The sequence below is a fragment of the Agelaius phoeniceus genome, chromosome 5, assembly GCF_051311805.1.
Source record: "Agelaius phoeniceus isolate bAgePho1 chromosome 5, bAgePho1.hap1, whole genome shotgun sequence".
Taxonomy (NCBI): domain Eukaryota; kingdom Metazoa; phylum Chordata; class Aves; order Passeriformes; family Icteridae; genus Agelaius; species Agelaius phoeniceus.
The window spans coordinates 43,151,455-43,223,543 of record NC_135269.1 but is presented as its reverse complement, the minus strand read 5'-3'; the positions used below and the strand labels follow the sequence as shown (position 1 = coordinate 43,223,543).

General features: G+C 39.3%; 1 protein-coding gene across 2 annotated transcripts; it reads right to left on the bottom strand.

Moving 5' to 3' along the window:
- Positions 1-14,588: 14,588 nt before the first annotated feature.
- SLC38A4 (solute carrier family 38 member 4) lies at positions 14,589-47,688 on the bottom strand. Of its 2 annotated transcripts, none has more exons than XM_077178878.1 (16): positions 47,570-47,688; positions 31,558-31,788; positions 30,682-30,772; positions 29,283-29,398; positions 26,295-26,368; positions 26,078-26,170; positions 24,429-24,510; positions 24,255-24,337; positions 24,086-24,144; positions 23,429-23,707; positions 23,231-23,310; positions 22,040-22,140; positions 20,938-21,062; positions 18,218-18,362; positions 17,148-17,245; positions 14,589-15,871 (listed from the first exon to the last, which is right to left on the bottom strand). In XM_077178878.1, the coding sequence occupies exons 2-16, from the start codon at positions 31,674-31,676 to the stop codon at positions 15,770-15,772; spliced, it is 1,647 nt and encodes a 548-aa protein (XP_077034993.1). In that variant the 5' UTR covers positions 31,677-31,788; positions 47,570-47,688; the 3' UTR covers positions 14,589-15,769. The 2 variants fall into 2 exon arrangements, with proteins under 2 accessions (XP_077034993.1, XP_054487621.1); XM_054631646.2 differs by lacking the exon at positions 47,570-47,688 and adding an exon at positions 35,597-35,697.
- Between the last annotated feature and the right edge of the window lie 24,401 nt (positions 47,689-72,089).

The window sequence follows — 72,089 nt, the reverse complement described above, 5'->3', positions numbered from 1 at the left end:
AAATTCCCACAATTAGCTATTCAGTAAACAAAGGGATGAAGGTCAGGCCTGATCAAGTAACTGGTTAAAAAACCAGAAGGATCTGACCTGATAACACATAGATCTGTCTTGAGTGATGGTTTAAAACTATTTGTCTTCATAAGCTGGTGGAAGAGGGAGTGAAGAAAATCAGACATTAATCTTGCACATAGTGGTTTTTCTAGTTTAATAAAAATAGTGTGACTCACTAGTCCGATGGACCAAAATCAGCTACCCAACACAATGATACAACATCATATTAAGTACTGCATATGCATGTGGAAAGAGTAATTTGAGCTGGAAAGGATTTTTAGTCACTTAGGAAATCAGGTGTCATTTTGGATAGCTCAGTGAAAACATCTGGTACAGAGGATCAAAGGCAAATGCTATTTTGGGTTGGAGTAGAGTGCTATTGAAAGTAATATGATAACATAATGTTTCAATCAATAGTGTTTGGTAGGTTGTGTTCAGCTTCAAATGTAGAAGTACAGCCAAAGAAGCACATTGGAAAGAACTAGATTTTCAGAGGTGCTGAAGAGAGATGTGGAGGCTGAGCCAACAAGGTATCTGGGCTCTCCTCCTGATACTGTTATTGGATTGTGGGACACTTAAATCAACTCTTAAACACTGTTTACTTACTTGCCATGAGGCAGGCAGTTGGAATTGCTTAGTTATGGCAGTGGTAGAGACTCCAGCACTAGAAATCTTTATCCCAGGGCTTGATTTTTTTATCTCCATAAGAATTCAGGGACCCTCTAATCTGAGTTGACATGAGGAGAGGGTACACAGAAATCCCTAGCCTAAAATCAGGATCAAACAAGAGAGAAAGGAGAACATAAGGAGAAAATGAGGGACAGTTTAGTGATTACATAAATATTCCAGAAACATGTTGAAGTAGAGGAAGAAGCATGTCGATTAATTTCTCACTGAGGAAGACTGGTGAACTGTAATAGACCCAGCAAAAAAGCTGTGTTCCTAGTTCATCTACAGTTATGTAGTCAGATTATCCAGGTTTAAAATCACCAGATGTAAAATATTTTGTCCATGTCTGAAGATTTTTTGTTGTCCTAGAAAGAAATATGTCTCATGTGTCAAAACAACACCTGTTTTCTTTCCTTTGACCAGTCTACAAAGAATAAAATGGGTCTGAAATAATCCACATTAGGTTCTTTACTCCCAGATTTCTGGCTCCGACATAATTTTACCCATGAGGGGCTTTGTACATGCACTAAAACAGCAAACATTTTGATAAATGAGTTGGTTTAGTAGGGACGGATGAATTTTATCATGAGCTAGTGGAGAAATGCGAGGCCTAATCAGTCTAAGATGGATGGGGTTTACTGAGGAGAGTAGGAGAAGTCCAAGTAAAATCCATTGGGGAAATGTCAGTATTAAAAATCAGCTGGTTGATTTACAGAATCATAGAGTTGTTAAGGTTTTAAAAGATCTCTAAGATCATCAGGTAAGAAATTCTGTGTCTAATGAAGTGAAATCAGATGTAGGATTACAAGCAAGATGCAGGCATTTATGCCACAACAAAGCAAATCTGTGGGAATCTGGGGGCTATAATGGAGTGTAAACCAAACAGCAGCTAGCCGTATGCAGAGCAAGAGCAGGAAGCAAGAGTCACCAAAAAACCCAAAAGCATCACAAAATCATTAAGGTTGGAAAAGATCTCTTAGATCATTGAGTCAAACCTGTTGCAGTGGTTGAATTTACAACTTTGTTACCCACAGTGAGCAAAGGCAGTGTGAGACCAGGGCTGCAAGTGCAGTGTACTATTGTCAGGCCTTTTAAAAGCAGTTGCTGCCACATTTAGGTTTATCTCATAAACCTGGTTGAAATTCCTCCCCATTCTGCAAATGCCTGTTTGCAATGAGGAATGATGGACCTCTGTGTTCAGTAGCAAGGCATACAGGTCTGAAAAATCAGATGTGAAAGTCTGCAGAGGCTGGAACTCTCATTTATTTTGCTCAAATTTGGTCTCAATTTCAAAATGAGAAGTGTTTAGACAGTAGTGACCACTCTACCCGCAATGACAGCCCTCACCTGGGAACATCTCCTCTGCCCCATTTCTCTGGCTTAAAGGACAAGCAGGTCACCCTTCAGCTGTGTGAAGTATCATTGATCTTGGTCTTTGGGCTACAGGCTGAACTGCAGCCTCAAGTTGCAGATAAAGCCATCAGCATGGTACTTAGCCTAGAGGAGCCCACGCCAGCCGGGACCTTTTAGCACAGCAGCAGTACAAATGTTAATAATAAATCAGGGAATGGTTGAGAGATTTGCCCTAAAAGGAAATCTCCCAGCTCTATTCTTTCCAGCTATGTTGTTTCTGGGAGGTTGCTGTGCTGTTTTCCTAGCAAATAAAGGGACCATTTTTTCCCCTCAATGTGAGATGCCAAGTCCTGAGGTCCCACTGCTCTGAATAATTAAGAACAGAAAGTCCTTTCCTACAATGTGACTTAGGCCTTGTGATCCGTTATGGTCTTTTGATTTCTGATTCTGACTTAAAATTACCAAATCTTGAATTCAATATGAGGCTGAATAAGTAGTTACTCATACATGCAACCTGATTTCATCAAATGGAGCTAGCTGAGCATGACTGCTTAGCTGCTGGCGTAAAGAGCTCATGACCTGCCTGCAATGAGGGTATGGTCATTTTTAGCAACAGTACATTTTCCTTCCTTTTCAGATTTAGGGCAAGTATGTTCCTGGACACAGGAAAGAAGCACAGTATCCAAGATTCCATGTGAAAAAGAGGAACTGACTAACTGAGCAAAAAGTGGGGCAAGAGTCCTCAGCTGAGCATGTCAAGCCCATGAATCAAGTTGTATTATTATCTTTTGGTGGTTTTTTTTAGCCAGCGTGCTAAACCTGTGATTCAAGTGGGTCTTAGGAGGCAGGAAAGGGCAGTCTGACCTCTTGTAGCCCTTGAGGGATGCCACTGTGATTTTTCCAAAGCATCAGGTGTTTGTTTATTCCAGAGGACTGGCAAAATGCTAACTCGGGATTAGAGCTGCCATCCTTGAGCAATTGCTACTGACTTGGTAAAAGCTTTGCTTCAATAACACCTGGATGCAAACCAAAGATGGTCTCAGGGTCTGACCATGGAGGTCTTACCTATAATTCTTCCTGTTCTCGGTTGAAAATTTTGTTTTGTGGCTGTTTTCCTGCCTCTAGTTTTGCTGTTGTGTAGTTTTGTGTTTCAGCCCAGGAATGGTAGCTTTTTCTAGCAGCTGAAATACCTCATCTGTTACCTCATCTGTTATCTCATCGGTTAAAGAGGTGTTAGATGATGATACTTAGTCAGTTAAAGAGCAATCCAGGACTCTTCAGATTTCATATGAGGACATATTTGTAGATGTTAAGGCTGTTGAACAAACTTACATTTGTGGCCCTAATTTGATTGCAGAGTTACGAACAATCAGAGAGTATGGAAGGTAACATAAGCATTGTGCAGGACCCTGAGAGAGGCTGGAAGGCAACCTGACAGAGACAAAACTAGTAACAGAGGTATCTGGGAATTACTCGGTATAAATCCCCCCTATTATCAAATTTCCCTGTGGCCTCCACAACCAGTAGAAATCTCTCTATCTATAGAAAAGCTTATGGACAGCTGCCAGTAGATGATGCCTGGAAATCAGGAATGAGACAGCTGGTGCTTGACCTTGCTTTACTTGATCCTGATTTATAAAAAAAGCTGGAAATCTCAGGGCTCCCATGACTCCAGTGGGAATCACCCTTTCCAGCCCTGTGGAACAGCCTTCTCAGAAGATCTATAAGCCACAAGTGAAATTTTCCATGTCCTCTGGAGACTTCCCCTGGCTTGCTGTTGAATCATACCCCCAGTGGGAGTTTCAAAGATGTTCATTGATGGTGATTGATTTTTTTTCCAAAACTGACACTGGAGTCCTAGAATAGGCCACACAATTGCAGCCTGAGAAAATCTAACAACTATGCAACAGATCCAGAAAATTGCACAGTAAGACTTAAAAACTCTTAGCACATTTCCTGAGTGGCGCAAGGATTTTCAGAGGTGCATTGATAATTAAAATAAACCTGGCACATTGACTAAAACTTGCAGGAAAAAGAATGAGTTATATAAGAACTCTCCAAACCTTTAATCCAGAGATAAGAACAAAACAAAACAAAAAAAATTCTACCTCTTCTCTGTCTTTGTCCTCTGCTGCTGTGGCCTGTTCCTCAATCTAGCAAATGTAGCTCAGAAAAATTTAACACTTCACACTAATTTCCAGAATTCCAGGGTCTCCCAGTAGAGGGAAGTATTGTTTCATTTCCTTTGACTTTGAAAGGCTTTGCCAGGGGAAATAAGGCAAAAGTACAGAGAGATCAATAGTATACAAAGAAGGAGATGGAAATGATCACTTAGACCTTAAGTCTTGCAGGTACAGGCCTCCTTGCATAAGCAGGAACTCAAAATAAATGAATGTGTAAAAGCTGCAGGATCAGGCTCAACATCATTTAATATTCATGTGAAATACACAGAAACTGTACCAAAGAAAGTCCTGCAATGCAAGCTAAAAGTGCAAATTCATTTTTTCCCTGCTATTATCTGTGCTTTCCTAGATGATAGTCTGTAGCCTAAGCTTTTGCATGTTTCCTTACTGCTGTTACGTCTGTCAGCTCTACTTATCCAGGGGAAAGTGGGGATGAAATATCTGAGTCATAGACATACCATGGCTTCCCAAGGCAGCTCTGCAAACAGCCAGCTTGAATTTCTGCATGATGCTGTCAGGTGAAATCATTCAGGGAGGTCTTCCCAATGATAGTGTGTTGTCCCATGGGCGCTGGAAGCTAGCTGAGGTGGGCTCAGGGTCATTGCTCCTGAGCTCCTGGAGCAGGAAGCAGGAGGGAGTCAGGCATGGAGCCTGCTCAGTGTACCAGCTCCTGGTGCTGTGCTCTGTGATGCTTCCAGCTGGCTCAGTGGGAACAGAGCTGTGCCCAAACCAAATAAAACTGATTTGGGTGCCTCAACCATACTAAAAATATTAGGACCAGAGTATAAACTCTGACAGGCATCCTTAATTATTCACACACTCCTCAGTTGATTTTCCTCTGTGCTAATTAACTCTCCTGCAGACCAAGATGGACAGGGACAATTAGGAGAGCACGGGCTGGAGGCAGAATGGACATAGTCATCCTAGTCTGGGTTAAAAGTAAATTTGCCCATATGGACATGATCTGTGTGGTATTGCATAGAGCCACACTACCAGATAACCAGGTGTTATCTGCAGAGGGATTAAATTGCTGGCTGGTGAGGAGAGCAGATGGAACAGATCAGGTTGCAGAGCCTTTCTTCTCCTCAGCCTGACCGTACCTTACGTAGCTTTACTTTTTCAGGTGCTGGTATCAGTGTGAGCTCCAGCACCATGAACTGCAGCACTGGCTTGGTGCCCTGGGTAATCATCAAGGGCTGAACTGCTCAGGGTTCCCTTCTTCTGCTGCCCCATCCACATGCCTCTTAGAATCCCCTCCAAACTTACCCTTGATGCACCTCATGGGAAGTCTCAGAGGTGGCTGAGTGAATCCTCTTTCCTGTGCAATAAATGAGATGATTCTGCTATAGTGTTAATAATTTCTCCCAGCATTTTAAGTCCTGTGATGAATCTAGCTTTATTTCCTTCGGGGTTCAATGCTATTTGCAAAATTTCTTTTTCCAGCCAACGCAGTGCTGCCATTTTCCCAGTAAAGGCAAAGACAGGATTTTTATGCACTTGATTTCTTCATGCTTTGTTATCTTTCCTACTACTCATGGCAGCACTAATTAAAGCTTTAATGATTGAAACTTTGTACTTATGGGCCATGCCAATTATGGTTTTTTTCCTACCTATGAATACCATCTGAAGTTGTTCTTCCTTATTTCCTTTTTCTTGAAATCAATGAGCTAAAATCTGTCTTCCCTCTATAGAGTCAAGACAGATGCACCTTCTCTCTCCCAGTTCAAAAGTAAATTAACCCAAGAACTTGCCTGGCATTCCCTCAGCTGTAATTGGGAAAAACACTTTTTTTCCCCATCTAATTTTGGGAAATTTGTCATTTTAAAGTCAGATTTATTTCTGTGTCCCCACTTCTGCTGACTGCCTAATACCTCAGGAATCATGTGAAATTATTCTGCATGCAACAGCTTGTGGTGGCTTCCTCAAAACATGAGTCAAAGAGTTGGGCAGACAGCACACCACTACTCTCTGCATGGTAGCATAGAGCAAATAGTGACTGTGTATGATCTGTCTCCATAGTCAGCTCTTATTCAATCAATTTGAGAGTGATGTTTTAAAAGACAGGGGTGGGTATGGCAGAAAATCCTCCTCAGCTAGTTAGTGGTATTTGTGAGGATTAGTATGTCATGCTTTGCAGGAGCAAGAACCTGTTATGCTCTTTACACAAGCATGAGCAATAGGGAAACAGCAATGTAGAGATTATTCTAAAATACACATTTTTCTTGTGCACATTGTGGGTTACTGAGTGCAGAGCTATTTAACATTGCCAGAAATGTCAGAGAAATTTTCTTTCCTCATACTGAACATCAAATGCAAGCAGAAGCAGTTTTGTTGGTTAACATAGACAGATTAACTCAGAGAACAGGTATCAGTCGATTTGTTTTAGCATCAATTTTACTCATAACCTGGAAGTTAAAGGATACCAGACAGCTGCCTTCAGCGACCCTACATATGACAGATGAGTGTTCACTGGAGAAAGGACTTCAGCACTTTGAAATAACACTTGTCTTCTGCCATATTACTGCTCTTTGCTGGAGAGGCTGTCCCATGGCAGAGCCACTGGAAGGGATGTGTGTGTGCTCATCCAGGGTTTCAGAGCACGATCTGCCTGCTGGGCTCAAGTTGCTCTAGCAAGCCCTGGAGAGGATGCCTGGCCACTGCTGGGTGCAGGGCTGGGGAAGGTGATCCTGATGGCCAGCAAGCAGCTGTGTCTGCTGTTACTAGGTCCACTTCTCTTCCTTCTTCTGGAAAGATTTAGTGTCTGACTATTAGCAGTTTATAAGATTTTGCTAATGCTGAAAACTCTTGTCAGAGATATGTGGCTGCATGCTTTCTCCAGGCAGAAGTGTCAGCAGAATTATCCACAGGCACCAGTCAGGGCAAGTGTCTGGCTGTTTCTGATTCCTTTGACTAAAGGCTGTTGCTGGGTCTAGCATGGAAGCATGCCAGTGAGCAGTGCCAATTAGGAAAGCGCATTTAACACAAAAAAAGATCTAATCAGTTTCTAGTAAACAAAGACATCTTGCCTTGTGTCAACAATACACTGGGCACATGGCTACAGCTTCCTCCAATTGTGTGCCCTCCAATACACAGCTTTGTAGCTAGAATAGCTCCCCACATACGCTGGTCTTAAAAATGGCATTGTTTTAGGCTGAGGCTCATCAGTATGATGACAGACACTGTAAAAGAAAAGGCAAAATGCAATTCCTTATATTGCATAAATCTCAGGACTGGATTCTTGATTTTTTTTGCTGTTGGGTTTCACCCCTGCCTTCCTTTTTGCCTATCAGATGTAAGACTGTAACTATGGACAGATATGACAGAGGGCAACTCTTAACATTTTCTTAAAGATGGGACAAAATTTCATCTACTACTACTACTACTACTACTACGACTACTACTACTGCACCTTTACACATTTCATTTCTGACTGGGATCTACTTCATTGATCTTAAAATCGACGAGAATTTTGGATGTAATTAAGCAGAATGCTTTGAAACGACATGTTAATATTATCAGTAGATCAATGGAAACTGAATCCAAATGTATCACTTCACATTCAACTCAATTCAAGTATCTGTGTGCAGAGTAAATGTAAATATAAGGTGATTTTAACCCACATATTGAAAATATTGCACATTTTGTTCAGTACGTCACATGCTTGGCATATTACATTTTGTGTTCATGGTTTCAATGAAAATCAGAAAACAGTGACACCCCAGAAGAAATCTCAGCAGATTATGCTGTAATTGATATTTTATACAGAGGTGACAGACTCTATGAATAAACCACATGCTTAGTGTGTGCATAATTGTTTTCCATTATAAGTTAATACATGGGAATCCTTAAAACAGAAGAAGGGAAATAATTTCAGGAATACATAGAATATGTTCCTTCCTGTTTTGGTTGCCACTTTTCATTGGGTGCATGTGAATCTTTTTACTTGATTTTAATGGAGCAAATTCATGCCAGCCCATGATGGATGTATGTTGCATCAACTCTGCATACCTTAGCAGAGATTATCTAACTATTCAGGGCAAACAGTTAACTCCATATTTCCTAACTGATGCGCATTGTCATAGGAAGACAATGTATTTTTATGAATACTTTTGTTTTCCTCAGTTCTGGAGGGTTTCACTCGAATGTTGGATTTCTCACAAACTATTTCCCATCACTTGTTTCAGCCCCAAGTGACCAGTAATTCATACAATACATGGTGCATTGGCTGCCTCTATCTCATGGGATTGTGTTTGCTCTCTCGCTGGCAAGCTGAAACTTTTCATGAAGACTTGAATGAGTCCCTTGGGGCTTGGACCTTTCTGCAAATATATATTTGTGTAAGTGTTGCTATAGTAATGTGTACTGTCTGTCACAGCTTGCAAGTCTCCTCAAAGCAGCAGCAATCATTCTGATGAATTCATTTGCACATCGGTGCTTTTCAGGTCATCTCCTTGCAGGAGAATTGTCATGAACAAAGTATTTCTGTGTTCAGGAATGAGAAAAGTGAAACACCTGGGTGATACTTTAGCAGATGTTGTAGAAAAGTTAATATTTCCCTACTTCCTTGCCTTCTTCACTCCAACTGAAGGAGAATGGTTTTGTATCTGTTCTGAAGTGGGGCTTTTTTTGAGTCCAACAGGGCAAAAGAATTGCCTTTATTACTGACTGCTGATTAAAGAACAAAAAATGCTGTGCCTGGCTTCATGGTTCCAGAAGGGAATGCTCAAAAAGTCTTTCAGAGCCTTTGCTCCTGGGATTTACAGTTTATTGCTAGTACCCATACACTGGTTTAGTCCATATTATTCAATGATAGTGAGGCATCTGGTTAACAGAAAAACCAAACATGGAATTGAAAAAAATCCCCTTTGGCAGGGAAGTAGTCTAGTTTGACTGTAGGAGACTGTTCTTATTCTCATTCTAGTGATTTGCTTTGTGGTGTTTGCAGCGATAACCAATCATAATATTCCATCAGGCTGTACTAAGTACTACAAAAAACTTTTCAGATGTGCACATAGCTGTGTCTTTCTCTGATCTGGCATTGAATCTGGAAGATGTTGACTGAGGACTGTGGGACTTAGTTGACTCCAGTGTTTCAGCAAAACTTCCCTTTGCTGCATAAATAACCTACCCCTGGTGGTGGTTGTACTCCAGCTTCAGAGTGGCTGGAGTACAGACTGAGGTGGTGTTAACTGCATGCTCCCAGTTTCTGCAGTTAAGGGTTGATCCCTTTGCTGCTGGTGGCACAGTGTCTATGGGAGGGAAACAATTTCAGTCCCATCCAGAGGATAATTGTGATACTTTTTTTTTTTGTTTGTTTGTTTTACTGGAATACTGAACTTGTCCTTGTCTTTCTTTTGTACCTGAAGCCAGGTAGAATATTCCCATTTTACCAAAATACATGTTCATGGCTTTGGCCATGTGTATGACTTTATGTAGGAAAATGAGTCATCCCAGACTGGGTTGCCTGAGTCACCCCACTGGGAATGTGTTAGTCTGAATGCAATTCAATGTATTTCATGTAGTAGTACTATGAGGTCTTGGGCATTGGAGACAATTTCAGGGAAACTTGCCTTCTGGGTAATCTTTTCTTTGATTTCTCAATAGCTTCTAGGAGCACAGCTGCTTTAATTGCCAGCTGTTTCAGCCACAAATTGTGTGTACATTTGCCCAGCTTGATATAGGTGAGGTTAGAAGGAGTATTCAGCATCTTGTAGACTCTTAATGAGCAATACCAGGAACAACCACATTTCCTGCAACAGCCTAGGGTTTGGCATCTGATTTCCTGGAGAAAATAATGGGGAAATAATTTTCTGTTGGGCTTGTATCTGCCCAGTTACTCACAGGTGTAAAAGCAGGGGTAATTATTATGTTTGTTTTCTTTGAGGCTGGATTGTAAAAAGGGCTATTTGCCATTTTGCAGAAGGTTTATAAGAAGAAATTTAGAGTGTGAAATAATTATTAAGAGCAAAGGGGTAAACTAAGACAGCTCAGGCACCGTCAGAAGATTTATATCAGTTCATTGCAGGTTCTAGATAGATGTAACTTCTCTGTAACTGAAGAAGGGAAACAGGTGGCTCCTAACCCCTGAAACAGGGCTTTGAAAATGTAAGTAGGGCACCTATTTCTGCCCACTAGTGATACATTAGGCTGAAGTGCCTCTGAATGGTGAGGAGGTGTTACAAGCCAAGGGGAGGCCATCAAGTGACACATAGGAAACAGTAAATAAGGTGAGGCATATGAAAAGGTGCCTGCCTCAGCAGCTGCTTCTTCCTGGGAAGTTCAGGAATGTTTTGTGCCAAGTCCTCCAACTTTGCTTTGGATAGACCCAGTTAAAGGTGGGGATTTGAAGGAGAAGTGTCAATCCTATTATGAGCACTTGTATTAACTCCTGCATGTGGAGTTTGTTGGGTTAGTCTGACTGTGGCAATCTGGAAACTAGCTCAATTGCTTGAGCTGCTAGTGAAAAACCTAAGCTCAGCCATCTTGGAAGGAAAGGGTGGCAAGACTGGACAGTCTGTGGTAGAAAGGACAGAAGTTCCACCTAGGTCAGAGAGTGAAAAGAAGCGTGATGCTGATGGTATGCAGTCATTGCTTCCTGCTGTCTGCAAGCGTCCCCCTGAGAGGAGGTACAGACCCTCCTTTTGGGAATAAACAGGTAATAAATTATGTGTAGACAATCTGGTACTGAGGATAGGATAATTTTCCCAAACCTCAAAATAAATGAGCCAGAAGAGGTGCGTGCTGCATGTAGAGCTGAATGAATGCTGTGGACACTTTCCATTCAAGTGTGTGAAGCTTTGAAACATCCACTTCAAAGTGTCCTGGAGAGCTGCAGCCAAGCAAGCATAATTTTCTGTTTAGTTTTGCTTCTGCTGGGAGATAAACACCTTCTGTTTCGCTGTTAGTTACAACATAAGGTCTCCTGCCCATTTTATGTAGCAAAATTACGACATCTTGATTTCCAAAGTTATCATTATGGGATGCATTGGGTTTAGAAGTTGGTTCACCTGGTGGGCAAGGGGAGCCCTGGTGGGGAGGCTCTACCAGGACATAACTCTTGTCTGCGCTAATGCTGTGCCAATGAAGGCAGCAGCTCTGCAGCACTGTGAATGCCCCCACCACCTCTTTGTCCAGAGGGTACTGAGGTATCCATCATGTGTCCTGCATAGCTGGAAACAACATCTTTCACACACTCTAATGGTTGTGAGCCAGTTGGCACATCCAATTTTTTTCTTTGACTTAATTGGAAATGAACAGCTGAAGCCAATGTTGTTGCCTTCAAACACTAGCCTAAACACTAGCCTAATAATAACACTGCCATCATCTGACCCAGTTGTGGAATAGGCGGCTACCTGAGATCCCTTTCATCTTCATATATCTCATCCTCTTAAGAGAACAGTTTTTATCATCCAGATTTAGCACAAGATTTTAAGTGTTTTCAGGAAGTGATGATTTAATTAACTAAAGCCATGCTTGTTTTTCTTTTTTCCAGGTTGGTACTAGGCAACACAATATGCCATGGAAGTATTGACAGTCTTGCCACTACAGCACCAAGGCCGAGCTCCACAGAAGGAACCTCTGTGACCCTGAGCTCACCCTGGACCCTCAGCCAAAGCATTGTCCATGCTGGGTGTGAGTGGCCCTTGCCCATTGCCAGGAGAGGAGGAGGCCAAGAACTGTAAAGTCCCCCTGGAGCCCACAGCACTTTGCCAGGCAGGTTAATGGAAACAAACTGGGCTATGCGAGAATTTTGTTGCAATTGCACAATTTCAGTAAAACTTCCATTGAAATTTAAAGTCAAATGAATGGAAATATTCCATCTATAGCACCACCTAGACCTCTTAGTGAGTAATTGCTGACTAGCTTTATTTACTATTGTGTCAGCCATTAAGAACCAGGAGGGTTTAATGAAATGAACACCAGATCCAGCTATTCTGACTTACCTCGGCCTGCTGGGCTTCTTTCAGATAGACGTTATTGAATAGAACCTTTGATTATTTGTGGACTAGAGATGATTTTGCCCTCTAAAGAACACCCCATTTTTTTGCCCCTTACTAACTACATCCAGAGCTGAAATATTCATTACTTCTGGCTTCTGGGTTTTTTTTTTCGGTTTGTTTTTTTTTTTTTTTGTTTTGTTTGTTTGTTTTGTTTTGTTTTTTTTTGTTGTTTTTTTCTGTATCACTTCTGGCATTCTTGAAACATCCATTTAATGACATACCTCTATGGCCACAAAAATTTCTAACATTTTCATTGATTTTTTTTTCTCCTGGAAGACATACCTTTTACTTTTCGTTAACTCCCCTCATTCATTTACTACAACCGTAACTGTTTAATTAAAATAGCCTCCTGACACGAGGAAATTATACCTCAAGCATCATCAAGACAGAGCAGAGCTGATGCTGCAGGGAATGAAGGCTGCCTAACTAGAGGGGAAGGAGAGGTCAGGGTGGATGTTTGTGGAATAGGTATTGAGCATGTGTCTGGGGCTGCAGTGCCTCCCTCATTAGCAGGCAGGCTGCAAATGCTGGCTGGCCATGGGCATGGTTCTCACATGAGCTCATTGATGCTGGAGCTGTATGTAGACCAGTATATTTTGGGCTGTGAGTATGCATCAGACAAATATGTAACAGTGGGAAAACCTGCACCTGCAATGATAGGAAGTATTTATACATAGTGGTACCATGTGGTGTGGGCTCCTATACTATAGTTAGTGATATACTATATATAGTCCCATACTATATTTAGTTGCCATACCATGTATCCCAGCTAATCCAAAGAATGAGGCATTCAATATCTCACAGATAACCCCACTTTTAACACCAGCCATTCACCATACCCGATGACATCAATGCAGCTCTATGAATAGACAGAAAACAGGGAATTGCCAAAGGGTTGTTCTATGAAGGGACTGCCATCTTGCTCATCTGCCAATACATGGATACACAAATTTCTCTCTTAAAAGGGAATGAAGTTTTAGCAATACCTGTGTTAAGGCTACCACGTTGACCCTGCTTGGTTTTCAAACAAAAATTCTTCTCCTGCTAGACTAAAGCAGATGAAGAATAATCTGCTGTCTTCAAAAAATTCATTTATTATACATTCATGGATGGTCTAATAACAAAAATCCTCACCAAGCCTTTTGTCAACATTGCAAAATGAAGAAACTCCAACAACCAGCATTCTCAGCAGTGCTAATAGTGAGCAATATTGCCCTTACTCTCAGAGTGTGCAGCAGCAGCATATCACTGTGACCAACATATTTTAACTCAAAACCTCAACATTTTACAGCCCCTCTACCCCTGTCTTTTTTTTTTTTTCATAAAAAGGCAATGAGTTATGCCATAGTTCTGTTACTTTTCTTGAGGTCATCTGTTTATTTTGGGTGGACTATGTGAATTCCTAAGTCTCTACACTCAGCTGTAGTTACAATACATGTTTTAACTCTGAAGTAAAGATACACTTACAATTTCATACATACAACTCTCAGTAATAGTAACAGGAAGAGAGGTACGGTGGTGTTTTACTATTAATTCTGGTCCATGTTAAAGTTCTCTTCAATAATAAAGCAACATTATTTATATTTATCTGCTTAAACTAAAAATATTATTGGCACTATTTTCTTTAAAAAATGCAGAGCCAGACTTAGCATTCATAAGAGGGTGTTTCCCAGTATATTAAGGATACAGCACTTGAGTGAGCATATAATACTGCTCAGAAAGGTAGCATTTAACATGAAATATATATATTCCTTTCCAGTTATTCTGTAAGTATACACAATTTATGCACATACAGACACACAAACAAACAGAACTTTGTGTGAAGGAAAGGTGGGAGCACAGACAACTTTTGAGTACTTCACAGCCTTCTGAATCTGCAGGTTTTTGACTAAAATCTGTTTACTCAACAGATTTCCGAGTCAGAAAATGAAAACTCCTTTTACATGAGCTTGGATTTGTGTGTGATAAACCCAACAGTGGCACCTTCCCACTCCTTCCCTCCACTAAGGAGTCAGCAAGACCCCTCTGGCTGATTTTCCCTGGTGTGTGCAGCGAGCATATGTAGTGAGTACTCCACAACACAGCCCAATTCATGATTTGACTGTTAATTAAACATGAACGTAGCATGGAATGCAATGCTTTTTTTCTTGTCTTGCACAGCTGCATAGCTCAATACACTTGAGATTGTCAATAATGCTGTTACCCTTGCATGACTTAACCATACAGGATGTTGTTAAATGCTGATGTATGCATAGACAAGATGAGGTCCAGCAATTGAGCAAGTATTCAAATTTGTGGTGTACAATGGCAACACAAAACTTCAAGACATGCATTAAGAATTCTCAAGAGGAAAACATCTTGAAATTTATTATAACGTAAGTAGTAAACATATGAATGTGTTTTTACACAGGTAGCAGTTAGGGCTTGCTACCGGTATCTTTCAGCCACTGGTGAATAAAAACAGACCTTTTACAAACCCACCAATTTAATATGTTTCCTTCAAAATAATATTAAGTGTGTGGCTATGAAAACAGAATGACACATAAAAAAATTAAAAATCATATACCACAGGATAACATTTTTATGACTAGAGGAAAACAAAAAATTATGTACATAAATACATATATTTTTATATATAGCAAATTACAGTTTCCTGCACTGAACATTTATCAAATACACAAGTACTGAACAATACTGGATAGGGTGCTTTGTCACACCTTGTGGTCTCCTTAAATTCCTGTGAGAGTGGAAGACAAGTTTTTATGGAGGATACAACTTGTTCAGTGATGTAAGCTCACACAATAATTAAAAATTAAAGGAAAAAAAAAACCTACTGCAGAAATGACTGATATTTCCAGCACAGGCGTCTTTAAAAACAAAATGAGAATACTCTACTGTTCTTCAAGCCCCAACAGAGAATCTGTGTCAGAGAGCTTTATTCTGTACAACAGCTGGGTCATGAATCTGGGCAACAAATCTAACACTCAGCTTTGTCCACTGGCTTGTCAAAGCCAATGTCTTTCTGATAGGCAGGTCAGTCTATCAGGCACAGAGCAGAGGAATCACCTTCCAGATCATCTCAGAAACCATAGCCTTTCTCTTGGACCTGGGCAGCCACTCCCATGACCTTCAGATTGAAAATGAGGCACTGGCTGGTTTTCTGGCCATTACCTTCCCAAGGTTACTATCATCATAGGAGATTTTGAAAGGGGTGACACCAAGCTATTTTTGAGGACTATATACAGAGTTATTTTGGTTTTGAAAACAGAAAGCATTCCCACCACACTTTTCATTTCACCTGGCCAGAAATGCTAAGCTCAGGTTCCTAAAGCATAAATAACAATCCTTATTGACAAGGATGATGTAGACTCCGTTGGGTTCTTGTGACCCTACCAGAAACTGTCTTCAAAGTACTGCAGTTACTAGCTAGGAATAACAATCCCATTCAGATGTTCTTCAGAGCACACAATACAAATATCTGTGTTATAAAAAGCACTTGGTTGTCTTCACAGGTTAATGATGTCTTGAACTTGGGGGATTGTAAATCCAGTCCATTACAATAAGAGTCATACTCACAAGCATGAAGATTATGCCAACTATGAGGAAAATTAGAGCCTGCAATTGGAAAATGAAATTTAATTAATAAAGCAAGTGACTTAGAGGAGGTAGCTCATAGATTGCCTCACTGGATCTGCATTACTGTAATACCCATGGCCTAAGTTTGCCTTATTCTATGTGACTAAAGCCCAAGTTATGTTGTACAGGGATACATGAATCAGAGTTCGTCCTGTGTAAATATCAGTCCAAGAGAGATCTGAAAACAACCCACTTTGGTACTGTGAACAATAATAAAAAAATATAACAAAGAAACAGCTTTGTTTTTTATGGTTAAAAAATGACAGATTTTCAGTCAATGGTCATAGTCTCCAGAATTAAGCACAACTTCAGAGTTAATCTGTTGAATCCTTACTAGACAAACAGGTAAGCCCATATCTCTTATCTGACAGTGTTTCTGTAAACATTCAAGTGATTCAGATGCTGGTAGTTACCCTTTGCTTTAGTGGAGCTTTAGTTTAGCATAATCTGTCCACACTTAACCATACTCTGTCTTTGTAAAATAAAGATGAATATTGTATGTGATCTCAGTGCAAGATGTGAAATTCTAGATATGCCTAACACAGAGCAACATGAAGAGTGAACAAAGACACATGAAAAAATATTCACAGTCTCTCTACAATAACAGCTGGAAAAAAAATTGTAGAAATAATTTCATCATAATAAATTTATTTTATTCTAGAAGTATGTATCAGTTACACTCACCTGACTTTTGTGATAGTTAAATCTGTGGACAGTTATTGATGTTCAGGATGAAAGGCATTGCAGTGGCAGTCCAGCATGACATAGACACATGCTGTGCATAAATGATAGACCTTCATATAAGGGCTGTGGATCTGTCTCAGAGGAGAGCTCGCTATTACTTATTTATCTCTGCAGTGCAACTTCCTTCTTAACCTTGACCTCAAATCTTCCTGTTAATCCACAGTGGTCTTCTAGCATGAACCAACAACTTCTTATAGACTGTCTTGGTGTTATTTATGCAAATGCAGGTGTTAACTGGAGTTTAGATCAGATTAAGTAAATCTCTTTTTCTAGTGGTTTAAGACACACTTTATCCTAAATACTTAGGTGACAGTCAGGAGCAGTAGGCCTCTAAAGACTTTGTCTTGAAGAGCCTCAGATGAATCCCACTGCTCAACCTGTATTTTGAGTGAGACACTACCATTCAGGAGCAAGTGGCAGATGTTGCAAGTCAATGGTCTGAGTGTTAATGAAGAGTGGAAATCACACACCCTCCCACCCTTTCTTTTGCAATTGGCCCCAGTTCTCTTACCCCAATCTTCTGAGGAGACCTCAGGGGTTCCTTCTTAACAATTCTCAGGTAGAAGGCACCAGGGAGGATGAAAATCAACATCGTAGCAGAAGAGGCTCCTGGAAGAGAGAGCAGAGCTGAGTGCTGCACCGTTTGACAGAAAAGCAGAGTGGTGCACCTGCAAGAGAGAGCCTGTGGGGAGGCAGCTGCCATTCTGAGCCCAACTGTACAAAGGGCTCTCTCTGCAGACTACATTCATGGAGAGCTGTGGATGCCCGAACACTCATTTGGGTGCTTGGGGCCTGAAGAGACACTTGTTACTGGGAGGGTTTTTTCAAAGTGGTCTGGCTGCCTGTGGTGGAGATGTCTGCATGTCAGCTGAAGCCTGTGCTGTCAGGTGAAGCAAGGACAAATGGACATTCCCAGGGTAGGATGACCCTGGAAAGCAGGTGTTGAATAGAGTGGATGATCTGTGCCTAAGAAGTGTCGACTCCTCTCTGCGCAGCAGGGTCCAGCATGAAGACCTGGGTATAAAAGGCAGGGAGGAGCAAACCAGCTGCAGAAACCCCATTGAGATACCTTTCTCAAGGGATCTGCATCCCTGAGTCCTCAAGCACTTCAGAGCATGGAGACTCTTCATGGAGCTCTTTGGTCAGAGGCCAAAACTGACCAAAAGAAAGTGGTAGGGAGAGACTGTTAATGCCAAATGAAATGTGTCACTTTTCTTCTTTTTCTAGCACAACACTTTGGAAGTCAATACATTTTTTCATGCTATAGTTGCTTGAAAACCAAAGCTGATTTCCCTCTCCTCCACATATATTAAATTCCCTTTTGGTCAAAAAGGGAATTCCTTACCAGTTTTTATGTCGGGATTATTGGATTCCTTGTGCCTCATGCAAAGTAACAACAAAATTGGGTAGCTTATAGCTTTGTCTGTCAGCTGTTTGGGAATCCTTACATCCCCTTTAAATTCAATTTGTGTTTATATTACTCTACTGTAAGACTCAAACAGAGATTGACTTTCAGTCCATGAATGTAAATATGTTGTAGAAGGGACAATAGAGTCAACAAAAAGTATTTATGAAACCTACCGATAAATCCAAAAATGTCTTTAATAGTTGGGACAAAAATTACAAGCAGATCATTAAAAGCCAAAATTACTGCTGCAATCAGAAAATGTCTTATCCAGCTGAATGGCCTTTTGGGAAACAGCAATGCACTGATAGATGAACGAATCTGCAAGATGAAAGACAACAGGGAAAGTAAAGCAACAATTAATTTATCTTTGCTTTCAGTTAAAAAAAATCTATATTAGTTACATCTGTTGTGAGAAATTCTGACTGAAAAAATGAGTTTTCAGTCTTTGATTCCCATAATATAGTCTCATTTGATTCCCATAATATAACCTCATTCTGTAGGTTTTTGAGAACTGGGTTCACAGTTTAATGCAGAAACTCAAATATTTGCAGTGTAGGAGAAAGTCAAGTAAATAGGGTGTAAAATCAGGGACATGAAATCTGTTCAACTGAAAGATGCTAATATCAGCAAAAAAAATCCTCAAAGAGCGTCTCCACTATAAGTACTAATCAACAGGCAAAAAAAGAGCATGTGTGAAATATGATTTGCTGTATTCCTAAACCTGATGAAAATCCCACAAGAATTCTGTCATTTACTTTTCTGAGAGATAGAGGAAGCTGTTGTACTTAATCATCAAATATACATAGCTGAAAAGTAAAGCATATTTTTCAATGCCACTTGGAAATTATAACCCTAAAACCTATTGCAGAGGATTCTTTTTTGCTTCACTGACTTTCTCACACATCATGGATTTTTTTTGCTTTTACAACATAAAAGATGGTAAGTAGAAAAAAAGGCCAAAAGCAAATCCATTTGGTAGCTCGAGATGATGCTATTCTCAAGTACCAAAATTAACTTAAAAGTTGGTATTTAGAAATGGAACAAAAATATTTTTACACTCCAAAAACTCCAAATGCACTTCTGTTTGGTTGTTTTAAAGTAACATATAACTGCTTGCAGGTGAGTTTGGCAATTAAATAAATATATGGGGTTCTCTCAGTGTAGTACATCACTTGAAAACACACCATGAGTTTTGTATTTTATGTTTTTCAGGTTGATGTAAACCAACACTAGGAAGAGGGAGGCAAATTTAAAATGTTTTGTTCAGTTTTTGAGTTGGTGTAAGATAGGTTTATTACACAAAAAAAAATTCTGCCTGCATTCCTGTGAGCTTACTGTCAGCATATTGAGCATTATTCCTTTTGTGATAGAGTCCTTAAAAAGAAGTTATCAAGCTGAAGTTTTACAGTAACTAATGGTATATAGATCTCTATTTAACTTATTTTTCTGGCAATGCAATGACTTTTTTTTTAAATAGAAGACTCTGACTACTTTAAGAAAATACAAATGGGATGATTAATTTAAAAAAGTAGTTCATATAATTATACTGCTTATTTGAAGGAGTAAGATCTGCTGAGATAGCTGTCCTGATAGAATGTGTAAAGCTCTTTGATATTCTGGTTTACAAGAAAAAGATACTTCCTCAAGAGTAATTTTAATGGAAAAATCAGTGTTGTGGTTTGTAACTGCTAACTATTCAAATATAAAAATGATTATACAGAAATCTAAAAATACAAAATGCTACACCTGACAGACAGGTTTCTTCAATGCCCTTAGCTTGTTTTCCCATGAAGACTGATCAATTTGTTAAAAATAATTTAAACATTTAGCCACTGGTTTGAACATGATTTTTAAGGCAGAGCACTGGAGCTCTCCAAGCTAGAATGACTGGTCAGTCAGGGTGCTATATACCTGTTTTTTTAATTTTAGTAGGCAACATTGAGCAGTGATCACTGCACTTAGGCATTTTTCAGCAAGCCTGGAAACAGTACCTACGCAGAGTGTGTGTTACATCCAGGACAACAGAGCAACAGGACCCCCTGGTTACTCAGATGGGAACACTGTGCTGTGATGCAGCTTGCTGGGAGCCCTCCTGCAGCATGATGCTGGCCTTGTACATGCTGTACTCATGAGACACCAGCCTCCCAATACCAGATTATGAGGATCAGCTATTTTCTCTTCTGCTGCCTGGCAGCTCAGGGAAGACATGAGGCTCAGTCTTATACATTCAGGAGCCTGGAGCTCTGCCCACTGGGGGGATTGGTCCCTGAGGAGGGTCAGTCCCTCTGCAGAGCAATTTGTTAGCTGTGTCTTTCTGTCCCTGCTACTGTGGTTATTGTGTTTTTCCCACTGAAGGGCACACAGAAGTTCCAAACTTTCTTGGACAACTGACTGTGCAGCTCTTCTATACTTTTTTCTGGCATTTAGTTTCCGCACCTGTCCACAAACTCAAGCCTGTAAAGTGAGCAAAGGGCCCTCTGTCCCTGTATTTCAGCAGCCCAGTGTGGAAGTCCTGCACAATGTGTGACCTGAGTTTCATGTGTCTGTCCTAAGTTTGGATGCTATAGTAGGTGCCTGTGTCTGTATTAGGAAATCTCATAAGTGGTTTCAGTATATCTCCAAGACTTTGGTACTTAGGACTGCTCTGACAAATAAAGTACAGAAAGACCCAGGGAGACAGACAAGTAATTCCTGATATATTTATAAAGACTGATTTATTTCAGTCTTTCAAATTTTGCAACCCTAAATGCCTAAGGTCCATGCTTTGGTCAAATGAGAAAACAGACCTCTCTAAATAAAAAGCTCAGGCTTACTTTTCTTCAGTGTTAAAATCTGTGCTGATCACATTCAGTCAGTGAATATGGGTTACCCTGATTTCAGCTCTGTTACTTACAGGGAAAAGGACAAGGGGCACGGTCAGGGTCACAGCCACCAGCACTGCCAGGCGAACTGACAGCAAAAGGGTGTCAAATGTGTACACTTTAGTGTATGTGTGAAGAAGCTCATCTTCAACTTCGCCTACGAAAAGGAAACAAAAAGGAGTTAAATCACTTAAGCAGTACCTTGCACATTTAAAAGGATCTTTGTACTGCAGCCAGATAAGAGATAAGATTAACTTTAGCCCAGCTGCTGCCATTAGATACAAGTTATGGGCTAGACATGAAAAAGGAATTTTCCCACTGTGACTGATACTAGTTCATCATTCAAAGATGATGAGGGTAATGCAGCTCTGAGGTGATGCTTTGTACTCTAGCATCTTTGACATGACTTTGAGAAAATCATTAAGTGGATGTACAACCTGAAGTGAAGATAATTTCTGTGATACGAAACAACTCACTGAACTGTTACTGAACTGGTAACAGCTCCTTTTGACCTCCACCCAGATGTCTCAGCTCTCAAGCAGAGCCCTCTTGCCTCAGTGATGGGGAGCAGAGTGTGCTGTATCATTCACTTCTCTGCTGTATGGAGGGACTAACAAGGTAAAAAGAGGTGGCGTTTGCACAAAATGGTGTGCTAATAGAGGGACTACTCTGTTTGCCCATCGGTTAGTTTAGCTCATCCAGATTTTTTTTACACTAGAATGATTTGCACCTGTTTTTCAGCATAGATGAAACTGAACTAGTGGCGTCAGAGACAGATTGGATAGCACTTAATAGTGTCATGTAAAACTGTTGAGCACTGGACTATTTTTAGTATTCTTGGCCTTTGCCAAGAGTCAAGTTTACAGCAGCTTCTTGTCTGAGTTCACAAAGTCAAGTGAAACAAAACTGGCCCCCCAGTAGGTGCCTTGGAGTCTCCACAGGTGAGGCCTGACAGTTGACCAAGTCCCACAGTTCACTCAGAAGGTTACACACTGTGTATTATAATCGAATGTTGCTTAGACTTGGATTCAGACCCCCAGAAAATGCATTAATACTCGAGTCTTTGTGATAGAACCAGCCCGCCTGCACTAAAAAGTGAGGGAAAATTCTGCAGAGAACAGTGTTTTGACCTACCATAGAAGGTAAGATATCCAAAGAGGGCAGCCAGAAGATACATGATAAGCATGCCAGTGATGGAGATGTTTGAGACATTCTGCATCCGCTTTCGGGAGCGACTGAAGTACAAAAGAAAGAGAGTAACAGTCCTATAAAGCCTCTATTTGTACAAGAAGTGCTCTGAAGGGTCTTGGCTCTCTGACACACCCTCACCAGACAGAAATTTCATAGCAACTATATTGGTTACATAGAGCTCTTGATGCTTTACAACTCTGTGCAGAGCAGCACGGATTTATAAAATATGTTGAAACTGCATTTCTAGTGCTTTTTCTGTGGCAACATAAAAATGTGCCACATTATTTTGTATATCACTATTTGTTAAATGTCAATCTCAAAAGGTATATTTTAGATTAAAAAAAATGGAGGGATGAGAATTACAGGTCTGTTGACAATGATAGACAAGAGTTTTCAGCCAACTCTATATGAACATACCCTTATATCTACATAGGGCTGTTCTGCAGGTTCAAGAACCCCTTGCAGATCACATCCTTCCTTCATAAATCCTTTGGTTAAAGAAAATCTTCATCATATAGGACCTGCAAGCATTTTCCCAAGTCATATTAGAATTTTTATGTCTTCTGAGGTTAAACCTACTGAAACAGGAGGTAATGGTTCTTAGCCTCCTTAAGTTTTGCAACACACTCCCCTGTAATGCAATTTTTGCTGTTCAGCAAATGCCTTTTATTAGCCCTTCCCAGCTATTAACTCTGTGCTGTTTTAAGCAAGTATATTGGATTTTTGATATTTGTTAAGCAAAACAGGCTAAGTGAAGAGCCTACCTAAGACACCCAAACCAATAGCATCCGAAGAAACTTTAGGAGTAAGCGCAACTGACACAGACACAGACCACATTTAGGTATTATTAGAAACCAGAATTATCTCAGTGCAACCAAGTTTCCCAGTTTATTTCAGATCATTTGAAGGACTTTCCAGATTCCTCCTTTACTAAGTAATATTGATCAGTGCAGTGGTTCTCTGTCACCAATATCTGACTATAAGACCAAAGCAAAGCCAAAATCTGCTTACAATGGAAAGCAATAATTCACTACCATGTGGGTGTTCACACACCAGCAATCAATGGACAACAGGTAGAAGATTATCTCTATCTATGGTTAACTGGAAATATTGGACAAAATTTAAGAACCTTACTCTTTGAGTTCACTGTATATTGGTAGCACCTCAGGGTGGCATACGAATGCAAATGCCAGGATGGGTATTGCATAGGCAGTCTGTAAAATAAAGCTCCCATTAGTAAGAATGGTCACGGCTGTACCTCTGACTTTTGGCAGGCAGCAGTTTAGCTGTGGTACAAGTGGTGGAAGGCAAGTTCTACAGGATCTCCCTTACCCGTGAGTTGAACACAAAATATTTTGGCTGGCACTTGTCACTGTTGTCGCTGTGTGCTTCGTATTCTACACTGCTTTTCGGGGAGATATCTTTTGGCTCCTCAAGGCTTGGGAAATGCCCAGCTGTGTTGTCCATCATGAAATTCACACCAGAACTGAGTGACTCATTTGATAACATGACCAGGTGCATTGGCACTGTGCTATTGGTGGCGGTCCAGTTTTCAACCCCGTGGTCCATGATGGGAAGAGGACAGGGTATTTGGGATTTCTTGAAGATCACCTACCAAAAGTAGACAATGTTATCAGAAAAGCGCCACTATTACACATTTTTACAGGAGATTACACATCTGTGGTATTCCAACAGAAGTATAAACAGACACTGAGAAAGAGAGGAAGCAAGAAACCAAGTGCTACCAATTCTGCTTCTTCTGCAAGTATTTATTGTTACTCTGCCTCTGCTGTTTTCCTGCTTTATTTTTTATTCTCAAGTGGTTTTTAACTGATTTTTTTATTCTGACTTCATTCAGCAATAGGTTGTTGATTTGATTCTCTTGCAGGGGCTATTCTAACATAAAATTGTCACGGTATCAAGTATAAAAGTGTTTAAGGTTTACAGAGTCTGTATTTGTCTGGACAAAATACCCAAACAGTCACCTACCACACTGACAAAGAAAACCATACAGGTCAGCGAAAACCCACTCGTATAACCAAGATAACCTGTGCAGCAAGAAAAACAAAACAAAACAGAACAAAATAGTTCAGTTACATAAAAATTCACAATCCTAAAAGGACTAATGAAATGAGCTTAAGCAGGGCATTAAGCTTACCTAAGCTTTTTAGAAGGGAGAGGGGAAGAATAATCACAACTGTTACAAGTATGACGAGGTAGTTCCCATTAAGGTACCATTCTCTAAAGAGGAAGAATAAAAGTAAAAATAATCATCACTGACATCAAAGTGAAATTTTTTCATCTCAGGTTCAGGCTGGGAAAAGGCACCTACCCAGCATTCTCCTCAAGTTTCATAAATGCTCTGATGACTTCAGGAAGTTCATATTTAATAATAAAGAGGTAGCTTGACATTGCTGGAAAAAAACCCAAACAAAACAAACACCTTTAGAGAACTGAGTTTCCAAAACTGTAGTTCCAAATAAAGAGAAAAGTTTTTGCTAAAGTAGAGAAATGAGTTCTGTTTAAATAACAGTGTGACTAAATAAATAAAGCCTTTATATTGCTATGAACATGTTCTGAATGAAATCTAGCATTCTGTATTAGAATACAATACAGTTACTACTGAATTTGTAGCATACTTATATGACTATTAATTTTTCCTTTTGCTTTTTTGTTATATATGTTTTTTTTCTCCAATGGATGCTGTCCATCCCCATTCTGTAGTAACCTTAGATTTACTTCCTCTATATCTCTTCAGCTGCCTTATCCTTTCTACTTTCAACTTCTTTCTTCCAGTGTCTTCTCTATACATAAGGAAATCAACTAGTTGTCAAGATTCCTGATGTAAGAATGGACTTCTATAATTTAAAATGTACTGCCAGACGTAATGCTTTTTTAAATTTGTTTTACGATTGTCACAGAGAGGTCTTTAATGACCTATGGACCAATCTAGACAAGAAGTAGAGGAACAGTTATTCCTCTTTAATAGGGAAGCATACTTAATTTCTGAATTCAACCAATGTGATATCCAGGCTTGAGGAAGGAAAAGAATACCATAGAATAACACCTTTCATGAACAAAATCAAAAAGTCTTTTGCAGTACAGAGATGTGAACTACCTCTGTTTGTGTAGCAAAGTAGCTATAACAGGACAGTATTAATCTATTGATGGAGATTTGCAAACATAGCAAGTTCCAATAGAGAAATCACCAAAAAACCTGCATACATTTAATTGACTAATAGCACATTTAATTTAAGTTTTAATTACCTCTCCTTAAGTAATCTGTAAAAAATTACAAACTCCCTTTTGCTTTCAGACCAGGTATTCTTCAGCCTCCTAAAAGGCTTCTTCCAGGATAGTAGAGGAAAAAAGCTTTGTTGAATGAATGTACACTCTATCACTACTGTTTAGATTGGTAAGTCACCAGTTCTGACAGGATGGAGTTTATTTGATAGATATTTTACAGGAAGAATCATTGTGGGTGAGTACATTCAAAAATTACTTTAAACATGCATTTTAGGAATAACACAACCCAACTCTTATTTGAAGGAATAATTCAAATATATTCATTCAGCTGAAAAATGAACCACTCAAAGCCTTTTATGGAGACGTCAGAACTCTGTGCTGTTCCTTTTAGGTCTGACTAATCTTTTCTAAGTTGAAGCAGGTGCTTCAACTAGATGCTAAGGACAGACTGAGCCATAGTCAATAAAGAGAATGGCCAGTTCCTTGAGGACAGTCAGTCAGGCCACTTTAGCCATCACTGAAGCCTCTTCACTGGTCATGGAGAGATGCCAGGTAACTGTCTTTCACCATACACTGAAAATAGTGAGATGAATTCCTCATATCCTTAATTTTTACAATACAATGTATGCTGTATCTGGCTCATCTCTGATACCATTTAGCCAGACAGAGGAGAGAATGAAATCACTTGTGTTTTGTAGAAAGAGCATTGGAAGCTAGAAAACTTTTGTCTCTTACCTCCAATATTCTGCATTGTGACTGAAATGAAAACACCACACTTCCCAGGCCAGCCAAATGCCTTTGCTCCCAGTTTTTCATATATTAATGATCCTGAAAAAAACCCCCAAAAAAATCAAAACAAAAATATGGGTCACTACATTGGACATACTTGATAAATTACATTCCAAGGTAAAATACATGCATGCAATACAGATTGTCAATCACAGCCTCCTACCTCCTTCTTTTGATATCTTCAGTAAAAGGTGGACCGAGTAGAGTGACAATATTGCTACGCTGAGCAGCAGAACTCTGCAAGGCAAAGCAGAAATCAGAATCCTAAGCAGGACATCAGAGATACTCACTTGATTTGAACATACGCTGCTCAGTCTCATGAAGTTCAACATGTCCTAAATAGTTTTCAGCAAGTTTGTTCTTTGGTCTCCCAGTGCTAAGTGCAGAGCTAAGTGTCAACTGTAGCTTCCTTGTGAGTACAGTTGCACCTTATACACTCTGAGTGCCCCTGAAGGCTTGTTGAAGTCCAGTAAGTGCTAGTTCTGTGCTAGTCCACAAGGACAAAATCTTATATCTTAACAAGATCCCACTAAAGTAAACAGATTTCTATGCAAGAATCTGGTCTTTGGACTCTCACCTGCCCACTGACCTCTCATTTACAAATCTCTCCTTAATCAGAGCTGTCAAAAAACCCCACAAAAATGAAACCCAAAAGCAAATTGTGACTGGGACAACTTCAATGCTTGGCTGGTCACTGCTTTTGACTTCTGGCATATCACTGTGCAGTGGAGCTTAGTTGCCTGCTGTGTAGGTACATTAGAAATCTTGCATCATGTTAAAGCATGGCACAACACTGGAAAACCTGCTCTTGGAGCACGGGTAGCTTAGCTTGTAGTCTTATCTGCCTGAAGATACTGGTACCTGACTTCAGTAATTCTGACTACTGCCATGTTTCTGCCACACAACTGGTGCATCCTATGTGATTTCAGCTATCTGCCTCCTGTAAACTGCTTGTGAAAAATGTAGCTTTGTATGAGATTTTTGGGGCACAGCACTATGCACAACATATTACCTTAACCATCTTGTCATCAGCCTGCCCAAGTGCTGGTGAGGAAGAGAATAACATGACAGAGATAGAAAATACGGATGCACTTTATCCCATGGCTGAACAGGAGGTTGTGCCCACAGCTCCCACTCCCCTGAACACGAGGTTTGGTACAGATATAGGAGACACTGACAGCCAGGTTCATAAATGAGTCTAGGAGCAGACTCAGGCCCTGGGGCTGAGTGATGAACCACCAGACCATCAGAATTTCCTCTGAAGTTTCCCTCTTCAAGAGAGACAGACAGCTCTACCACCTTGGTGTGGGCAGGGCTGTCTCCTGCTGTGGGCTCATGCAGTATGGTAAGGGGAGGGATCATGTCTGAGGTGACAGTGCAGTCTGCTGAGGTGGCACCCTCCTTGATCAGGGGCACCCATACACCTGCTGTTCAGAGACATGGTCTCCATGTCCTGACACATGAGATGGGGTAAACCAAAGTCCTCCTGGTTGCACTTGCTAAATCATGCTGGGCAGCAGAAGTGTTGCTTTTGGAATTTTGTGAGCCTTCTATTTTCCTTCACCCTGTAGAACACCTTCCAGCAAGAAAGCACTTGGGCAACATGAGAAGAGTAAATACAATGCTGCCAGCATCATCTCAATTAGAATTCATGTCCAGCAGTTTCCATTTAGTAGATGGGATTTTTCTGTCCCACTAACACTAACATCACGTGATGTGAAAGCAGAGGAATTCAAGCAATTGGATAACTGCTGTAGGGGTAACAGTATCTACACACAAGTTCATACTTCTAAATAAAATTCCTTCCTTTACCAAAAGGGAGAATGTTCTCATTCAGAAAATATGGAAATAGCATAGCAAAGAAAGTGAGCTGTGGGGGGAGATTTTTTGCTTTAGCATTACTCCCTACTTTAGCACTGCCAACAGAGCTTATATCATTAGGCTTGTATCAGAATTTTTCGCCACCAATCAGTATGATCAGAGTTTCAAAATGAAGATATTATAAAGATAATATTTTTCCCTGTTAGAGAGGCTTAACATATCACAGTTTTCTTTCCAGTGATCATTTATGAGCATACCAGTTAGTACAAGTGCTCAGAGAAAGTTGGAGGAGAAAAAAATCCTACATTTTTCTGACTCTGACAAAATGTCAGTTTTAGAACTGGCTTCCAATTTTTGCTCTGCACGTACTATATCTAAACCAGTTGGATGCAGGTGTTATGAAGTGCTTATACAGAACAGCATTTGAATCTACAGCTAATTTTCAGTTAAAAATTATATTGGCAAAACAGGAGATGTTTCTTAGCAACTGTAAGCTACATGTAAAATTTTAAATGCTATTGCTGTTATAGTTACACAGTCCCCACAAGCAAGAAGCTCTATAAAAACATGCTAGATTTCAGTAATGTCAAAAATGGCTAATTGTCACACAGTAATATCATGGTTTATTCCAGTCTCATGAAAGGCTAAAATTAAGGCTTCAAGCTAAAATTAAAATCAATAATTTAAAAAAAAAACCCCAAATTTATTTTCGATAGAATTCATCTCATTAAAAGGAGCCAGATGTTAGCCATAGATTAAAAATCTTCCCATGGCTCTATGTTACTGTCTATCAAAACCCATTCTGTGTAGATACTGTTTGTCAGTCACAGACCAATGCTGTCCTTTGTGCACATTGGGTACAGACAGACTTGGACCAACAAGATTAGATCTGTGAATGCCCTTGCACCCAAAGCATGTTGCCATTTCAGATGATATCGAATGCTCTTCTTCCATTTCTACATAGTGATTAGATGATTGGGATGATGCAAACATATTTATGGGTGATTTAATTTCCTTGTTGGATTCCCATAGTAAACTGGCAAGATCGGTCTTGTTATTTTAGGAGCAGCATGCTGTTCTTTCCTTCTGATTTTCGACTGCACAGTATCAATTTGCAGTCGTGTTTCTAACACAAAGGAGGTTTAAAATTTTGGCAGTGAATTTTCAGCAGTGGATGGTTCCTTGTGGTGAAGCTGAAATGCTCTCATTACAGAGGATCTTACAAGAATCTTCAGCTAAGAAACCAAGCTTAACATACCTCTCTAATCATAAAAACTTCAGCTCCAGCCCCCTGCTTATATTCTATTTGCTTATTTTTCTATGTACTTACATGAAAAGGATAATTCCTGTGTTGGCCATGGCATAGGAGAGCCCTAAGATGCCACTGCCCATAATGGCATTGCTGAGGTTGAACGAGGACATTCCAAAGGAAGTTCTACCCCTGTGCTGTTGGGTGCAAGAACAGAAAATGGCAATTCATTTGCATTTTACTAAGCATGACTGGCTAATTATCCTCATTGCTGGTGTTCCCTATACTGCTCCCTTGATGCCTAGAGGTGGAGCTTTTTCAAGGTTCCCAAGCCCAGAGGCATTTGCCACCAAAAGGAGTCTACCCCAAAGACAGCTGTGCTGGTAGTGTTTGCCTCTTCCCACTTTTTCATTGTCTCAGTCAGGAGGAGGCTTGCATTCCTGACAGGTGACTTAGGTGACACAGTTACACTGGCTATGCTGGCCAGCCTCCATGGAAACACATGCTCTTATCAAACAGGTTTCTCAATTACCAATTCTTAAATATTCAGACTTTTTTAAAAAATGAGTACAACAGATTATTGAATTTGTCTCCAAGTAAAATGCACTTTTTTGGGGGGGAACTAAAAAGGTGTCTGGGGGGAAGAAAGAAAGGAGTGCTGTGTGGCTGGAAGCAGAAGAATGGAAGAGAACAAAACCTAGGAGAGAGAGGATGGTGTGTGAATGGGTTACAACAGATGCCAAGTGGAAAAGAAAAAGGGAACATGGCTCTTAATTTTGGTTTACAATTACAAATAATATTTTTGATTTTATGTGATCATTCATTAATAAAATCTGTAACACCACTGATAAAATAATGCTTTTCATTTCATCAAATTCACTAACAATTGAGTAACATTAAATCCTAGCAGAGAGGTACCCACATGCATGCCCCAGGAGCTGGTCCTGTGCTTCCACTTGCATGTGGAGCTGTCATGTTGACATGTGCTGACCATGTAGAGCTCAGCATCATAAAGCCAAAACAATAAGGTTCTTTCTTTAAAGCAGTGCAGCTGAATGTAGATTCATTTGCACAGATGCTGGAAACTAGAAATACAAGCATGTATCCACTAAGGCACAGATCTACCTGGCTGTAGGAACAACAAAGTCTTTCTGAGCCCAATGTCCTGTCAGGAAAATGGGTGCAATGCCCCACTGTCTGCACATCTCAGCTGAGATTAATGGAGATGTTACTGAAGCTCAAGTGTGATCTAAGGAATTTTTCTGATTACTTGTGTAGGAAAGACTGAATTTTACTTGTAAGATAACAGAAAGGGTTTGCTGCACTAACTGTTAGAAAATGTGTTTATTCTTTGAAAGCCAAGATTATGCTGGCCAGGCTCCAGAGTAATTTTGCTTACTGACACTTTAAGAAAAAAATCAGGTCAATAAGATCTACTTTGTAATCAATCATTCATTCATTTAAAAAGAATAAAACTTACATATTCTTCATTATAGTCTTCCAATTTCTTTTTATCCAGATATCCATTTGTAAGGAACTTCTGACTTTCTGCATCATCACTAGCAAAGGGACTGAACACAAAGAAAAATAAGAAAACATTAGATAAAGCTTATGATACACATTTTATTTGAGTGGTGCTTTTTGTCATCAGTGGAAACTTTCCTTTGATATTGCTCTGAATATTTAAAAATCCATCAAAAAAAGGGCTGTTCTCCTGTAAAGTTCTCATATCCAATGGCATGTTTCGTAGATCTTTGCTTTGATTTTGAATTTAGTTTTAGGCCCAGTAATCTTTGAATTACACTTGATTGCAGATGTTGGAAAGCAGATCTGTACTGTCAATAACACGCTGAAGCTGAGCACGTGCTTCACGTCTGGGGAACAAAGGCCCTTGTTGGAGGTACGTGCTGGAGGGAGCAGCAAGCTGAGAGCAACAGACTGATGCCTGGTTTTGAGATGCCTTTTTCCAGCCACACAGGTGCTAGTGCTGTGGTGGGTTCTGCTGGAATGTCTGAGGGTGGCTGTCCCTGCTGCCCTCCATACCTTGCCCTGGGAAACATTCCCCCTCAATGTGCCCAGGCTGAACTTCTCTGAGAGCGTATCAATTACACATGTACTATCCCACTGGAGTAGTTGGAAATTGCCAAGGGTTAGTCTGTGTTGGGAGCCTGAAGATATCAGTCCAGGTGGTGGCAGGCAAGGGGGGACCTGGGCTGCCTTGTTGGTCTGGGCACACTGTCCTCCAGAGCACAGAGCAAGGAGGGTCAGTGCTGTGGGGAAACTTCCCAGATGCCATTAGTGAAGATTATTTAGTGATTACTGCTTTCTAGCCTTAACAGAACAGAGAAATGCCTACCTGCTAATTGCAGCCTTTTCTGAATCAGCTGGCTCTCTGTAGTTGTCTTCGAGGCTTTCCCCACTGTTGCTCTGATCATCAGGTTCGATGTTGACTTTTTGCAGCTCCATGCGATCCATTAGAGCGGTCAGCGCTTTCCAGCACACACACTCGCTTCTTCAGGGTAAACAGCACTGTGCCGTCTGCTTGTGGGTCCTCTCTGTCATGCAGGGACTGCCAGAACACTCTGTTCTGCAAACAAAACACAACAGAACTCATTAGAGTTTTCTTCAAATTAGATAAACCAGTGTGAATTGTTTGGTTTGTGTTTGATCTTTGTAACAGCATTAAGAGGGGAAACTGTTGCAGACTGGGAAAATTCTGGGCAAGGATAAAAGTCTCTTTATATGCCAGCACTTGGTTCTCCTGTCTCCCTTTAAATGGTAAAGGGTGCAGAGGCCAACAGATGCACAGTGGATATCCAGCATCTGGAAAAAATACAAAGCCAGCAGAAAATAATTTCCTGAACTGCTGCTTTGGAGTTTCTAGGGGAGGGTGATGCAGAAGTGTTTTCTGATAAAAACAGGAGTATAGCAGTATATAGGCTTTCCCATTTGTTGGAAGATCAATGTTGTCACAGGTTTAAATGTTTTGTAGATTTGTCCCTTTCACTGGGATCTGACAGAGGTGAGCATCTCTGTATGACCATTTTTTGATAACTGGGAGGTGCAATTCTGATAGGCCAGTTTCTTAGGGGACCGGTGTTTAATTCTTACTTAACCCATCACTGGAAGCTCTGTCTCACACAGGATTATTACAGGGATATTAGACTTATTATCTTTACCCCATGAGAAAAATTCTTGCCTTTTAAAAATCATATGAATAAATGCTCATCTCTTTATTTATTTTACGGACGAAATGAAATTGTACGACCCAAATTTACAAAGAGAGCTTCACCTCTGGGATTTCAGCAGCTGTGTGCTACAGACTCATCTGTAGATACACATGTGAATTCATTTGTTTATTATCAGATTTAAGAGGAAAACACTGTTCAAGAAATGCTGCAGTTCTGCAATCCTTCTCCCTTCATGCATTCTGTGTGTCCATTCCACAGCTGAGGGGACACCAGTGAAGGGAGTGAGCAGAGATCAGAGAGCACACACTTGGGGCCACAGCTGCAGTTCCCTGGACCTTTACCTGCTGCCTTGCAATCAGACACGCTGGCCAGATTTATGACAATTTTCATAAATGACAATTTTCATTTATGACATGTCAAATGCAGCTCAGCATTCCATAACAATATCAGAAAACATTGCAACAAATAATTTTCTAAGTCTGGCTCTTTGCAACACTAAATCTGCAATTATTTAATAGCCTTTCTCCTGGGTTTGCATTTATGGGTGTATAGGTCCAGCTCAATGACCAAACCTTTGCTGTCCTCTGATACTGATTATATGCTGTTCTTAGGAACATCTACAAGCATATCTGTAGTGGCAAGATGTTGGAGTGCATGTGTTTAAAATGCAAATATAAACTTTAAATACCAATCCTGGAGGTTAAAACTGACTCCAGGCCAGAAATTAATGTCAAATTCCTTGCTTCTTACTAAAAGCATTCACCCACACTAGACAACTGAGCAGGAGAAGCAATATCACAGTGCATTAGGAAATTTCCTACCAGAGAGAGTGGCTGGCTTTAATTCTTTTTGCTGCCTCGCAGAGTGTTTGTATGTGTGCGGGGATGAGTGACTCAGGCATCAGGACAGAGCTGCTGGCACTCCCATTTCAATGCCTGGGGGATTCTGCTTGCTTAGGATATTAATAACTCCATGAGATAAAAAACAGTAACAGTCTCCTCACCCCTCCACCCCCAACAGAGCCCTGACAACTGTGGTTTCATTCACAGAACTGTCTTCAAACACAGACACTGCCCTGTCTGAGAAAGAGAGTTTTTCCAATTCTTGGTGCTTATTTTTAATCTGTGGTGTAGAAGTCAGGAAAACAAATCTATCTGTGCTCATCCCTGTTCTGGTAAAGGGTAAAACCTCCTCTGTGTGCACTGCCTAACTTTTGTTGGAAAAATGTCTTTTCCAGAAGTGGCAGTCCAAAAAATACAGATCTTCAAAGAGATGGGAAACGGAGGAAAAGTAAGCAAAAAAGTTGCCAGGAGTTAAGCTGAACAAAGATTAGGCTGAAGATGAAAGCTTGTGCAGCACAGCAAACAATATGGAAAAATTGACTGAAAATACATGTTACAGCATAAAAATCATCTGGACATTGCCCTGTCAAACATTTACGCAAGTCGTCTGATTTATGGACGTCATCTCAAGAGGCTGTGTAATCACTGCATAAAGCAACGATTTTCTATTTTATTTTATTGTTTTAATTTTTGAATTCCTAAAAGTCTTCTGGTGAAAGCACAAAGATTCAGTTGGCAAAATTAAGTCTATTGAGAACCTGCCTTCTTGCAGTTGTAATTTTTTAGGGAGAGGTTGGTAGAACTCCAGAGGTTTACGAACCATGAGCAGAAAGCCATTGGCATAAATATGGGGAGAATGAGACCCATAAAACAGGACTGCTATTAGATTTGAATATTGCAAACACTAAGAACTGTGATTATGACCAATGGTGCCTTTGAACTTCAGCAGAACTTGGCAGGGCTGGTCCTTAGTCAGTGGCAATCCATATCTTCAGTTCCTAGCACTGCAGATACTGAGGGCTTTGGGAGATGTACAGGCACTGGTAGCATGTTCTCCCCACAAGTAACAGAGAAAAGGCAGAGCTGTCACTTCTTCACCTGAAGGGGACATGGGGTGACCCTGTACCTCTGAAGCTGTTACTCAGCCTGCAAGATATTTAGATAAAGGAGATGCACTGACATTGGGCTCTCAGTTGCACCCCTCCAGGAGTTTTGCTGGTGGATTGCTGCTCCTGGGGGGACAGCCAGGAACCAGGGCAGGGAGGGCGTGAAAGCACAGCCACCAAGGTTGGGCAGGCCTGGGCCCTGCCAGAAGCTTTGCCTAAAATATTGGAAGAAAACCACCAAAATTCTCCTGCTTTAGCTTCCCTGGGATTTAATGTTTTCTGCTTCAGAGCTATGATTTTGGTGCCTAAACATACAAGAGAAATCTCTTAGATTCCCAGTGTTCCTCAAACTTGCCTTCAATACAATGATATTTTTGCTGCCTCTTGTAGTATTTGGCTAAACAGAAAAGATTTTTCTTAAAGTATGGTATTAAAATGGAAATACTTGTTGCAAAAGAAATTTACCTATTATTAGAGGACACTTATTTATCTCTATAAAACTAGTTTTCCTCTTCAAGTACAGGGGACTGTTCTGCATCATTTATTAAGTAATGGTTTCCAGCAATGATTCGGAAAATTATGAAATTTTTGGCATCTGATTTCACAAGGTTATTGATTTCTGTCCAGTCTGCAGTTAGAACATCAGGCGAATGGACAACCACTGGGCAAATAATGCCAGGTCACAGATATGACTAACACTTTCATGGATTTTGCAATATCAATATTTGTAATCTCTGCCATGGTATCCAATGTAGCAGATTTTGCCAGATTCTTCGTCTTCATGACAGTGACTTTATAAGGTTATTTTCTATGGGGCTATTTCAAAATGAAATAAGTGTTGCAGCTGTCAAATAAATAATTAAAATGTAAAGCCCACTTTCCCAAATTAATTTGTTCAAAGAAACATTAGCCAAGTAACTCAAGAGCCTGGACAAAATTTCACAGAAGATAGCCAAGGGCTGCAAAGGAAAGCAATCATTCATTTCTTAATTGACTGGGAAATTTTGAATACTTTTGCTGTTCTGTGATTGCTAAGGTTTTGATTTTCTGTACAAAAGAGAAGTCTAAATTTCATTCCTGAAGAAATATCAAAGATATTTGCCAGTACAAATTACCATGTCAGTAAATCTTAAGGAGCCCATCCTTCATATTGCACTTATATTTACAGATTAATTAAATTTATAATTCCCAGTTTCTGAAGATATGGCCAGTGTCTAAAATACATTGATAAAATTTTATAAAGAAAGAAAGTTTACCTCTGAGTTAAGTGGGTTCCTTTCCTCACTTGCTAGACAGGTTATATCTTTTAGGAATTGCACCTGTAAGAAAAAGTTTACTCATATGCAATCTAGAGCAGTTGAACAGTGATTTAAAGACAAATGGGAGTGTATGGGATGAACCAATCAACAGCTGCTACACCAAACAACTCCCTTTGACAAACTTGCGTCAGCTCTTAAAAAAAAAAGGGGAAAAAAAAGAAGAAAGGTAAATCAGTTTATTGGAGCACACTGAGGGCAAACATCTCAGTTACCAGAGCTATTTGCTCGCTGAGCTGAGCCCTATTTCAAAATGCCTCTCCCCAGAACACACCACCCAAGCTTGATCACACTCTCATTTGACTGTCTGGAGTTTTGAATAATGTGCATGCATTAATCTTGCAGTACCACAATAATAAAGAGCCTGGAAAATAAGTTCTGGAAGAAATACCTGTTTGCTCCCACACTGTTCTTATCTCTGTGACAACAGAGCTATATCTTGCACTGCCTGTCTGGACTTGGTCTGAAGTGTGTGCTTTCAAAGGGGCTGTTTGACCTGTGCCTTAGTCTCCCAGTTGAAATATTTAGTGTCATGTCAGCTGAGGAGATATATGTCCAGTGACAAATGTTATTCATTTGATGGCAATATAGGCCTGTGGAGAAGTATTTAATTATCTGTGATTTGCCTGTAATACTGCAGAATTTACTGTAGAATTTTATCCAATTACATAATGACCATAATTAAAACCCACATCTATCCCCCCAGGCCTCTCACCCATGTAGGCTTTGTGATTAAAGCCCTCAGACTGGCCTGACTGTGAAGGCAGGAGGGCAAGTGAGGGGATGTAATTTTTAATTCTTAGAGTTTCCTGTGGAGCACTCAGACTGCTTTAGCTCAGGCTGGGTGACAACCTGTGGGAACCCAACCCTGCTTCAGTGTCACCAGGCCTTCTGCTTGTTTGCTGCCAGAACTGGCTATGGTGTGCTGGTTTCAGAGTTCCCCCCCAAAAAGAAATCTGAGTTCCAATATAGACTCAGACAAATGGTTTAACAAAAATAAGCTCTGTCTTCCTCAGTTGTGCATTCCCATGAAAAGACAACTGATTGTAAGGCCAGTCATGCCATACGATGCCAAAAGTAGAGCAATCCAAAGATTAAGAGGTGCAAGGTTTGGAGCCAGAGGTCCTATCTTGATTTAAACATAGCTGGAAAAATGAACAAATTTTTGGGCCTAGATTGGTTGAATGGACTTTGAGTCTGAAAGCTCCCTGTGTTTTCCATTTCATCAGTTGATCTAATGAGGGAAACAGGCTTTCCCTCTAAGGCATATGACCAAGAATAGGTGTCCTGAATGAATTAAGGCAGTTCTCAGCAGAAGTTTAGCACCAGGTTTTCCTATGCCATTGCTAGGGTAAGAGAGCAGAGCTGCCAGGGGAGCTGGGGCAGGCAGCTGTGCTCTGCTTGAGCCTGTTTGCTTTGCACACTTGACAGGGCTGTGGGTATGGACAGCCTCCTTGGTGCTCTGTTGCTCATTTGGCTGTTTCATGTAACAATAGGGGAGAGAAAAACATTTCTTTAAACAAAAGAAAATAAGACCGCAAACCATAAAGAAAACAGCAGGGAGATTGGGGGATAGATGTACTAACAAATCAGCAACAGCTGTGAAAATTACTTCTGATGTATTTTTTTGAACCTGATTAAATAAATAATAATCAAGATTAGAGGTAATTTCCTTTTCAAATACCACAAATATCGATGTCTATTTCTGATTCCCACTGAGTCTAAGCAGTGTGGCACAATTCTCTGTACAGCCACATCATGGTAGTTGGGTGGATCTTTCCTCAGTGCATGGAAGGATGGAATCATCAGGGTTGATGGTGTTCAGCAGGGCCCCTGTCCCAGCACCTGATGCCTCAAAGATGCCAGGCAAGGTGTGCAGGCAGCTGGAGCTGGCAGAAACCATTCATATGCCTGTAGGCAATTTTTTTTTCTGCAGAGAAGAGGCAGCTAACACGATTTCTTAACACAGGTTTATTTGACTCTGCCAATTCTTTTTGCCTATCCCTAACTAGAAAAGCACTGCTTAATTTTCATCAGAAAAGTCTTCTTTCAGCAGAGCACAAATGTCAGTGTCCAATCTTCCCACTGAAGGGAGGCACATGCTAACTCAAGACCCTTTCTGTTTTGTCTTCAGCTTGGCTGGTTTCACTATTTGTAAAGAAAACTTTGTATTTGCTAGTATTGCTCGAGGTCATACAAGAGTTCAAAGAAAAAAAACCAAAACATTTTCTTTTTGTTTTCTGAAGAAGAACAGGATTAAATTCTTGATTAGAATGTTGGAAACAGTGAACAAAAGAAAGCACAACATTGTGATGTCCACCCTTGCCTCTGGTAGCTGGACCTAGCTCTGTCACACACTGACATGTGTGACGCGTCTCTGCCACAGAATCATGCAGTCAGAGTAGCTCCACTTACATTCAAAAAAAGGGCCAATTGTACTCTTGGTTACTTTTCCACCAGAAGCTACTAAATAAAGCTCTTCTTTGTTAATTTGTGGGATACTACAAGCTCTGTTAGTCACCTCAGGGCCTATGGAGCACCCTGAAGCTCACCAGGGAGTGTTTGCCCAGCCCAGGCCCCTGTTTACCCTTTCTCGGAAGAAGAAAGATTAATTACAGTTAAAATTATGATATTTGTTAGATGTTATATTTTTCTTTTCTGGTGCCTTTTGGCTATCTTATGTCTTATAGAGAAAACTGCTGCAGTAATACCTGCCTTTGCTGACAGGAGAAATGTCCAGGCACAGCAGTTCTGAGGACTGAGGCCATATTTCCTGAACAGAGGAAACAGGAACAATCTTCTGTAGCTATAAGTGTGTATTTCCAGAGTCTTCTAGAGTTTGAAGGGTGTTTCCAGAGCAGAGGTTTCTGGCAGAACCTAGAGCTGGCAGTGGTGGCAGTGCCATTAAAAAAGGCTCAATGATCCTTTGTCCCCCAGGCACAGCCTCCCACAACAGGTTCTGTTTTCTGAAGACTATAATGCTCTTTAGGGCACAAAACCTCTCAGCCCATTGCTTAGAGCCCTTGTTTGAGCCAAAGAGTAATCAGAGATGGCCTGGTTGTGTGAATTGGAGGTGCTGGCCCAGAGCTTGGTTCTTGGGATCCCCCAAACATGGGGATCACTGCTGGGGGAAATCCAGCATGTTCTGCTGCCTGCCTCTGTCCCAGCTTTTGCCCCCCATGCAGCTGGTGGTCAGCCTCCAGGATCTGGGTTTGGGCAACACAGGTCAGGACTGTGGTGCTGCCCTTGTGGCTGCTTGCATTGCTGTGTCTGGAGCCTAGGTTGACAAAAAGCCTTTACAGCATGACATGAGATTCACTAAACATGCTGGAGATGTTTTTTACCAAAATAATAAACACTTTTTTCCTGTATTTTGGCCATGTTTTCATGGAGCTTGAGGTCGTGTTCAATTTTTTGTTAACATTTTCCTGTTTTGTAGTAATTGCTCTCTGACTCATGCTACTTTCCTCTTGACACAAGAGCCTTTATCTGTCTGAGTTTGCTTCTTGCTCAAATACTATGTTCTGAAGTTGAAGGAGATTTTGTTGTAGCTCTGTGTTAAGTTTTCACTTTGTGTTCATTGTCATTGGCACTGAGACAGTGTGCAGGGCAAACCAAAGATTATTTTGCAATTTTGTTGTGGCTGTGTGCTCTACACTAATACACTACAAGTAAAAGTAATCCTGGTGATGATAAACCAGCTGCATTCAAAGCACCTGACCCTACATACCCATGTATACAAAGGTCCAAACCCCACCTTAAAATGCTTAGGAAGCTTTTTGCAGGGATATTTTCAGAATTATTTGACTCTTGCTATGTTTTACCCTTTTAAGTAGCCATTACAGATTAGGGTTTTCTTCTCAGTTTTTTATAGTGTAAGGCCAAGAGGGACAGTGATATCTCCTGCACCTCAAGCAACCTGAATTCTCACTCAGATCCTGCAAATTCAAGGTCCTGCATGATTTCAGCTGGACAGAAATATTTGAATCTTTCAAAATAGAAAAGTTTGGGAAAGGGATGTTTGTTTAAGCTGGGGTAAGATAAAGGGATGCACAAGAGCAAGCTGCAGCTACTTGAAGGGTATTTAAAAAGATTACAGAGGCAGAGTCTTCTCACTTGGGCCAGGAAGCCCAGACATGGGGCAGAAGCCACCAGTGTGAGAGGTTCAGATTGGCCATGAGGAGAATAGTAGTGCAAATTTGGGACAGGTTGGTGAGGGAACAGAGGCTGCAGAGCCACTGTCCTTGAAGGTTTTGAGGCTTTACAAGGCAGAGTCGTGTCTGAGATGACCTGGTGCTGGTGTCAGCTGCTCCTTGTGGAGGAGGCTGGAGCAGCTGCTCTCCACAAGTCTCACAATCAGTGTTTTGATGAGTATGGGGAACTGCTTAGTGCCACAGGCATGGACACAAAGATATTAAAAATGCTCTCAAAAATACTGATGGCAGGAATGCAATTAGGTGAGACATGGCCAGACATTAGGCAAACAACACTCCATGTGCCAGAAACAAGTTATAAAAAGGACTTACTGAGGAATTCAATAGTCCACTGAGTTCTTGAAGAGATTTGCTGAAGAAAGTGGGCAGGTTTTGGCTTAAGGGTCTTTTTGTCTTCGCACATACATATGTAAATACATAACTACCCACAAAAGAACTAAGTGCTCTTTTAAAATATTAATATTCACAAATTTTGCAAAACAAAACTGAGGATAGTTGGTAAATGTATTAAGTTCTGTGTAGCAGAATAACTGGCATGTTCTGAAAAAGATTGCAACATCCTGTGTTCCCTTTCCAAAACCAGAATTTCTTCTTATCCCCAAGGTTATTTCAGTCTCTCTGGCAATAATGATCTTCACAGGGCAAGAATGAAAAGCTGCATTTGCAGTTGGCCACAGTGAACTAAGAGGAAGAGCTAAAGAAGAATATTAAATAATGCTCATGTGATTAATTTTATGAAATAGGATTCCTAATAACAAACACAAATTTCAGTCATCACTATCATTTACTATATATTAACTGCTTTTCTACTGTACTTTTTGACTTTGTATGCTTTTAATAATAAGTATGACTACAGACAGCACAAGATTTTCCCTTTGTGACATTACTACCTCTCCCTGTTGAAATGATTCCTGCCACTGCAGAGTGTATTTATTGCTTCCCGATATTTTTAAGTAAAAAGGAAAACTGGAGGTTCATAACACCTAACAAAAGGCAATTCAATGCAATGACTAAGAATGGAAGCAATTTACCTCAGCATCTGTATAATCTCAATAGAGGGAGATAGGAATGTCTCTGAAAAGGATTCAAACCTCCTAGAAGGGGCTTATGGTCACTAGCTAGCTTCTTTAATGCACTTCAGATTGCTGCTTAAGGGCTTGCAGTATGAGTCTAGGCTTTGGGAAGGGTATGAGGTATTACTCATAATATTTCAAAGAAGAATTTGCCACACAATTTTTTTGTCTGCTTTCTGTTTTAATGATGTCAGGAACAGAGGAAAAACATCCTCTAGATTTTTACTCCATGCCTTCTGTTGTTCTACATCTTCATCTAAAAAAACCCACTTCAGTGGTTCCCCCCCCCCCCCCCCCCCCCATTATTTTCAGAATATATCTGGGAATATCTTGCACTGTCAGGGCAATTATTCCTGGCTTCAAGCATTGCCCGAGCAAAGGCAGGGACTACCTGAATATTTTCACCATGAGTCTGTGTCTATTGTTTGCTCCAAAATATCCATATGTGCTAGAAAAAGCATATTGTCCATGCTCTGCATGGAAGGAAGCTGAGCAAACAAAGCTGCATGGCAAAAGAATGATGAATTCACTAAAGTAGTAAATTGGTGCTGCTGCATATTACAGAGTATAAAACTATGATTCTATGGTTTTTAAAATATAATAGCTGAGTAATATTGAGCTATTATATCCCTTTCCGTACTGATGAGAAGTCTTATTGCAATTTATCCAGTCTCTTTTCACTCTGCCTTTTGCTAAGGGTAGAGAACTGCATTTTCAGCAGGTTACAGAGCGCCTGGGGTTCTCACAGTTTCTGCCATGTCCTGCCCAAATGTGAGCAAGTGGTTTGGGCTCTCAAATGTACCACTGGTGTGACACCTATGATTTGGGCAGTGAGAGTTGCTGAGACTCAGGAGCTCTAGGAAGATCATATTAGACTTGGCTTTGGAACCTCTGCTTATTTAAGATCTGGAGAACGTGAAGAGCCAGAAAGAAAAGGAGTTAAACTTGGCTTAATATTTTGATCTTCATCCTTATTTTAGGAGGCTAATTTTTGCAGCAGCTGCAATGACTTGCTAAATCCCGAATAATTCCTCAGAACTGGCCCAGCTTAGATCCAACCTGCCAGAACATTTCATCTGAGTGGTTTCTACCTCTGCTGCCACCTCTCACTGAGGCCCTTCAGCTGTAAGGAAAGGTTTCCAGCAGTATTACATTCTAGGCTAGCCTGCTTATGGATCCTTCTTCACTGGAGCTCAGTGCCTGTCCCATTGCATGACCAGATGTGTCCACTATAGCTTCTATCTGCAGTTATCTACATGAGATAAGCACACTGCCAGTCCCACAGCTCACTGTTCATTATTTAATAGGGAACACATGGAACATATACATTCATTTTTGTTCATGTTTAGTGAGCCAGAGGAGCCTATATTTGCTTAGTGGTGTACAGTTCTCAAAGGCCTCTGTATGTGCCAGAATGATGTGCTGGGGTGGAAGGCCTGGCCATCATGACTCCTAACCCCACGGTCACAGAGGGAAGGCCTGGAAGACTTCTCATGAAACCATCTGGATTGTATTAGCTGGAGCACAGCCAGCAGGTCAAAGGGGTGGAAGAGATTATTCTCCTCCATCAGGCAATTTTGAGTTTTGCTCCCCCAGGAAGGAGTACAACAAGATGGTGGTGGAGTACAAGGCATACAAGGTAAGGTTGAAGGAGTTAGCCTGCAGAAAAAAGGATAAGTAGAGATATTACTGCTGTCTACAGCAACCTAATGGGAATATGAGAAGAGAGACAGGTTCTCCTTGGAAGCAGAGAGGCACAAGTTTTATAAAACATATAAAGAAAGCTACTGATAACTAAGTTTCATCAGTAGTCCTACAGTTCTGTTTATAAAAGTAACAAGATGTTAATGCAAACTAGATGCATTTAAAACCAGCCTGAGAAAACAATCAGATTCCTCTTTCGTTAGTAGACTTTGTGGGAGACCAGTATTACTAATTGTGCTGTCTAAACACTGTATAATTCTTTGCACCACTTAACAATATTTCTCAAACCCTGAAAACAGAGTAGGCTCCTTAGAAGCAGTCACAATGAGATATGATTCTTAAAAAGGTTTATCTTCACACAAGGCTAAGAGCATGCCTTTGGAGACACATGGGTGTTGTCACCTTACAACAATTTCCCATTTATTAAAATCAGTGACAGAGAGGTGAAGCCAATACATTTCTGTCCCAGCAGAGCCTGAGCCCATTACACTCTTCTGACAGTGAGAGTGATATGCTGCACTCCCAGAGCACTCCCCAGGGGTCCTGCAGTTCCTCCAGGGAAAAAAAAACCAACCTTAATTCTTGGTTCTGCCACAGACTTTTCTTCCTTATTGAACACACCTCTAAGGCACCATTCATGGAGAGCTTAGGCATCAGAGTGGCAGCCAGTGCTCACACTCCGGTGTGCTATGCACTGATATTTTCCCCAGGGAGAGAGAGTCTCATCTGGCATGGCCACTAGCTGGGCAGGGCTAAGCAGCTCAATACCTGGGCAACTCCGGCTCTGTAAAGTCAAAGCTTTTTCACTGTTCAATCTACCCCATCTGTTCAAAAGACACCAAGCACACACCTACTGGTGTGGGATGTGACAGCCTGACAAAGTTTCAGTTCTTCTCTGTTGCACTAAGGGTTCCATGAGCTGGACTTTGAGCATGGGCAGTGCTGGTGCATGTCTTCCAAAACATACCTTTCACATAAACTCACAACAGCTCAGGATCAGGTGCTGCAATGTCCTTGGTGAATTTAATCCACTCTCTGCTCCACAGCCCTCAGAGTGCAAAACTAGTGCATCTCTGTTTCATTTGGACATCATAGGGATAAGTACATTCAAGGCTGAGCAGCAGAGGAGCATGCAAAGTCCTTAGGAAAAAAAACTGTCTGCAATTTATTAGCTATTTAGTGATGTAAAAAAGTCACATGAAACAAAAGGCAATGCAAAAAAGATTAAAAACATAATTTATGTGACACGTTCTTGTTCCTATAATTTTTTCTTCTGAAACTTCATAGCTAGAAAAACTTTGTCTCTATCAGTTCCACATATTTCTTTTGATAGTACACCACACCCCATGGTAGTGACTTTCTATAATGCTTTATAGTTTGTAAAAAAAAATTAAATCACCAGATGACTTATAACTGTGATTCATGTTATTGTTATTGCTCATTATTATCATTTGTCATATGAGACAATGCCTGGCTATGCACTTTTCCTCTTTTGTAGGAGAAATCTGGCTCAGCTCTGAAGGCTCCAAATTCTGTTTATTATACTAGCTGAAACATGTTTATTACACTGTCATGTTTTTATATCCCTCCTGCTACCTTGTGCAAAACATACTTTTGCACTGACCAAATTGTGAAAATTCTGCAAGGCTTTGCTCTCTCTGATGGAGCCACTGATTCACCGAGTTTAGCAGCCTCGTGTGGTGGCAGCCTGTATCTGACCCAGCAGTGTCCTCTCCCTCTCAGTACCACACCTAATCCTGAGAGGCCTTTCATGGGACATGCCTTCATGACTTCCAATCCTAAGATTTCCCAAGTTTTAAGCTCTATTCATTCCTCAAAAAAAGCAAATTAGAAAAAGTACTACTTGCCTGTATGTTGTTACAGTATAATAGTGTTTGATTGAGAAGTAAAGCCATAGGAGACATATATGTAATACTAAAAATAGCAGTGATAAAGCAACAGTAATGACAACCCTATTTTCATGTTGCAGCTGCAGTGAGTTTCTGCACAATTTCAATCAAGAGGCTTTTAAGGCATTTTGGCCAAAGGCTTTTGAACCCCTGAGCTACACCGACTCCATAACCTGATGGCAGGAAGTCTGTCGAGTGACATTCTGAACACAAATAACAGTCAAAGAAAGCCATCTTATGAGAACTCAATCACTGCTGCTCCCTCCTTGATTTTGTACCACTTCTGAAAGACTAACTAGCTCTACCTTTGGACATCTAGAAATGTGATTGTTTCCTCCTGTTTTCTGCCATTGGTTCTAATAAGTTACATTACCTACCCTCAAAAACTTACGTCATTGGGTTTGCTGTGACTCAATGACCAGAGGGATATTGCTAGAAACATGCAAAGGGTTCATGGCTGCACGGAAACCTCCCAAACACTTTGCTTGGCTTTGAAATGATGTCAATATTTATTGTCACTGTCACAGACACAGAGAGATTACACAGATACAGCCAGGATACTGCACTTGCAGTTCGTACAGGGTTACATGCAGCACTCTCCCTCTGGCTTTGAATTTAGGAGATATTGCATCAGAACTGGTGCCAATGAGATGAATTTTTCATTCAGCCTGAACACTGCTGGGAGAGGAAGGGAACTGTGGCTGACGTATCTGGGTTCCTGTTTCTTGCTCCACAGATCCCAGCTGGGTTTGAGCCTCATAGGAGTAAAGCTAATTCTGCAGTCCCACAAGTCCCTTAAGTCAACAAAAGCAAATGCTGATGCTAAAAGAGGCAGTGCCAACTTCCCACTGGTCCAATCAGTGTTTTCACTCTCTTTGCTTTCTCAGTGACTGTAAATAGTCATATATACATATGGGAGGGGAAAAAAATGAGGTAAGTTTTAACCCAGAGTGTTGTCCTGTTCCCACTCATTGTGTGGCTGCATGAACATCTGACAGATGGGAGGGAGAGATGCAAATGGCAATAAGCAGGCACAGTACTGGAAGGTAAGCCAGGACTGCTTATTACAGTTTAAATGGATTTGCTAATTCTGGAACTTGCAAGAAAATTACAGCACTTGTACAAGCAGTACAAGTACAGTACAGCAGTACACTCATGGCTAAGCAGGAGTGAAGGGAGGGTGTGCAAAAGCACAAGGCAGACATCCCTGGTCCATTATCTCTGGATTAGATTAAACAAGTTTTCTGACTCAGAAAATGCCATCAGACCTGTTTAAACTAGGCTAAATGTACCTAAAGAACCCCTTACTTATAAAGTGCTTCACACTATCTATGATGACATCCAAAATCAAGTACTGGTGGTTTCTAACAAAACATAGCCTAGTCAAGATGCTCTTTTAAATCAAAACCATTGTCTCATCCTTTTTTTGAAATGAAAATCATTTGCCTCATAAAAAGTTTTATGTTTTATAAAATTATATTGAGAATAATGTTTCTTAATAATGACTCTTATAATGGCATTACTTAAAACAATTAAATCAATTAGTTCAATAAAATTCTTCAACTGAACTGCAATATTTTGACATTATGACTGATTGAGTTTACTTCCTTTGCAATTAATGAAAGATTGGTTCCTTTAGCAATTACACTCTGATTAGTCCACAGCAAGAACATTTTCCATTACTCATCCCCCACTGCTATCAAAGGGCCTTTACTCTGGGCTTTTAGTTCTGTCTTTAATCCTAAATTAACAGAATTTATCAAAGTTCTTCCTCACTAGAACTCTTGGAGAAAATTTGATTTTGTATTTTACCTGTGCTAAAACTTCATCAAAATAAGAAAATCCAAGAAGTAACTAGACACTAAGGCACAGATCCCTAATATTTTAGGTTTAATTAAAAATATAGTAGTTTTGGTTAGTCAATAACAAGTAAGAGTTAATGCTAAAAACCTGTGACAAAAAAAACACTCTTTATTACAAAACAGCATAAAGAATCTTTTCATAGTCCAAGTAATCAAGCTTCTGTCAAAGTGAGATAATTGTCAATCAAACTTCCAATTCAAACACAGCTGCTAAAAATCAGAGAAAAGAAGCCAGACACTTCACTTCACTTTGAGCACTAATTCAGAAGTGAGTACAGAGGCTTGGCAGTAGCTGAGACCTTGTAATTCTGTACAGTTGTAGAAGCCCTCAGGAAAAAAAATCTCTAAATTGGGGAGTTTTGTCTTTCTGACATTGAAAACAAATGTATTTACCATGCTGGTTAAAATGGTACTTAATGAGAAAAATCTGTCAGTATATTAGCTTTTTTTTTTTCAATCCCCCAAAGTACTAAAGGTGGCTCCTGACTTCCAGTACACAATTAATATTTCTTTTAGTCAAAACTTATTAGTAAAGCTTTTTTTGTAGCTCAACAGATTAAATGAACATGACAGGGAAGATTGTGAGCCCACTGCAATGAGCAGGCACCATTCCTGCAAAGACTCATCATTCTTTACCCTGCTCCTGTTGAAAATAATCAGAAATTAAATAGCTGTATTATATAAAAAGCTGTATTATATATTGATTTTGTCACCACTGGTTTCCATTTCCTTTTTTTCCCCTCAAATGTTAAAAATTGTTTAACATTCTGTTAACTGTTTAACAGCTGAGGCAGGGGTGGTGGAGAGGGCAGAGGTAAATGTAGACTCTCAGCACCTCCTTAGATCCAGCAGCAAAAATTACAGAGAGCAATTCTAAATGAGCTTCCATTCCTGCAGTTTAGTTGCTTACTCTGCTTGACTCTCTTTAGTAGAGTCTGAAGTAAAACCTGGAAAACAAAAATTCCCACAGGAAATTGATGTTCTGCTTCTATGTGCTGCATATTCGTACACCACTATTGTTCATTATACTATTTTGCAAGTGTGCACAAATATACACTAGTAATTTCATAAATCTGAAAACCACAATTCCCAGGTGGTGACCATGAACCTAGAAAAAGCCTAGAGAAAGCAACCTCTTTACGAGACATACCTTGCAATAGATGTTTGTTTAACTGGAAATCCACAAGAGCAGCTGCCCAGTGCAAGGGTACATATTTGCTTCTGAATCCTTTCTCAAAGACACTATTTAAACATGCTGATGAACTGAGCTGGATTTTTCCCCACCTCCATTCCAGCAAAATAAGGAGACTCAGAAGATAAAATTTGTTTTGTTATTGTAAGTTGTGCCTTGTGGTAAGTGAGAAATTTTCTTTCTATAGTCCTATGTAATTATGAAGGTGAGAAAATTATGAAGGTGTACAGATGCAATGTCTGTGTGTACTGCTTAGTGATATTTCTATCTGAAAATTAATATACTTCTATTTCTAGAAGTGTTTGTGTATAGAGCTCCTTCTTGTCCATTTTTGGCTTGATGTTAAAGATCTGCTACTTTAGCTTCAGCACTTTGGGAAGAGGAAACAAGTATTTCTTGTATTGAGGCTGTAACTCCAAGCTATACAATGCGTTTCAATATGGTTCTGATTTATGTTAAGCTGTAAACAGCTGAGATTTTTAATATGGGTTTTATGATATGTGCAGCTGGACTAGCTACCACCAAGTTTCATGCAGCATCTTGAATAGGAACAGTGGTAATAGAGATTTTTTCAAATGTCCCAGTTCTGTGCTAAGTTTGATGCTTTCACTTAGAGGGAAAATCTGTGCTTCCTGAGCCAGTCATGTTTCACACTTTCTTCTTGGACTCTGTTTTAGCCTTTCCTCTGCCATTTTCTGGATAAGAATCCCTTCACCCAGTGAACAACTTTAATTGGCAGAAGAAATTTCTAAAGTGCTCCTGCTCTCCTAGAACTGTTTCTACAACCATTCTATCTCCAAAACCAAAGGAATTGGGAATGATCATAGCTGAGGTGGTGTCATCTCCTCCACCACTGGCCAATGGCGTAAATTGTCAGAAAGGACGTGACCCAAAGTCCCTCCTACTCCTGTGGGCAGCATTTCTGCATGTGACAAACTTCACTCTGGCATGGAGAAAGATCTTATCTGAGGGTACACTGAGTGACACAAAAATAAACTTTCTCAGAGTAGGAATGATATTTTCCATTGTAAAATAGAAACAAAAAGGTACAAGATGAGTCATGCTTTTAAGGTGCGGGAAGTCCTGTGACACCTGTTTCAAACAAAACTAAAAATGCCCATCAGCCACTTAGACTTCTATTTGCTCTGTGTTTCACTTGCTTTGTAGGCAATAAATCATAAAGTCAAAACATGGGCTGAATCCTGAGATGTTTATTCAGATTAGGGTTTTATGACTGGCAAAGGTCTACCTGACTAGCCTTGTCATCCCCAAATTTTTTACTGTAAAAAGGAAATACACTAAAAAAATCAAATCCCTGCAGCATTCAGCAATTTTGCTTCTCTCAGTTTCAATAATCAGAACATTACCCACTAATCTGCTTTAGAAGAAGAAAGGTAAAACCATGCTTTCTAACAAGACTTGTGGTGAGCTTGAGGAACACAGGTTTATTCTTTAGATATCAGTCTAGTTTCATAGTGGAATTTTCTGGTTTCTTTTCTCATCCCATGTAATGACTTTAACAATAATTTCTGAAAAATTACTTCTAAATTTTTAGATCAAATTTCTGGGTAAATTAAAGAAAAAAAAAGATAAAATGAGCTGTATTAGGAATCACAATTTTTAGATTTCTAGGAAAACAAGATGTTATAGCTTTTGTTGCAATGTTTTGAAATTTTCTATTTACTTTGAAGAAAACTTTGCCTTGAAGCAAAATGATGGTTTAATAGTGCATAGAGAAACTGTCCATGGTGGCTATGAAATCCAAACTGAATCATCAAGACCAGATGATAATCTTGACTATTATTACTACTATTTTCAAGACCCATCAGAGGTAGTAATGTGAGAGATGTTTTAAGACCTTATTTTCAGATCTGATGAGAAGGAAAGTGTGACAATAATTTTCTATACATTTCACAATGATTTTATGAAAATCAGTTAGTGTTTGTAGAATTTTTTGACTGGATAACATGCTTAATGAACATTCAGCTTTTAATTGGAAGCTGAACTTAATGCAATATTCTTAAACATTCTTTATAAGTTTCTTAATTACATAACTCTTATATTTTTTATTTCTTTCTTCAAACTCTGAATGCTTTAGCATGATGTGATATAGCATCTGTTATTTTACACAAGGTTGTGTTTTCCATGATAGGAAAGTGAAATTCAAAATTTTGACAAGATGATGAATTTTTTCCTTCTCTATACTTTACATGTGTGGATGAAGATAAAAATCATCATACAGTTTTTTTTTTTTTGCTTTCTGGTTCTAATAGTTCACAGTAGTAGATGAAAATAATGTCAAATTATGCACCAAGGGTGTCTGTTCCACAGCTTCCAAGGCCTGGATTTTGTGTTTCTAACTTTACCTAAAATTTTCTGTCATAAGAATAAAGAAGGTAACATCAAATAATTTTAGCCACCAATGACTTTAACTAAGAAGTTTGGGACTTACCACTAAGGAAAAGCAATGAATATGTATTGATAACCTTAAAACAATTTATTGTGACTGAGAAAAGCGATACATACAACAAATGCTATTGTGCTGGTACAAATTTTTAACCATGGACCAAGATTTTTTAAAATGTCTTCCATGTATTCTATTCTATACTTTTATCATCTGAAGGTTATACTTTGAATATATTCTAAAGGTAATGGCCACAAGGAAGCCAGAGCTGTTCCAACTGGTACATACTGACTGCCTAAGGGATGGTGGGAGGTGGCTCTTAGCACGTTGCTCTGGTGAACCATGCTGTTTTCCCCTGGTTTTCTGCAGAGTGCTGTTTTCTGGGATCTGTTATTTGGAAAACTCATTTGTGTCTCATCATACATGAGATGGACAGAACTACCAGGCTTTACCCTGCTGATATCACATGAGTGACTATTCACCTTTGGGCTGTGAAAATTTTCCAATAAAAATCCTTAAATGTAGAACTTATTTCATTCATTCCAGTCCTGCTTTGCTCCAGTTCTTTTATGCACAAGTGAAAGAAAGAGAAAGGGAAAGGAACAACATGCTGACTTATTGTCCAAAGAAGGATTTCTTTGTACATTAATACAACTGAAGATAATTGGCATGGGAAATATGAATACAGCATCCCAATAAAAGAAAAAAAATATTACTAGTCTTAGTGATAATTCTTTTGAAAAGTGGGTAGGCTGGTACCTTAGTCATGTTGTACTCATAGGCACATATCACAAGAAAAGTAAAATTCACTCTGTTCTGCTATTCCTTTCTTTGTGTTATTGAACAGTATTTTCTAAAATTTTTAGTGTTGCTGCTTTTGATCCTAATAGTGCAATGTCAGATATTGGCTTGTCTTTGGAATGAAGGCCTTACAGCAGAAGATTGAAAGGACTTCTCATCTTCTAGTGCCGTAGTATTTGGTTTTGTAGAGCTTGAGGTCTATCCTACACAGGAACTGAAGTTGGGCAGTAACATCCACAAGTCGCAGCATTGAAAATGTGGAGCCACTCCCCAGAACACCATCAGCATTATTTCAACGATAGCTATGACTCCATTTAATGTGAAGGGCCCTAATTTAAGCTGTGTGAAAGACCAAGCTTCTATGGTTTATGCCAGGGCAACATCTAAAACCTGTCACAACTCTCCCTTTTGGAATATTGGAGTAAATTCTCTAAAACTAACCTTCCCTTCTCCTTACCAGCTAATGATGTACATTTATGATCTGAGTTTCTCCACCCAACCATGTTTTCCTGACTTTTGAGGAAGATGTGTTTGTTCAGCCACACTGTTTATCCACTCATAAATGACCATCCACTCTTACTGGCTGACATGAAGCACAGAAGAAAGCGTTTCACTTAAAAGTACAGTTTTTACAAGGTCAACATGAAAGCATACATGCAAGTCCCAGGATAATAATCAGACCTTATGGACAAGTTGGATAAACTTATTTTTTTTTATGGTAAATTTTGACTTTTCCACCCCGGTCCTTAAAACTTACAGTTTGAGTGAACACTGTAATGTAGTGAAATATGTATTTAGAAATATTTTTGTAGCAGTTTTGCTTCAAAAATATTATTACTTGTTGTAAGAGATTTTGTCAAATATAGACATTTCCCACAAAAGTTTGTAAAAAATGCCAATGAAAGGAAAACATTTAATCAGGTAAACCTAAAAATGTATACAAGAATTGTCCTGACATACACAGTGTAGCTTATGGAGAAAAATATTCTCAGAAACTTACTCACTCTTTTTCAAAGCAAATGATTAGGACAGTAAGTAGGTGCCAAAAGATAAAAGTATTCAATTACTTCCAACTAAGCACTCATTTCACAAGTGTTAGGCTGGAAAGTCACTCAAATAATTGCTCAAAAAAATGTACTGGAGTCTACATGTTATACTTCTGATGCCATTTAGTTGAATTGAATCATTAAATACAAGAATTAAGGACCTGGTTCTCCTCTATACAGAAGTGTCTTTATGTGACTCTGGCAGTACAGATGGGCTGTAAAACAAGTGCAGTAATGAATGCCTGACCACTGGTATGGCAGTGAATGACCACTGATTGACCACTGGTACCAACTGGAACAGTGAAATGAAAACTAACCCCCAACTTTCCTAAACATTTTTCTAAATGAGAAATACCATAACTGTAATCAAAATTACTAACTACTAAAGAGTAGAAACAAATGCATTGCTTTTTTTGATTTAATTTTTAAGACTGAAGACATCAGAAAGGTATTGATGCTGTGCTAAAAATACACTGGAAGAATACAAAGGACTTCTGGGGATTTGGTTTAGGAATAACTTTGTTTTTTGGCCAAGTCATAACAGGAAAACAAGTATTTTTCATAGAAATGCTGACATAACTTTACTAAAAGCACCTTTAGCAGAGGTTGTTGCAATGTATATTTACTCAGGTACAGGATTAAATAAGAGATGTGAACTCACCATAGCAACCCCTGCATCACATTGCAGATATGCTGCTTCTAAGATACGGCAAATGTTTCTGAAGAAATACACATGAATATGAGGTAAACATCTATCAATTCAAATTGTGTTTCAAAAACACTTTGCCATACAGCATAACAAAAATGCAGCATAAATTGATGCTCTGTAATTTTAATGTATTACTGGATTATATTATTGTATTATATGAATTACTATTATTATTTATTTATTATAAAATACTGGATGGTATATTCATTGTGTTACAATTTTTGGCTCAAAGTATAAGCTTAGATAATTATCCAATTCACTATAGCAAAAATAGTGACAAACACAATATTGGTCCTCAAAAATACTGCTGTGAAGCCTTACACTCAATAGGAATCCAGGAAACTCACTTGTCTGTTTTGAACCACCTCCTGCTGATGTTCTGAGATCTTGCAATAATACTAATGTTCACCATAAGATATTCAGCAGAATTTTGTGAAAACAGTTAGAGTTGGAAGTAAGTTTTCTTCTAAACAGACATTTTACCTGGCTTTTAAACACTTTACTGTTTCCTCTTCAGTATCCCTCTGCATCTTGAATTTTATCAGCTAATGTATGTCCCTTCAATTTATCTTTATTCATGTTAGCTTTCTTGTTTTGCATTGTATTTACAAACTTACTGATTTTTTTTTCCTTAAATGTTTTCACTTTCACCTTTAAACCACTTGGGCAGTACCTAAGGTGAGATCCTGATGATATCTAGTGGGTTGCTATACCGCTGAAAATGAAGCTTTTTCTGCTGTATCTTATACTTTTACACAAAAATTCATGGCAGAATTGACTCCTGCAAGGAGAACTAAGTGATCATATTGCTTTGGGTTTTTTCTTGATGTTAAACAGCGCTATTGTCTCTCCCCAGATTTCAGTTGTAGAGGGGGAACACCAATTTTCTCACATTGCCTGAGATGACTGATAAAGAAGACAACAAGTATTCTGGACTGCCACATAAAGTTGTCTCCATACATTCTTCCATCACTGTTCAAGGTTTTGTCTCTGTGGTACAAAAATGCAGGAACTCTAAATAAATTTCGAATATTTTTGGTAGCAGAAACAGAGGTTTAATTAAAACTTCAAAGCATTTTATTAAGCCCAAAAACCTCATTGTCAATCTGCATACCTACATTTTATCGGAAGGAAATGTTTTTTATTCTTATAAACTAACAAGTTTGTTCATTGAGGATGTTAAAAAATGTTTAAAAATCTACTGATAAAATGCATCCCCCTATTTGCAATTTATATTTATTTCAACACCATTTCCCCATTGGTTTACCATATTTTTTCACAGAGGGTTATTTATACTTGGGGTAAGGGATGATGTACAGTGGCTGCATGGTTGGTCCCTGGTGTTTCTGGGTTACCTGGGACCTGACCTGGTCCCAGGTAACCCTGGTTATGATGGGGTTCAAGGGCTCACCTTACCCATGAGTTGGGGTCCAAGTGGAGCTCCTGCCCTGGCTCTGTGCTCCCTGGGATGGGGCCTTGATCCTGGTGGGAGTTGAGACCGATTGCCCCAGGGCCTGGGAGAGGTGTTTGACTTATAGTCCCACTATGAATGGTGGCCTCCTCCCAGATAAGCTGTGCAAGGAGCTATGTTTCATCTCTGGTTTTTATCTACTTGTCATGGCTAACTATTGGTGCAAAACATGCAGCTGCTCAGGTGAGAAGGGGTGCTTCAGTCAGCACGGGTGAAACCCAGCCACAAAATGCCTGCCTGAGAAGCTGTGTGATAATTTCCACCTTAGCTATCATTCAAAACTTCCTTTAAGCAGCTCACTGTGCTCAGTTTTGACTGTCCCTTTGCTCAGCTTAGGGATAATGTTAATTGTGACTCTGTACTGGCAGAGGTTGTCACAGCATATTTGAGCTCTTCCTTGGCTTCTTTATATCTGTAGTGCTCCTAGGTTTTCTTTGGCTTATTTGTAGTTGTATTTTTGTTTGGTTTTTTGCCTGGCGGATTGGTTCAGGAATACACCTATCCCAACTTTACGAGCTCCTGAAACAAGGAGTTGCTGGCTGTGGTCCTCAGATGACTGAAATGATAATAATAATATGGCCAAAATATGTTACTTATAAAACAATAACCTTCTAGATTACTTCTCATGACCCAGGTTTACACACTTCAGTTTAACTGATGGAAATAGCCTAGTCACCATGGCATTGAGTTTCTTATATTAGCTTGAGACCTTTGTGATTAACTATCACAGGGGTATAACCACACTTGCACTTGCTATTGTAACTCCAGATCACTAAACCCTTCACTATATCAAACTGTATCAAAATGAGTCAAATGTCTGCCTACATGGCTCTCCAAATTGCCATGATCAATGGGTACCATTTTCTGAAACAAGTGACAGTCATGGTTGTGATGTGGCCAGCATCATGTTCAGCTGCCTTTGAGACCCTGCATTCAACAGAGTTTCTATTTATAACTATTTCTATTTATTGAAAATGGCTGTTGGCACCAGGACAGGCCAGAGCTTTGGTCTCTGGATGCACTAGGGAGAGCACTGCCTGTCTCCCACACCCGGCCTTTTCCCTGTTCAAAACAACAGCCACGTACAGAGCTGTGGAAATAGCTCAGGACTTCCTGCAATACATGTTGTAGATATTGGGTGAACCCAATTCATTAGAAAAAAATCACATCCCCTTCCCTCATTATCTTTTCCTCACAAGAATGTATTTCATCTTGACTTTTCCCCACCTGCCTTAGTCCTGATGGAAGCAATCTACTCTACATATTGCAACCTGGTGTTAAAATTATTGTTTTATAATGCTTAACATTTTATTTTTCTTAAAACTGAGTTTCTTAACTTTTTTTAATAGGAAGAAAAATCATCAGCTTTGTAAAAATGAAATTTCAGCATTATATGGCTCAGAGGAGTACCATGAATCTTTTGCTATTGCCATCTCAGATTTTTGGACTTATTACTTGCTGTTATCTGTGTTTTTGCATAGTGTTTTCAATTGAAATATTTCAAAAAGAATGTTTCTTTCTCTTTTGTAGTGAACATTTCTGTTTGACATCATGTAATTCCTCATCATTGGTGCTTGAAATAAGCGAGCGTTAAGGATTGAGATAATATTATGTGGCTCACTGCTGCTCCTCACACTGCCCAAGGGAATGGGACACCCTGAGAGCTGAACGGATTTAGAAAATTACTAAAAATGACTTAGCCTCTCTCCCAGATTTGTACAAATGGTCCCTTTTTAACACTGAACTCCATAACCAAATCTGCCAATTCACTTTTCTTCCCTTATTTATTTTTCATTAAAATTTATTTGGCTTTTGTGTGTGTGTGTTTTTTTTTTTTTTTTCTTTCAGGTTTTTTTTTTTTTTTGGCATAGGGTTTTCTTGTTTGTTTGCTTGTTTGTTTGTTTGCAGCTATTTGATTTAAGGGAACAAAGTGATCAAACGATCTTCAGGTATTTTTCTGTATTTTTCATGCTGGGAGAAGTCTATGAAAGTTCCTTTATTATCCTTTTCCTTGCCACTGCAAGAAAATTTCCATAGATTATCATTACAGATATATTTTACAGTGAAGAAATAAGTAACACCACACAAACACATCCATTCTCTTAATTGAATGAGCTATAGCTTTTTGGCTGAAACAAACAAAAATATTATTTATAACTCAAATTACATTCCACAAACTATGCTCTCATCTATAAAGAGACTATGAATGGCATGGTAGGGTTTCATGTTGTTTTTCTATTTTTTTTCTCCAGTGACTTTCCTGTTGACCCCTTTTTTAATTTATAAATAAAACCTTGACTTTCTTGACTGCCAGCACTGAAAATCCACCCTGGGATCTGAGATCAAGCTGTGTCCTTTCTGCTTTATGCCAAAATAGACTCTGGTTCACCTCTTCAGTGCTGAGGTGGCTCTGCAGGGCTGGCAAGAATGTAAAGAAACAACAGTAGTTTTGCCAGTAAAAAGATAAAGTGAACGAATTCTCTCAGAAGTAGGAAGATACCAATTTTCAAGTCAGCTTTATAGAAAACAGCTGTTCTTTGAAACAAATGCTCATAGGAGGGTTGGGGTGGGACGTCTCATTGCTTGCTGTTCCTGCACAACCTTTTCCCCTTTGGTCTTTCCAGTTCAGCTTGTGGATCAATCCAGCTGAGGCATTTGTGGCTGTGGCTGCACAGCCTTTTCCCCTGCCAGCGCTGCTGGACTCAGGTGTTTCTGCCCTCTTTGAGCTGTTTGTGCCCTTATGCTTGTGCTGATGCTGAGAACGTTGTGTGCATTGGGTGGAGGGGTGTCCTCTGGAGGTCCCAAGCTTGTCTCCTTCAAGCCAGGTCCCAACACAGCTCTGCAAACAGTTGGGCTGTCTTGGATATATGCTCACCCTTCTGCTTCTGTATTTTTGGGGTATCAGATGAAATCTAGGAAGTCAGTTTCCTAATTATTTTTTGAAGTCTGGTCAAGGGTGAACACTCAGCCAGTTTTTTGCAGTTAGTTATAAAACCTTCCAAAATTCTTTTGAAGTCAATCTTCCGTATCATAGTTGGCAAATACTTGTTCTCAGGGGAAGGAAGCCCGATGGATATAAAATTCCTTTGGACAGAGCACAAAAGCTTTGAGATGTTCAGCTTCCATTGGGAAGCGAGTGTCTGCAGAGTTCAGGAACCCACTTCACTCAGACACAGGGATCCAGCCCTCTGCTGCTATCAGGGGAGAAGGGCTCACTCCTTGCAAGGACAGGAGTTTACATAGGGCAGAGAAATGTGGGCAAAGCAGAGAGGGTTCAAGGCCTGACAGCAGTCAAAAAAGGTGCCAACAGGGACTGCTCCAGTGGTTTTCCAGAAGCTGCAATTATTCCTACTGTCAACCAGGAGTACTGAGGCACATGATAAGTGAGAAACGCTCTCAGGAAAATGGTAACAGGTGAGGTCAAGCAAAGACAGAATTATGTCCAAAGGCACACATGAAGCCCCTTCCCTGTCTGCAGAGTGTCTTAGCTCTGTTGGCAGAACCCAGGTTCAGCTGCTCAATCTTATAATTCACTGTGTTTTTTATTTCTCATTTATTGAATAATAGAGAGAAGGTAATGATGCATAAAACTTCTGCCCCTGAGGCTCTTTCAGGCTGTGGACCACAAAATCCCAGTTTCCAGCTCTGAGAAATAATCAGCTACAGTTCTGTTGGTTCTTAGGGACAAGTGAAGTTCATGATGACCTGCTGATGTCTGGATTGTCAGCTGCCCACTACTGTCTGCCTTTTCCACTGGCTGTCCCTGGCCACTCCACGCCACCAGCTATGCTGAGAGCATGAGCTCATCATTCAGTGCTGCCACAACCCTTCTGGAGAGTCTGACAAGCACTGAGAAGCAAAGCTGAAAAATTATTTCTCCTTCATAACAGGACAGAGTTAACAGGAGAAGAAACACTGAGCCATTGGGAATGTGCATTGGCATTTACAGTTCCTTCTACAGATGCATCCTGTGCGAAATGTGAGTCTCTTCACTGCCTCCTTCAGTTTGATGAAAGAGATAGTTAGTGGAACTTCATTTTTTGTCTTAAATGTAATTTGGCTCTCTGGATATACACTGACACGTAGACTAAGAGAAAAGGAAGATAATTACAAAAGCTAATTAAAATATCTTCCGCATAAACCAGAGATTTACACAGAATTTCTTCCAGAAGAAATTGCTTTGTGTTTGGTTTGGCTTAATAAAACTTATATTTTATTTTTGATGTACTGTTTTAGGCTACATCTGCAAATATGTATTTGCATTCTAATTTTAATAATCACATTAATCTGAACATTCACTTTTTTTTGCCTAAGGGGTAAAAATCTAAATGTGGTAGAAAATGTATCTTTTAACAATGAGCCTCTGTAAATGTTTCCTACCAGCCACCACTGAAAAGGTAATTCTTTTTAAGGAACAAACCCAAATTCATGAAACCAAAGACATTCACAGTTAAGACATTGACTCTTTTTTCTCTTAGCCCAATACTATTTGTTTATGTATTACAGCATCTGCTGAACGTTATGTAAGACCTGTTGCAAGAACTTGTGATATCTGATGAATAAAGGACAAAGTCTCAGTTTAGTTTTGAATTTTCAGGGTTGAGTGAATTCTTCTGTAACCCTGTCCCAGGTCTTACTGCTCCAGATCGTTCAACTGCAAATCATGTCTCTCTCTGATTAATGGAGAAACTCCTGTCACTGCATGCCTTGAGCTTGCAACCCTGTATGTACAAATCAAAGGACATTCCTTGGGAAAAAGTGCTAAAATTCACATATTAACTGACAAATTTCTTTTTGAATTAGATGAACAGCTAGATTGCATTACAAGAAACAACCTTTGCATTTTATGAGTTGTCAGTCACTTAATTAGAAGAATGACCCTCTGAATCAAAATTCTATCCTTAGCTCAATTTTTAATATTCCAACTACATGGACATCCATTTTGTCATCACACAAACTATTTAGCAATCAGAAAGCCTAATCTTGTTCATTTCATTCAGATAAATATTCTCGCTGGGGTTAATGAAGTTCTCATAAGAATAATATGAACATGGTTACTTAATTCTTGCCTAGATAATGTTAAATCATTTGATTAAATCCCTTTTTGCCCCTCAAGGCTACTGACAAGAAAAATTAACCAAAACTCACAAATATCCAGCCATGATCTACTACAAACCACATACATTCCCAAGAAGAAAAATAAAAGAAAGTTTCTTTAAGCAGAACTATGTTTTTAATATGAGAGTGAAGACAGAGTAATACTATTGGATTACCATAATTAACCAGGCCAACTTTCAAAAAACCCCAAACCCAAATATGCAGACAAATTGCCTTCAGAAATTAATTGGATTCTGCATTAAAAATATTTTGCATTTTACTTGTAAATATACACTTTTCCTGAGGACAAATGTGTTTGCTCATTTAATTAAATAATGCATGCTATGACATGCCAGAAAATATGCAGAACAGTGGATTCAAGGGCACATGGACACCTAGATCATGACACTTCTTGTCTTCTTAGCTCTAGAACTGGCCATTGAAACACTATGCCCATCACATGGGTGAAATGCACTTTGGGAATACAGGCAATATCCACTCAATTACTGCTCTTTATTTAATGGATATATAATTGAGTGGAGATCAATAATTTTAATCATTAGGAATACATGTTGCATAAAGAAAACTGCATCAAGCAAATATTGATGTCTGAACACGGTAGAGCAATTTTAGCAAGGATTGTACCTGCGAGCATGAATCTTTGGCAATCCCCACAAACAATCCCACGGTGATGATTAATAGTTAACAATGAGCAGGTAAAGTCCTGTAGTACACAATCAGCTCTAAAATTTATAAATATTAAAATCCATAAAATCCTGTATAACGTTGCCCCACTAGTAGACTGGCATGTGAGGACACAAAATGTTAACCTGGACAAAGCTGGGCTATTGCTGCAGGCAGTGCAATGGGAGGGGAAGAGCTGTTCCATGTGGCCTCTGCTTGAGCTATGCAGGCAGCTCAGTAAACATGGGGTAGGGACAGCATCATTTATTTTCACCAAATCACCCATAGCCATGCCTAGAAAAATGAATTAAGGTTATGGAACTTTTGGTATTTTCTCCTTCTTGATTTCTTAATTGATAAATAGCTGTTACACTTTGCTCGTTTTTGATTAAATAGTATTCACAGTTTTAATTTTGTGGTTATTCCTTTCTTTTGAAATAAAAAAAAATCAGAGAAAAATAGGTCAATAACAAGAGTTTAAGTCTTCTGGCACTTTCAAATTAGTTTATTTTTGGAAAAACATGGCTTCATTAATCTGAGTCTACGTAAAAACTTCAACTTCTTTTGCTCAAACCTTCCAGGGCATTTCACCTTCAGAGCCAAAATGGAGATGTTTTGAAAGAGGAAAGGCTACTGATATGTGGTAATACAACAAAAAATAGATAAGAAACTGTCACAGTGTTCTAAGCCAGTGTGTTCCAGCAGCTGCATCATCATCCCTCCACTTGGCAAATCAGTTTGCTTTTTTTTCCAGGAGTCTCTTAGCTCCCTCCTTTCCTTCCTCAGTCCTTTCTTTCTTTCCTCTTGTGTTTTACCCTGTAAAAATAGATGTTAGCCACAGGACAAGAGAGAGGATAGCATGACTTGGCAGGAAAAGAGAGATGGATATCTAGAACAAAAGAAAGTACAGTAAGAAAATGGTGGAGCAGACTGTGGAAGACAGTGAGGCTCTTGTAAGTACAGGCGGATACTGGGATGAGACTAAAATGGAATATTTAATGTATGCCCATAGTAATTATCAATATTAATATCACTACATAATGGCTGTTAAAAGCATAAAACTAAGAAAACAAAAATTGACAGAATTCATAGAAACCATTATGGTAATTTAAATCCTTATTACGGGTGTTTACTTATGTCTTAGGGTAGAATAATGAACCTTTAATTGCAGGCAAGCAATTTTATGTAGGGATAAATCAGAACTTGGGCACAGTGATAGCATTTATCCAACAATGCCCTTGATTTTGGCACTCATTCAGTATTCCCTATATTAAGTTTTAATGCAAAACATCTGAAGCACACAGTAAATAAAGCTGTTAGGTACAACTCATATAGAATGAAACATTTCCCATTCTCTCCCCCCTTTTTTCCTTTCAACTCACACAGGCCTTATTTTTACAGAATGGCTCCACTTTTTTGATCTCCAAACTAAGGGAAAAATGGAGCCAAACAAAATAAAACACACATGCAGCAAGCACAGTTGATTTCTGAGGCTGGAAGGGTGAAATGCAGAATGACTTCTTGTTCCAGGAATGTTTTGTTAAGCATGGAGAAATATTGTTTTCTGAAGGAGCTACACATATTAAATGTCCTTAAACAGTGTCATATCAAAAGACTGATGACGGTATTTTAAGAGCAGGAGATCTTAATATTAACCTAAAAGAGAGTAAGAAGTATCTGTGTTAATTTATCCTAGTTTCAGTGCATATTAAACAAAATGTGACCCGTCCTGAACTTGAGATTCCGTGAGAAGTAATATAAAATGTTACTAAACATGCTAATGGGATAGGAAAAAAGTCCCTATTCTTGTGTCAACACTCAGACTCCTGACTGTCTAAGGCAGCCCTAGCCAGAGGTCCATGGCCAGCAAACCCCTTCACACGCTATCAGAGGCCTGGCTCAGGCACCCAATGTGGTCTGGGCTGCAGCCTGGGGTGTTTTATCACCAATTAAAGGCAGATTTTTTGGTGCTTGCAATGCACTGGTGCATTCATGGGAGATGTGCTAGCCAGCGAGCAAGGGGCTGCTGGGCAGATCCAGGTATGGGGAGCAAGGTTGACTGCAGCTAAGTTAAAACCCCTGCCATATCATTAATGTTTGCCTGATTTAGAAGATGGAAAACCATAAAGTAAATAACAAGGTTATTGGTGTTACCAAGTCAAGAGAAGAGAATTATAGTGACATTCCAGAAAGTACCAATCTGAAGAGAATGAAGAAGTTCTTACTTTCTCTATGAGCATGGAAAAGGAAAATTAGGCAATATTATCTAAAATAATTTCTGATGGCTCATATAATAAAATGTCTGGAACCCCAAACTCAGCTATCAAGCAACCGTCCCAACATCCAAAAATCCATGCAGACTTTGCAAGTAAATTGCAAAGGTTCTGGCAAGAGTTTAGTACCAAATATAGGAACAAGATCTGTCTACTTTTCTCATCTGCCTTTGCTACTTATCTAGCCATCTACAATGCTTGATTAGGTATATATATAAAAAATTATTTATATACACATAAATGTTATTTTAAACATTCAAATGTCAATAGTAGTGTCACCATAGTTCATGTTTTAGCTTTTATTAAGCTAATTTTTTTAGCTCTAATTTAAACAGAGTATTGCAAAATCTCAGTAAGAACTAGATTTGAAGGAGGATATATTTAGGAATAATGCAGTTCTAAATATTTCAAGTTGGAATCATTTATTTGTAAAGTAAAATGGAATCTACTCAGGATTTTGTGTTTAGAAGTGAAATTATTTGTCTGGCTTTGCATTTGATTAGACTAATTGGACTATGCTGGACTCAGCATATTTGTTCTGTTTCCTAGGAAAGGACTTAGTGTACTACATTTTATATGAACTATATTATCTGATATATGTTTTATACTAAATTCTGGGGAAAAAATTTGCAAGATGAAGAGAGAATCTTATTTTACACAACCTGTTTCACAATTTTACACTATCTGTTTCACAAACTACTCTGAAACTAAGCCGTTTAAATGACCAGAACAATCTTGATTGTTTTATTGATATAACTTTTATACGATCCATCTATGGCTGATATTTCTTGAGTTTATGTAGCCTTATATTCCAGATCTCTCTTTAAAGATTGTTTTGTAACTTAGAACTGAATCACACACATCAATATACACACAAAATTTCTCTTAACAGAATTCTAAGGTGGTGACTTCAAGCACTCAAAGGATTTAGAAACGTAAGAATCAAGAATGCCAGTGAACTGTTAGGTCATGTCCCTTTTATAAATATGCATAATATTCAATTATGTTCCTCTGTTCTCTGCAGCAGTTCCCACTTTAGAATTTTTCCACAAGTTTTTGTTTGGCTGCTATGGAAGGTAGCTCCTCCAGGTCAACAAGCCCACTGCTAAAGGTCTAGATTTTATTACAAAATTTGATGAGATTTATCGGGTTGTATTTTTTTCTTAATGTTGATCATTCATTAGCAGTTGAAACATGGAAGTTTTGTATAGGCACACGAAGTGTTCATCTTAGCTTGTTACCTGCCATGAAAAAAATTTAGCCCAAATAAAACTGGTGAACATTATAAGGGACTTAAATCAAAGGTTGGTAGTGGGGAGTATTGCATATTAGTGTGGGCTGGGACTGATGAGTTCTGCCTGAGCTGCAATCCATAATGAATGTAAGAATATGAAGAACATAAATTCATTATTGGTTTGGTAGGCTATTTTTTTTTAACCACCATTTTCAATAGCCTGGAAGGTCCATATTATTTCCTGTCATAGACAGCTCTGGAAATCTGAGACAAAGGATAAAGCACTGGAGAAGAAAAGATTGGATATAGAAATCTGAGTGGCATTTTAATTTTCACTTCTCTGAAGTAGTCTATTGCTCTTAAGGAGGGTATAACCCTTTCTGAGCCCACAGACAAAACAATTTAAATCCAGCATGGTTCGAATATGTTGTATGAGATGGGCTGAAGCTAATCATGGGTTGAGGTCCAGTGCGAGCCTAGAAGTACCCTGAAAATTGCAATCTTTACTTAGAAAAATTCAAAAGAAAAATAATACAACTTTTTATTTTCAATAATTGCATGTTTCAAAATTGCCCACAATGTTACAGCAATGTCAAGGAAGGGTTAAATAAGCTCAGAATGAAATGATAGAACACAAGTCAAACATCCTGTCTGGCTAAATTGCCACAGACTGCACCATGTGATTGTGCAGAAAGCACTAAAATGCTGGAGTCTCCATCTGCAACATAGGGCAAAAAGGGATTTATCTAGTGATAAGTTAAAACTGTTCCTCGCTACGATTTCTCTGAGTTGAGACTAGACAATACTTCATTGCAACCAATGTGCCTTGGCTTGCTAGAGAACAAAATGCAGCCAGATTCAGAAGAAATGAACTTGAATACCTGCCCTACCTTGTGGCTGTCATTAACTCATAGCTGTTTACCAAAGGGATCATAAAACTTTTGTTGCAATTAATGACTGATAGTGAATTTTAAAATCCAGTGACATATCTGTTAAATTAGTCAGCAACTGTTACCTTGCCCATGTTTATTCAGGTTTTATTTATTGTGAAATATGAGATGGCATATTTTACTTGTCACTGTGGAAATATTTATATCCTGGGTGGTAAGTAAATAAAATACCTAAAACATAGTTAAATTGTAATTATTACTAATTATTGAATAAATTAAACCTTTTGGATTTTGAGGCTGAAGAAGATGATTCAGACACTGAGTTTGAAAAGGAAAATTAAACATTCGATTTATATGTGGAGTTCAGATTCAAGTTTAGAGTTCAAAAATTCCTGGGAAAGCATGTAAACATATACATGATTTACACTTTCTTGGATCATGGACATGGGAGAGTACAAATAATATCAACTTGGAACACATAGTAAAATAGCACTTAAGTATATACACTAAAAGTAAAGGAAATTACAAGCTGACATCAAAGGGACTAAGGATATTTCAAGGAAGCTGCAATTTCCAGTATGGTAAAGCATTACATTATAAGCTGCATAAAAAAAGGAATTATCTAAAACTTGAGTCTTCATATGCAAAATTTTACCCAATGTATATTGATTTTGTCATTAATTTCTGATTTTATCAGTGATCTCTTGAAAAACTGCATTTTGATGACATTTAAAATTACAGAAAAGTAGATCAATTGAAATAATTTCAAAGAGATTTCAACTACATATAAGCAGATTTCTAATGCTGATTATATCATTGAAACTTATAAAGTGTTTTCAGATAAAACAATTTTTTAAAAATTAAAAATAATTTTATTTTTATTCTTTAACATAAAAGGTGTCCAAAAATTTATGCATGTAGCGGTTGTTTTGAATTAATCATGAAATCATAGAATCACAGAATTGTGGAATCAGAAAGTGGTTTGATTTGTAAGGGACCTTTAGAGGATCTTAAATTTTAGCCACATGGTCTTGAAGGAGAAAAAACTGGGTGGGAAAATGCAAGCTATCAATTTCATAGTAAATAAGGTAGCACAGACAGCATATTTTTAAGTGCCAGAAAAATACAATAAATATGAAGACTTCATGAAAATCAAGATGGAGAGCTGGCAGCCCCATTCCTCAGGGAATGAATAGCTGTGACTTAAATGCTGCAAACTTTTAGTGCATGTTATAAACCTATTTATTTCAAAATTATATAAAAGAGAAATTTGCATACTTTGGTACCTGAATAATTGATGAATACTTGCAGGTTTCAAAGTGCCAGGTTTGAGGGTTTGAAACCTTTCTGCTGAGAACATGTAAAGTGTGTTGTTCTTTTAAAATTTCCCCATATGTTCATTAGCATATACATACATGGACTGGCATTAGTTTTCTTTTCTTTCATCCCTTAGACTTCTCTGCCTTGATGTAAGGTGTGTAGGTATCAGGATGACCACAGGAAGACGAAGAAGGAGGTTTAGCAAACGGAGACACATATTGAGGGGTTATGCATTTTCCTGCATTTAAATACTCAAAATCATTTAACATCTCAACCCTGCTTTGTCATCAGTTCGTGTTTAAAAGACAAATATTATTTTAGTCATCTCTTAAAGGTCATTATTCATCCTTAATTTCTATTCAATTCAAGGTTAATCTAAGTTTCTTAATGTGTCAAGGAACGAAACAGGGCTGACTTGTTTCTTAGAAGAATTGAGGACCTAGAGAATAAAATAGCAAAGTGAATGCTGAGAAATTCTTTCATTCAAATTCCACTCCCATGAATCATCTCTCTCTCTCTCTTGCTCTGCAAGTATGTGTGATATGTGTACCAGAGGAGAGAGCAAGGGAAAATACCCTTATTACTTTGACTGCCATCTACTCATGCAATTTGGCAGCACCTTGGACTCATGAAGTAGAAAGTGTAAAATATGTTTCTGAAGACTCAGATTCCATCTGGTTTTAAATTATAACAGCCATTTCAAATTTTCTATTTATATTTCTCAGAATGACAATTTCTGGTGAAGTTGTGTCTCATTCTTTACCTACTTAGATCTTTGGTGGCTCAAACATATACTTGTAGAATTTGCAGTGGAGGAGATAATATATCAGTAAGTATGTTTAGTCCTCCTTTATTTAAATGATACATTTTTTCAAATTGCTATGTTATGAAGTCAATAACTCTTTGCTGTCAGAGAAATATATAAGTGGATGTCTAAACTGTATTTTTTCAGGCAGTTGTCCCCTTGCTCTGCTCATGCTCTGAGTCCAGCAGGAGCTGTGTGGCCCAAACTAATAGACTTTCAAGCTTGACCATGAATTGCACCCACACCTTTCATTTTGTTCTAAACATATGAAGAGTAAGCTGAGGCCTGCCTCCAGAAGACCTTGGAAATACAGCCTAGCATATCATCTTGAGTCTACCTGTGTGATGAGTAACTAATTGAACAAATAGTACAGCATTGTGTTGCCACTTAGAGACAGTTTTGATATACTGTAGTCCCTCTACACAGGTGTTGAAGGGGAAGGAGCTAGGCCTAGATTACCCTGAAAGATATCTGCTTTTGCTTTTCTAAGTAGTCTACTTAGAAATGTCTAAACTTAATGCCTGTTTTTGGAAAACTTCAGCTATCCATAAGTTTGCAGAAGAAATCAAGTGTAGAGGATCTCTGTGTGATCATATTTGGCTTTTAGATATAATGAGCTGGACATTGGAGCTTTTTCCTGGTCTCTCACTTGTCATCTTGAGCAGAGCTATATTGCTGCTTAGACTCATGGGCTTCCCCAAAAGCACAGGAAAACTTTGACTCTGTGGGGCACAGAGAACCTGCCTTGACTCAAGCTTCCCTTCCCATCAATCGTTTTTTACTTCAACAGATGATGCAGAATGCAGAAATGGTGCTGGAAGTTAGAACAGGAATTCAAAGTCTGCTCCTGTCATAATCAACTGCTGAACATAATCATGTGTCCTTTCTGTGCCTTGTTTGCTATGGTAAATCACAGGTTTAGAGACAGGCATCAGCTCCTCACATGTCTCTAATGCTTAGCTAAATATCACCTTGCCCCTACGTCAAGCAGTCCTGTATCACCCAGATACTGAAACATGCATCTATCTTATGCACACATTTAAGAGGACAATTTAACATAATTTTGCAAATAAACACTAGACCAAGGAAAGCTCTTTAATCTTGGGAGGTCAGGTAGAAAATTAATTTCAGATGTGCCTGGTTTGTTCCACAAAGGCTTGTTTCCTTGATCTAGGAAGACACTGAACATGGACTTCTGCGCCTTCTCATATGCAGTCTCACCCAGCTTGCTTACACAGGAACAGTTACACTTCCAGAGATGCAAAATAGACATGTAGTGAAATCAGTTTATTTAATGGAAGACTTTCCAGGTAATCCATGTTAAAAATGCAGTGAGTTTGGTGTAAATAGTGTAAGCCTGGATGTCCAGTGTTCCTACCATGTTTTTATACTAAAACCATTCCAACATCTCCTAGTTTAAACTATCAGATAATCAGCACTTAGTATTTTTCCTCCAAAATGTTGTTATACTAGTCCAATGGTGTTAGTTTAAAAAGCTCAAAGGCAGCCAGAAAGAGGACAGGTTCATGTTCAGGTACAGTTACTGCTGTGGGGAGCAGCTCCTTGCTGCAGATGGCAGCTCCCCATCCATGCTACCCAGCACAGCTCTGGGCTCTCCTCTCTGGCAGGGGATTTCTCTTGGCTCTCTGTAGGTTTCCATCACTGCAATTGGTGATCCTACACCTGCTTGTAATTCCTGCGAGATGCATCTTTTAGAGACCAAGGTGTTTTGAAATGCTGCTGTAACACCAGTGACATTATCAGAGATAATAGATTCCCTTTTCCTTTTAGACATATTTACAAACCATTTTTTAAAAATACTGAAAACATTGGTTTGATAAGGCCAAAATAAGCTAGTTTTAGAAATTAGAATATAAGCTATTTTTTTTAGGTAAAGGAAATATTGTATGCAGTCAGCAGGGCAGATGGCAGGAAACTTGGACCCTGATGTAAATTTAGAAGTTAAGAAACTGAGTTTCTGGGTGGAGTTTCAGTTTCTCCCTTTTAGGTTTCAGAAGGATATAGAAGGATGACATTTTACAAAATACAAAGATCTCATCTGTGTTAAAATGGCCCCAAAGGTGGGGTAAGTGGTGGAAACTCCTGAGCGAAATAAAAGCTTTAGTAAAGAGTGGGCAGTTGCTGATGGTGAACAAAATGAAGATGGAGGATGATAGTCAGAGATGTTATAAAACAATGGAAGAGGATTCAGGAGTTTCACATTAGAAATAGTGTTCATCTAGCACAAAGACAGCTTTACATCTGACCAAAACACACTCTGCATGTTTGATGCAGAAATAGGCATCTTTACATTGCTTAATTGAAAAAAGGTTTTGGGACATGTTTGTCATGCAAACTGCAGGTCTTGAAAATCTTTGGAATTTGGTGCAACTCTAACAAATGTTTCCATATATCAAAGTAGTCTGTTTAAAAGGCAAAACCAATCTTGGCATTCCTTTGCCACCGGCTTTAATACATGGCTGTGTTGGAAGGGCTCTGCACATGCCATGTAGAGGAACTGCTGGTGCCTGGCAAAAGCAGATTGGCAAAGAGAAGTGTGATCTGGCAAAGAGCAGATCCTTTGCTAATGAATCAGCACAAGCAGTTCGGTTTGGACAGAAACAAACTATAAAATGCCAGCTCAGCAGGAACTCTTCCTCGAATACATCAAAGCTGTTCCTTTCTACATGGCACAGCTGCCTTCTTTCCAAGAATTTCTAGGCCAGTATTCTTGTTTTCAAATAGTTTTTAAAAGCATACAACCCCCACCCTGCCCCACATGTCCACAAATGAATAAAAAAGGATGTAAAAAATAGAAGCATCAAAATATTAAAAACATCAACCAAGCTTCAAAATATTAAAATCATCAATCATACAAAGCATGAGCATAGCTGGCTACAGTCCCCTCTTGCTTATGTGATGATTATATTAAAAAATAAATATTAATTTTTTTCTGAAAAAGTAGATATGTTGAACATTCTTTTTTTCTTTATCTGGATATTTAATTTTTTTTCCCCTAATGTTTGATTTTCTCTAATAACTAAGCACTAAAGTACTAATATTATTTGCATGAACTATATTTCAGTTGCATCAGTAACTGTGGGATAGTTTTACCTATTTCAGCAGATTGTGATAGAACAAGCAGGAGTAATATCAGAAGTAACACAATAGCTGAGTTATCTTACAGCATTTCTGAGGCTGTGGATTCTGTAAAAGAATAAGAGAACAGCAGGTCAATGTGTTACTGATTATAGTAGTGTGGTTGTGGTGTTGTGGCTGTCCCAAGGCAGGGAAGCTGCCTGTGAGTTCATCTCCACCTTTGTGAGGGGCAGCCACAGCACACACTCAGAGACATGGGGCACTAAGCATCAGCCCTACAGCCTCACCTGGCTGCTGGCAGGAGTGGGGGTGTGCTCTCAGCCACAGGGCAATCCCCAGCTGGGACAGTCGGTAGCAGAGATCTGGAGGTAACACTGCTTCCATAGGTCTTCCCAGTCTGTTTCACACTGGTAGGACAAAAGACACTGTCTGCCTGTTGTAAAAAAGGCAGGAATGTTGTGTTGTGATGTAAATATCAGGCTTACGGGAAAGGCTCACAGGCTGCTTGTGTTGCTGCAGAAGGAGAAGATGGCAGAGTTGAGCAGTGTTTCTGGCCAAGCCAGGCTGGGTTTCCTTCTACATTTCTCAGCATTCTTGGCCCTATGTCTTAACTTCAGCAGAATTTAGGTGTACTGGATTAGACTCAGGCATTATATGGGTTAGTGAGAAGGCAGCTATTACTGTCCCCACCTTTGTATTTGGAGAATTAATGCACTGAAGGACTGAAATCAGATTTATGCTAAATGCCTATTTTAAGAAAAGGAGGATGTGAATGTTACAGTTCCAGCTCTAAACAGTGATTTTGCAAGGTATTATTTTTTTTTTATAATAACTAGAAGTATGCATTGGTAAGAAGTTGGATGGGAAACTTGGACATGCCAACAGCTGGGGTGAGGTAGATACACCTGATAAGGTAAGCAGTGTACAATGGTTTTCTGGTTTTGCTGTTGATGCGCAATAGTACAAGAAAAATGGCTACACCAGAGACAGGGGAGGGGGCCCTCAGGGCCCCTGCTGAGAGCTCAGTGAAAAAGGAGAAGTTCTTTGGCATGTTTCATGAGTGTTCAAGCATCCAAGGCTGCTGCTATTGCTGTAGACTGCCTCTAAGATCTGCTGCATTCTAAGATCAGAGCACCACCTGTGGCTTTGAATCGAATATTACAGAGGAAGAATATCATCACTCCTATGTGGAAGAGGAATCTTCTCTTGGGAACAAATTGGCCCTTGCTATTTCTGGGTAAGCAAAGCAAGCTGGCTATGATATGTGAAGGACTTGTCCTGATGTCACAACTGGATCTGCTGAGACCATCTCTTGCTGTGCCAGCAAGAACCAAAATATGGCCTGGGAGGTGTCCTAGAATGTATATGAATATATGGAGCAAAACAGACTAGCAGGGTGGAAGCTGTGAGACAGAGAGTTCTGTGAGGTACTGAGAAGAGGACACACGAAGAGAGGAATTTTTTTAAAGATATACCATAAAATATGCAGCTGTTAGGCAGAGGTGCAGCTTCAGAGCAAGGCAGAATTAGAAGCATTAAAATTTGGAATTCAGAATTCAGAATTCAACATTATTTATTATTAAGTAAATAATAAGCACATAAAAATACACAAGGTAGAAAGTACATTGAAAATATCATCTTCCTGGGTATGGTCATGATTTTCTACCAGACTAATTCATCACCTACACCTTTTTGAGAGCATTTAGGGTCCAAAAATGATGAGACCCTCCATGAAGTAACTTCTTGAATTTATCTTGCTTGGCAAAACCAAGCTTCCTTCAGATTCAACTAAGTCTAAGTATTGATGGAGATGGTGATTGTTTTTTTGCTATAATGGCTTTATAAGAAGCGAGAAGTTCAAGTTCAGACCCTGCTTAGCCAGTTCTCCATTAAGCTTTGATCAATTCAGATCTCAATCCCCTGCTACCCAAAAGCCCTTCTGAAGTTTGGGTATAAATCACAGCAAAAGGAGTGGAAGGCAGGGAGGATGTTGAAGCAAAGGATGCTTTTCATGAGTCCAGGAGGAGAAGAATAAGAGAGTCACAAGGGACCTGGAGGCTGTATCTCAAGTGTTTGACTTGAAATTATTGCAAAATCACTGTTTAGAGCTGGAGCTGTAACATTCGCATCCTCCTTTTCTTAAAATAGGCACTTAGCATAAATCTGATTTCAGTCCTTCAGTGCATTAATTCTCCAAATACAAAGGTGGGGACAGTAATAGCTGCCTTCTCACAGGCAGTATGTGCAACTAAATTCTTGAATGTGTACGAGGTGCTCGGATACGATTCTGAATTTTTGTGTATGGTCAGCTGGGAGGAAAAGAGTCAATCTCTCTTTAAATAAGGCTTTGAATCAGTGGGTAGCTAGTAAGGAAAAAGCAAAATACTTAAGAACTGCTCATAGTTTTGCAGCAATCTATTATTAAAACAAAGTATAAGTGATAATACTGGGATGAAGAGTGTAAAATTATAAAAGACTTTACTAGATAGAACACACAATTCTTTTTAGCACTTTATCTCTCTGAACGGATGAATGAGCTAAATTCTGCTTTTCTGAGTGGGCTGCTTAAAGAACCCCCTGTTAGAATATGCTCCACTGTTGATAATTAAAACCAGCCAAATGTCCTAAAAATAAAAAAAAAAAGT

Bases quoted from the DNA above. Each gene is read 5' to 3' on its own strand.
- SLC38A4 (XM_077178878.1), bottom strand. From the start codon at position 31,676: ATGGATCGCATGGAGCTGCAAAAAGTCAACATCGAACCTGATGATCAG. The intron at 29,399-30,681 runs GTAAGTTTTATT...TGCACCCAACAG, and splicing joins AAGACTATAATGAAGAATAT to CACAGGGGTAGAACTTCCTT. The intron at 24,145-24,254 runs GTAAGCTTAATG...CTTGCTGCACAG, and splicing joins CTCCCTTCTAAAAAGCTTAG to GTTATCTTGGTTATACGAGT.